The sequence below is a fragment of the Musa acuminata genome, chromosome BXJ1-6, assembly GCF_036884655.1.
Source record: "Musa acuminata AAA Group cultivar baxijiao chromosome BXJ1-6, Cavendish_Baxijiao_AAA, whole genome shotgun sequence".
Classification (NCBI taxonomy): domain Eukaryota; kingdom Viridiplantae; phylum Streptophyta; class Magnoliopsida; order Zingiberales; family Musaceae; genus Musa; species Musa acuminata.
The window spans coordinates 32,628,394-32,700,482 of record NC_088332.1 but is presented as its reverse complement, the minus strand read 5'-3'; the positions used below and the strand labels follow the sequence as shown (position 1 = coordinate 32,700,482).

The 72,089-nt window shown below is 36.1% G+C and overlaps 4 protein-coding genes, 1 long non-coding RNA gene and 2 pseudogenes across 5 annotated transcripts; 3 read left to right on the top strand and 4 right to left on the bottom strand.

Annotated features, from left to right (window-relative positions):
• The first annotated feature begins 15,706 nt into the window (after positions 1–15,706).
• LOC135676677 (probable protein arginine N-methyltransferase 1) lies at positions 15,707–21,459 on the top strand. Its single transcript, XM_065188122.1, has 9 exons — positions 15,707–16,012; positions 16,705–16,715; positions 17,607–17,762; positions 18,180–18,243; positions 18,319–18,461; positions 19,748–19,835; positions 20,029–20,144; positions 20,246–20,396; positions 21,070–21,459. Exons 1-9 carry the CDS (start codon positions 15,790–15,792, stop codon positions 21,273–21,275), a joined length of 1,158 nt encoding a protein of 385 aa, XP_065044194.1. The 5' UTR covers positions 15,707–15,789; the 3' UTR covers positions 21,276–21,459.
• Positions 21,460–22,107: 648 nt separating this feature from the next.
• On the bottom strand, positions 22,108–27,734 carry LOC135676676 (syntaxin-71-like). Its single transcript, XM_065188121.1, has 9 exons — positions 27,464–27,734; positions 27,258–27,383; positions 25,108–25,273; positions 23,465–23,550; positions 23,001–23,069; positions 22,882–22,926; positions 22,691–22,753; positions 22,500–22,576; positions 22,108–22,263 (listed from the first exon to the last, which is right to left on the bottom strand). The coding sequence occupies exons 1-9, from the start codon at positions 27,617–27,619 to the stop codon at positions 22,248–22,250; spliced, it is 804 nt and encodes a 267-aa protein (XP_065044193.1). The 5' UTR covers positions 27,620–27,734; the 3' UTR covers positions 22,108–22,247.
• A 12,414-nt stretch (positions 27,735–40,148) lies between these two features.
• On the top strand, positions 40,149–45,643 carry LOC103988802 (uncharacterized). Its single transcript, XR_671980.3, has 5 exons — positions 40,149–40,296; positions 40,572–40,653; positions 43,493–43,807; positions 43,887–44,048; positions 45,177–45,643. It is a non-coding gene; the product is annotated as an uncharacterized LOC103988802 (long non-coding RNA).
• On the bottom strand, positions 43,115–44,172 carry LOC103988801 (protein OXIDATIVE STRESS 3-like). The gene is made up of 2 exons (XM_009407438.3): positions 43,880–44,172; positions 43,115–43,782 (listed from the first exon to the last, which is right to left on the bottom strand). The coding sequence occupies exons 1-2, from the start codon at positions 44,089–44,091 to the stop codon at positions 43,464–43,466; spliced, it is 531 nt and encodes a 176-aa protein (XP_009405713.2). The 5' UTR covers positions 44,092–44,172; the 3' UTR covers positions 43,115–43,463.
• A 1,717-nt stretch (positions 45,644–47,360) lies between the features above and the next one.
• LOC135584987 (profilin-1-like) lies at positions 47,361–50,013 on the top strand. The gene is made up of 3 exons (XM_065190160.1): positions 47,361–47,550; positions 48,373–48,510; positions 49,621–50,013. The coding sequence occupies exons 1-3, from the start codon at positions 47,428–47,430 to the stop codon at positions 49,753–49,755; spliced, it is 396 nt and encodes a 131-aa protein (XP_065046232.1). The 5' UTR covers positions 47,361–47,427; the 3' UTR covers positions 49,756–50,013.
• A 3,150-nt stretch (positions 50,014–53,163) lies between these two features.
• LOC135677771 (elongation factor 2-like) lies at positions 53,164–54,682 on the bottom strand (annotated as a pseudogene).
• On the bottom strand, positions 54,551–55,243 carry LOC135677494 (elongation factor 2-like; annotated as a pseudogene).
• Between the last annotated feature and the right edge of the window lie 16,846 nt (positions 55,244–72,089).

Here is a 72,089-nt window from a genome sequence, read left to right as displayed (position 1 = left end):
CGAACTTAGAACATTTGAAGACCACTCGAGCATAAGATCAAGTGATGGTGAACATGAACTCCTCACTAATAAATTTAAAAAGTTCATGAAAAAAAATTAAAGAACAAAAAGAATGCAACTACTTACTTTGAACGCAAGAAGAAGAACACAAATTGGGATGAAGCGAGCTCCTCCGAAGACGAGGAGAAAATCAACAAAGGCGAGGTGGCAAACTATGCCTTAATAGTATTTGACGATGAGGTAATCAAAATACCTTTAATTTATTTCGAAATTACATGATATTTTTTCATGAGTTATTTTTAATTTAGTTTAGAATTAATTTTTTCTTAAAAATTGTATGTTTAAAAATAAAAATGTAAAAATTATGATCATGCTAGTAATTTTAAAAATGATAATGAAAATTACATGTTTTATGTTAATGGAATAAAATGTTAGATTTAAATCTAATGATGATCCTATGATTGTTTTTTTAAAAAGTAATAATATGTATCATGTTGATTTTCATTGTTATTTCTCAATTTTGATTAAATGAAATCATTTGAAGTAATGCATAATGTTGTAATAAAAATATTAAATGTTTTGATACCATGATTGATGACTTTATGCATGAGATTTTAAAGTTATACATGATGATTTTTGTGATTTATTGGTCTTGATGGTTTTTATGACGAAATTCATTTTTTGATCCTAAAAGTTGAAGCATGTTTTTATTTACAATAAAAAGATAAATGCATACTTGTATGAAACCAATAACTTAATGAAACATCTCTATCTTATTGATTTTTCGATAAAATATTAATGAATCCATGTATATTATGCTTTTGTGAATCTCTTGGACTATAAAAATGATTTGATGAATTTGAATGAGTTTTATCGAAATCATGATCTCTCATGAAATCTTTTATATGAATCAAGATTTTTCATGATCTCCTAAGAATTCTTTATGTTTTTTATTTAAGAGGAGATTTGTTAAAATAAATCACGGTTTCTCTTCATTTTTTGGAATTATAATTTTTATGATTCATATGAATTAAGAGATATTATACATGAATCAAGATTGTTTATGTGTTCTCTCATGACATCTCTTAAGGTTTATGACCTCAATTTTATTATGTAAAATTCTTTGAATTTATGAAGTATATCTCATCACCTTAGTTCTTTTTGATATTCTTCATGTGATGATATGAATGCATGAAACACTCATGATATTATTTTGATGCATGCAATGATGAAATATTCATGATAAAAAATTATTTTGATATTCACGACTTGATTTTTCATCTTTGTTATCTTACCTTTGTCATAATTTAAAAATTGATGTAAAGGGTCTTCCATTTTTTTGACAATGACAAAGGGGGAGCAAAACTTGCTAGAAAGCAAATTGCTAGCTTGCACAATTCGAAAAGAGGTAAACTTGCTAGCTTGCTAATCTCAAAAAGGAAGCAAGAAGTGTTATCTTGCAATTCTCAAGAGAAGCAATGTTTGCCGAGTTACACATTTCAAAAAGAGGCAAAATAGTCCTCACATCTCAAAGATGTAAAATTTTGCTAACTTTTTTATGTGTAAAATTTGATAGCTTGCATACTATAAATTTGCATACCAAAAGTGCTATCTTGCCTATCTCAAGATGCAAAACATGCTAACCTGCACTTTGCAATGGAAGCAAAATTGCTAGCTCAAATATTGCAAAGGAAGCAAAAAAATTGCTAGCTTGCAACTTGCATATTTCAAGAAGCAAGTGTTACTTTCTTGAACATCTCAAAACTGCTAGCTTACATGTTCTAAAATGTTGTAAAATTTACTAACTTGTATGTTGTAGAAATTGCTATCTTACTATCTTGCATATCTATAATGATAGCAAAATTGCATGATGGTAGGACTTGAAGATTAATTATGCAACGATTTGAAACTGTTATGTCAAACACGTAGAAAGTGAAACTTCTCCTTTTTGTTGATGACAAAGGGGGAGAAGTATGTTGATGTCATGCATGATTTGATCATGATATGTTGCTTGGATTTTTGAATCCAAGAGTTTCTATTAATACAACATATTGATAGGGGGAGTTTGTTTAAACTCCGGGAGTTAAGGTTAACTTCATCATCGATTGGTTGTCATCATAAACAAGGGAGAGATTGTTGAATCTTGTATTTTATTGATGAAATCAATTTATATGTGTTTATGTTTTAATCTATGTTTTGAGTGACGCGGGATGCTTCGATCAAGATGAGACAATTAAAGCAGAAAAAATCATGTTGGGCCGGAGGAACATGTCAGAAGATTGGACGTCAGGTTGGTGGATCGGTTAACGTATCGACAAAAGGCTTCGGGCCATGGATTCGATCATCGGGCCAAGAAGAGCGAATATTGCGCTAAGGATATCGGAGTTGCGGAGTCAACTGACCGATTGGGAAATAGGCCACAACAGAGGATGATGCGTCGAAGAATCAGACGAAGCGTCAAGGGACCAATGACATGCCGAACAACTTGATTAATGCTTAGTATTAATTGTCTAGATCTAAGTGTGTTTTTACATATGCAGGATTAACTAGATAGCAGGGCATGAAGCAAAATGAAGTCCTGGAGTCATGGACGTGACTTCGTTGAGAGTTCGAGAGTTCGTCGGAAGTCCGGGCGTTCATCGAAAGTTCTAGAGGAATCAGCCGAGAAGTCTCGAAGCTTGCCAGAGAAGCTCATCGGAACTCGCCAAGGAGACCGTCGTGAAGTCCAGGAGTTCACTGGAAGCTCACCGGAAGAATAGATATAGGGATTTGTTTTGCTTAGCAAATGTCTTAGGATTTTGTAGTCAGCACATAATTGGGCTTGGATTTAGGCCTGTTAGGATCGGAGCGGCACTAAGAGGGGGGGGTGAATTAGTACAGCGGATTAAAACTTCGGTTTTGGAAAAATCTTTCGTACGATAAAAAATCGAACTTGAAAAGCTTAATAACTTAGAAGCATATGGAAGCGTAGTGACTAAGTAAAGTAGTTTGCAGTATGTAAATGGTAAGAATAAAATGCAAACCAGAGAAGACGGTAGTTTATAGTGGTTCGGTCAATCGTGACCTACATCCACTCCTCTGATTCCTCTTCCGTCGAGGCCACCGGCATCCACTAATGATCTTCCTTTACTAGGCGAAGATCAACCTCCTTCTTACACTCCTCTTAAAACCTCTTACAAGTGGTTCACCCTTTTACAAATATTTCAATGAAAAGAAAGGAGGTGAACACTCAAGCTATTGAAAACAAGACTTTTCCTAAAGCTTTTCTCAACTTCTAGCTTCTAAAAAGGTTGTATCCTCTACTGAGAATTGAGGGGTATTTACAGGCCCTAAGAGGATTCAAATTTGGGCTCCAAAATTTGAATTCTCTTGGGTTTCCGAGGCTGGCGGTGCCACCGCCTGTCAATGGCGGTGCCACCGCCTATCAGTGTCTGACACTAACAGTGGACTGGCGGTGCCACCGCCTAGTCAAGCGGTGCCACCGCCCAGCTCTCGGGTGCTGGGCGGTGCCACCGTCCAGCTCTCGGGTGCTGGGCGGTGCCACCGTCCAGTCTAGGCGGTGCCACCGCCTAGGCCAATTCAGCTCACTGGTTAGGCTCCAAACTTGGCCCAAACCAGTCCGAACTCGGGCCCAATTGGCCCCTACTTGGGTTATAGGATTAACACCTAATCCTAACCCTAATTAACGTGCTAACTATGAATTTAAAGACATTTTCTAAGCTATTACAAAGTCCGTAAGTCAAGACTTCTTCCGGCGTGCTTCCAGCAAACTTCCGGTGGTCTTCCGATAAACTCTCGGAAACCATTCTGCGGACTCCCGGCAAGCTCCTAGACTTCACGATTTGATCTTGGCGAGTTCCGATGAGCTTCTTCGGCAAGCTCTGATCTTTCTCGGTGAGCTCCGCGAACTTCCAACGAACCTTCCGGCGAGCTTCCGAAAAACCCTTCGGCAAGCTCCCTACTCATTCTCGGCTAGTTCCGGTAGCATTCCCGATGAACCTTCGGACTTCCATCGAACTCTCGAACTTGCAACAAATCCTTTGCGCTTGAATCTGACACTTTGTTTCGCTTTATGTCTTCATCGTTATCGTAGTTAATCCTGCACAAATAAGCCAAAACTCTACTCCGATCTAGACAATTATTACAATGCGAATTGACATTCTGTTGCCCGGCACGTTATTGGTTAGCGCTTCGTCCGATTCTTCAGCGCATCGACCTCTCTTGTGGCTTGTTGCCCAATCGACGGTTGACCTCCGCAACCCCGATATCCTTGGCGCAATTCCGCTCTTAGCCCGATGCCTGACGTCCGAAGTCTTCTGCCATCCAATATCCTAACGTGATCTCCTCCGGCGCAACGTCAATTCCTCTTGCGTTAACTGTCTAATCCTGATCGAGTAGACCTGCATCACTCAAAATACAGTTTAAATTATAAACACATATTAAGTGGTTTCATCATCAAAATACGAGATTCAACAATCTCCCTCTTTTTGATGATGACAACCACTTGATGACAGAGTTAACCTTAACTCCCGGAGTTTAAACAAACTCCCCCTATCAATATGCCATATTGATAGAACCTTGAATTCAAACTGAATTCAAGTCATTGCAATATTCATCATGAATACTTGCAACACATCATCATGAACATATGCATAAAACTTATGCATCACATGTCATGTCATCAACATACTTCTCCCCCTTTGTCATCAACAAAAAGGAGAAGTACCACAATCAAGTGTTTGTTATATGGTTTCAACTCATTGCATGAAAAACATAATATTAAATTTTTATCATCATGCAATCTAGTAATTTTACAATATTTTAGAACTTACAAGCTAGCAATTTAGAGATGTTCAAGAAAGCAACTCTTGGTTTTTGAAGAATGCAAGTTTTATAAGCTAGCAATTTCAAATATATGCAAGTTGACATATTTGCTTTTCTTGAGATAAGCACGATAGCACATTTTTGCATTTTCTTGATGTTTCAAGCTAGCAATTCTCGGTGATGTTCAAGATAGCAATTTCTTCTCTTTTGAGAAGTGTAATTTTTGCTTTCTTCTTGAATTGTGCAAACTGGCTATCTCCCCCTTAGTCATTGTCAAAAAGAAGGGAAGACCCTTTTTAAGGAAGGGAAGACTCTTTATGTCAATTTCTAAATCATGACAAAGGTGAGTAATCATTCTTATTTAAAAATTTCATAATTGAGATAAACCTTGAATTCAAATTAAGGCAATATTAATCATGATTCACATGATATATAATACATCACATAAAAAGCATAAGTATTGCATGCATCATTTTAGCAACAAATCGTAGCATTTTAAATCATGATTTACATCATATGTAATACATCACATCATAATTAGAAGGTACAAGTATTGCATACATCATTGCAAATCATAAATGTTTCATATCATGATGGTATCAATTTGTCAAATTAAATCCTACCATGCATGGTCGAAACTTCTCCCCATTTGTATTTCATACATAATTTCACTTCATCACATTAGGAGTATCAAGAGGAATTAATTGGGTGATGAGATAAATATTTCACGAATACATGGAATTGTATAAAAAATCATATCATAAGTGTTTCATACATTCATATCATCACATGAAGGAATATAACCAAAAATTAATGATGAGATATTACTTCATATATACAATAAAATTCATATAGCATATCATGGTTTATTAGAATTAGTCTTCCTTTTGGTGAATAGCAAAAAGAATAGAACGAGAGCAAGATCTCAATTCATGCACATCAAATATTCAATCATCAAAATCATGATTCATCTAGAAAATTCTCCTCTTTAAATATTCAAAGAGAGAATCATGATGAACATTCTTGGTTTACATAAAGTTTCTAAACATAATTATCAAGATCATGAATACTAAAAGACTATGAAGCATTTCGACAAATCTCCTTTTAAATAGAAAACAATCTTGATTCATAAAGGATTTCATGTTATAAATTTCAAGAGATCAAGATCGTGATTTCGATAAAAATTTATTCAAATTTAAATCATCAAAATCATTATCAAAATCCAAGAGATTCACAAAGATGATACAAATAGATTCATCAAAATCAATAAGATTGAGCAAAATAATTTTCAAGAATGTTTTCCTCTTTTAGATTGTTTCAAAACATATGATTTTGTTTCATTTATGCCAAATAAAAACATGTATCATGTTTAAAACCGAAAGAGTTTTATTTCAACAAAGATCAATAAAGTACTTTCATTATGGTAAAAATCAATAATTCATAAATCGTAAGATTCATCATGCATAATTTCGAGATTTATTAAGCATGATCAATATGCATGACACTAAAACATGGTTTCAAACTGTTTAATATTTTTATTACACAATTTCATCATTATGCATCATTATATATAACTTTACAATGTCATGCATAAAGTCATCAATTCATAGTATTAAAATATTAATATTTTCATTACAACTTTATGCATCATTAAGTATACAATTGTCAAGCATGACACTTCATTATTTCATATAAGCATGTCTATTTTATTTATGTCAAATCAAAACATACATCATTTTTTTAAAGCCACTTTTATGTCAAATCAAAAAATACATCATTAAGCATGATCATTATGTATTACTTCAAATCAAACATAATGTTTATTTTCAAAATATTTATCATGATAGAGCATATAAGCCAAAGAAACTTTTAAACATAAAGCATATTCATCAATTATGGTTTCATTGAGTATAAAGTATTTTCAACCAAAATCATTAGTTATTTGTTGTAGTCATGCATTTTTCTTTTTAGGTGAATCTATCTTTTCATGCTTAGTTTGCATACAAAAGCCGTGCATCATTTTCTAAAGCAACTTTCATCATGGTATAAATCGATAATCCATAAATCATAAAAAATCATTATGGAAATCATCAATAAACTATAAATTTCCCAAAACTCATCATCATCATGCATAGCTTCAAAAAATAAATTTATTAGGCATGATATCATATTTCATAAGGCATTTTTTTTTATCAAAATCATTTTGTTTATCATAAACATATAATTTTCATGATTATTTTTAAAATTACTAGAACGATAAGCATGATTTCTAATTTTTTATTTTCATGTAATTAATCCTAAACTAAATTAAAAATAACTCATGAAAAGTATTATGTAATTTCAAAATAATTCGAGTTGAGTTACTTACCTTGTAGTCGAAGCTCGTCAAAGCCCAATTCGCCGTTTCACCTTTGGAAGTTTTTGATTCATCCTTGGTTGCCTTCCTCACCTTTGGCCTCTTCCTCCGTTCAAGTTCATTGCTTATTTTATATTTTTGTTTAATAAACTTATTAAGATTTAGTGTTCGAAGTTCAAGTTAATCATTGTCCTCATCACTTGAGTCATCGCTCAAGTGGTATTCATTTGTCCGGAGTTCCAAATCCTTCCTGTTCTTTGGAAGGTGATTCAAGTGTTCATTGTTCATCATGTGCATTGCGCACCATTTCATATGTCATCAATGTTCCGATAAGTTCTTCAAGTGGAAAAATATTTAAATCTTTTGTTTCTTATATTGCCGTTAATTTTGATTCCCAAGCTTTAGAAAGTGATCGTAAAACTTTACTAACAAGTTCAAAATTCGAGAAACATTTGCTAAGAGCTTGTAAACCATTGACGACATCCGTGAAACGGGTATACATGTCGCCTATAGTCTCGCTTGGTTGCATTTGAAAAAGCTCAAAATCATGTAATAAAATGTTAACTTTCGAGTCTTTGACTCTACTAGTTCCCTCGTGCGTGATTTCAAGTGTTCGCCAAATATCGAAAGCCGTTTCGCACGTTGAAATTCGATTGAACTCATTTTTGTCCAAAGCGCAAAATAAGACATTCATAGCCTTTGCATTTAAAGAAAAATACTTCTTCTCCAAATCCGACCATTCATTCATCGGTTTAGAGGGAAGTTGAAAACCATTTTCAACAATATTCCATAAATCTAAATTCATAGAAATCAAGAAAACTCTCATTCGAGTTTTCCAATAAGTGTAGTCCAATCCGTTAAACAACGGTGGACGAACAACTGATAAGCCCTCTTGAAAGCCATGAAGAGCCATTTCTCTCGGGTGTAAATCCGAAATGAGAAATACCGGGCTCTGATACCAATTGTTAGGATCGGAGCGGCACTAAGAGGGGGGCGTGAATTAGTGCAGCGGATTAAAACTTCGGTTTTGGAAAAATCTTTCGTACGATAAAAAATCGAACTTGAAAAGCTTAATAACTTAGAAGCGTATGGAAGCATAGTGACTAAGTAAAGTAGTTTGCAGTATGTAAATGGCAAGAATAAAATGTAAACCAGAGAAGACGGTAGTTTATAGTGGTTCGGTCAATCGTGACCTACATCCACTCCTTCGATTCCTCTTCCGTCGAGGCCACCGGCATCCACTAATGATCTTCCTTTACTAGGCGAAGATCAACCTCCTTCTTACACCCCTCTTACAACCTCTTACAAGTAGTTCACCCTTTTACAAAGATTTCAATGAAAAGAAATGAGGTGAACACTCAATCTATTGAAAACAAGACTTTTCCTAAAGCTTTTCTCAACTTCTAGCTTCTCAAAAGGTTGTATTCTCTGTTGAGAATTGAGGGGTATTTATAGGCCCCAAGAGGATTCAAATTTGGGCTCTAAAATTTGAATTCTCTTTGGTTTCCGAGGCTGGCGGTGCCACCGCCTGTTAGTGGCGGTGCCACCGCCTATCAGTGTCTGACACTGACAGTGGACTGGCGGTGCCACCGCCCAGTCAAGCGGTGCCACTACCCAGTCTAGGCGGTGCCACCGCCTAGGCCAATTCAGCTCACTGGTTGGGCTCCAAACTTGGCCCAAACCAGTCCAAACTCGGGCCCAATTGGCCCCTACTTGGGTTATAGGATTAACACATAATCCTAACCCTAATTAATATGCTAACTACGAATTTAAAGACATTTTCTAAGCTATTACAAAGTCCGTAAGTCAAGACTTCTTCCGGCGTGCTTCCGGCGAACTTCCGGTGGTCTTCCGATAAACTCTCGGAAACTATTCTGCGGACTCCCGGCAAGCTCCTAGACTTCACGATTTGATCTTGGCGAGTTCCGATGAGCTTCTTCGGCAAGCTCTGATCTTTCTCGATGAGCTTCGCGAACTTCCAACGAACCTTCCGGCGAGCTTCCGAAAAACCCTTCGGCAAGCTCCCTACTCATTCTTGGCTAGTTCCGGCAGCATTCCCGACGAACCTTCGGACTTCCGTCGAACTCTCGAACTCGCAACAAATCCTTTGCGCTTGACTCCGACACTTTGTTTCGCTTTATGTCTTCGTCGTTATCGTAGTTAATCCTGCACACAAAAATCTACTCTGATCTAAACAATTATTACAACGCGAATTGACATTCTGTTGCCCGACACGTTATTGGTTAGCACTTCGTCCGATTCTTCAGCGCATCGTCCTCTCTTGCGGCTTGTTGCCCAATCGACGGTTGACCTCCGCAACCCCGATATCCTTAGCGCAATTCCGCTCTTGGCCCGATGCTCGACGTCCGAAGTCTTCTGCCATCCAATATCCTAATGTGATCTCCTCTGGCGCAACGTCAATTCCTCCTGCGTTAACTGTCTAATCCTGATCGAGTAGACCTGCATCACTCAAAATGCAGTTTAAATTATAAACACATATCAAGTGGTTTCATCATCAAAATACGAGATTCAACAGGGCCAACCTAATTAGGGGCCAACTAGGCCCATGTAAGGACTATGTTGGGCCCAATAAGAGGCCCAAACAGTGCCTCAAGAAATCTCACCGTTGTGGCACAGTCTTCGAGACTGTGTCAGGCGATGGTACCGCCAGTCTGGGCGGTTGTACCACCCCTGGTAGGGTGCCAGGCGGTGGTACCACCTAGCACTGCCCCCAGGCGGTGGTACTACTAGACCTGGGTGGTGGTACCACCCAGGATAGTGTTAGTGTCGACTGACACTGGCCGATAGTACCGCCCGTGCCCGAGGAACTCGAGATAGGAAAGTTTTAGGCTTCAAGTTTAAATCAACTTGAAGCCTATAAATACCTCTCTCATCCATGGTTAAAGCACACAAGCACAGAGAGTTTAAAAGTAAAGAAACGCTGTATAAATCTTTTGCGAGAATCCTTCTCAAGTTCTAAGTGTTAGAATTTTGTAAGAGTGTGAGTGCTTGTAAGGGTTGTCTCCTAAACCCATAAAAAGGAGAAGAGGGGTATAAGAAGGAGTTCGATCTTCGCCTATCAAAGGAAGATTGTTAGTAGATGCCGGTGGCCTTGATGGAAGAGGAATCGACGGAGTGGATGTGGGTCATGATGACCGAACTACTATAAAATTGGTGTGCTCTCTGGTTTACATTTTATTCTTGCTATTTACCATACTGCAAACTGAATTCCTCCTTCACTATGTTTCCCTATGCTTTCAAAGTTAAGATCTTTACGAAATAGTTTTCAACGTAAACCAGTTTTATCGTAACGAAGTTTTTGAAGACGTGATTTTTACCACTGCACGAATTCACCACCCCCCCCCCCCTCTCTTAGTGCCGACTCTTGATCCTAACACCCAGTTCTTATTAAGAGAATGTAAAATTTTATTTACAAGTATAAAGTCTGAAAAACTTTTACCAAATACTTTTAAACCATTGATGACATTCGTAAAACGGGTGTACATATCTCTAATGGTTTCGCTTGGTTTCATATGAAAAAGTTCAAAATCATGCATCAAAAAGTTAATTTTTGAATTTTTAACTTTGCTAGTGCCTTCATGTGTGATTTCAGGAGTATGTCAAATGTCAAAAGTTGTTTTGCAAGTAGAAACCCGATTAAATTCGATTTTATCTAAAGCGCAAAATAGAGCATTCATAGCTCTAGCATTTAAAGAAAAAGTCCTCTTCTCCAAATCATTCTAATGGTTCATTAGAAGAGAAGACCTTCGAAAACCATTTTCCATAATACTCCATAAATTTAAATCCAAAGAAAGTAAGAAAACTCTCATTCGAGTTTTCCAATATGTATAGTCTGTCCCATTGAACAAGGGAGGACAAATGAAAGAGTGACCCTTTTAAAAGTCGAAAAGAGTCATTTCTCTTGGGTGTTAAACCAAATGAGAAATATGAGGCTCTGATACCAACTGTTAGGAAAAGAGTCGGCACTAAGAGGGGGGGGGGGGTTTGAATTAGTGCAGCGGTAAAAATTACGTCAGTTCAAAACTTCGTTGCGATTAAATCTGTTTCCGACGAAAAACCATTTCGTAAAGGTAATAACTTTAAAAGTGCACAGAAGAGCATAGTGGATGTAAAGCAAATAAAGTGGTTTGCAGTTAAAGTAAATTGCTCAAGAGAAGCGCAAATCAGATTTTTATAGTGGTTCGGTCGTCGTGACCTACATCCACTCCGCCGATTCCTCTTCCGTCGAGGCCACCGGCATCTATTATCGGTCTTCCTTCAATAGGTGAAGACCAACCACCTTTTACATCCCTCTTCTCTTTTTCACAGGTTTAGGAGACAACATTTTACAACCCTGTTTTACAAGGTATCCCTCTCACACCTCCCTTAGAACTCTCTCAAAGTTTTAGGATGAGAGAACTAAACTTTTTAAGGTTTACAACTTTAGAATCATATAGTTTTGCTCAATATTTCTTGCTTATCCATGCAGAAATAGCTAGAGTATTTATAGGCCCCAAATGGATTCAAATTTGAAGCCCAAAATTCAAACCCTCGAAATTTTAGGGTATGGGCGGTACCACCGCCTGTAGCCTGACACTGGGGGGTACCACCGCCCAGACTGGACTAGCGGTACCACTGCCCAAATAGTCTCAAAGTCTAAGTTTGGGTGGTACCATCGCCTGACACAATCTCAGAGATTGTGCCACGACGGTTTCACTTGTTTGGTCATTATTTGGCCCTTTCTAGTGGCCCAACACAGCCCAAACTTGGCCCAACTGTCCCCTAATTAGGTTGGCCCAATTATAATCCCTATTATATGCTAACTATGAATTTTAAGATATTTACTAAGCTAAATAAAGTTCGTAAGTCTAGGTTTCTTCCGGTGAGCTTCCGGCAATCTTTCGACGAACTTCCGACGATCTCTTGGCAATGTTCCAGTGAACTCCCGGTAAGCTCCTGGACTTCACGATGATCTTCTTGGTGAGTTCGATGAGCTTCTTTGGCAAGCTCCAGGAATCTTGATTAATTCCGATAGAACTTCCAACGAACGTTCGGACTTCCGACGAACTCTCGAACTCCCAACAAAATCGTATTCTTGACTTCGGGACTTCATTTTGCTTTATGCTTTGCTATCGTAGTTAATCCTGCACATGTAAAAACACACTTTGATCTAGAAAATTATTACTAAACATGAATCATGTTGTCTGGCATGTCATTGGTCCATCGATGCTTCGTCTGATTTTTTGACGCATCGTCCTCTCTTGCGACCTATTACCCAATCGGCCAATTGACCTCTGCAACTCTGATATCATTGGTGTAATTTTCGCTCTTCTTAGCCCGATGCCCAAATCCATGGCCCGAAGCTTTCTGTCGATACGTCATCCGATCCTTCGGCTAAACTTTCAATCTTTTGACATATTCCACCAGCCTAACATGATTCTTCATGCTTTAATTGTCTCATCCTGATCGAAGCATCGTACGTCACTCAAAACGTAGATCGATTCATAAACACTTATCAATTGGTTTCATCATCAAAATTCAAGATTCAACAGATGTGTCGGCATAAGGCTTCGAACCATAAATTCGGGCATTGGGCTAAGAAGATCGGACATTGCACCAAGGAGATTGGATGTTGTGAGAAGAAAATATGTTGATTGGGCAATCTGCTGAAGGAGAGGACGATGTGCCGAAGGGTCGTACGAAGCGTCGGATGAATCAATGACATGTCGGACAATATGTGGTTAATGTTTTATAATAATTTATTTAAATCGAGTTAGTTTAGGTCTAATTGAGTCGGTATTAGGGTGAAAATAATGCCAACTTAATTATGGGCCAATTGAGCCTGAATCAAGACTGAATTGGGCTTATTGTTTAGCCCATTCAGTGTCCTATAGCAAGGTCTAGTGGTGGTACCACCCAAACTAGGCGATGGTTCCGTATAGATACAGTTTTCAAGATTGTGTCAGGCGATGGTACTGTTAGACTAGGCGGTGGTACCGTCCAGTGTCAGTGTGTCAGGCGATGGTAATGCCAAACTGGGCGATAGTACCATCGAGTAGTAGACTAGCAGGCGATGGTATCGCCAATACCCCAAAAGTCCGAGGATTTGAATTTTGGCTCCAAGTTTTGAAGTCATTTAGGATTTATAAATACCTCACAAATTCTTGTTTTGAATACACACGAAAATAGAGCAAAAAATCTATGATCCGATGGTTGTAAACTTTTTAAGTATAGAGTCCCTCCTCAGCTTAGTGATAGTACTAAGAGAGGTGTGTGGGGAAACACTTGTAAAAGAGGGGTGTAAAGATTTTCTCCTGAACCTATAAAAAAGAGAAAGCGTGTAAGGATAGTTGATCTTCGCCCATTGAAAAGATGATCGGTAGTGGAAGTCAATGGTCTCAAGTGAAGAGGGATCAAAAGTGGACGTAGGTCACGATGACCAAACCACTATAAAACTCGTTTTGCATTTCTATTTTGCTTTGCATTGATTTTTTTTAATTATTTATTACATTTATTCTAAGTCAAGCACACCTTCAACATTTTCGACACGGATTTTCATGGAACGAAAGTTTTTGAATCGTTGAGGTTTTTATCGAAGCACTAATTCACCCTACCTCTTGCCCACTTAATCCTAATAATAACTTATGACAAAATAGTCTAATATGGAATACTCTATAATTAAGTGCATGTTTGTCATGATTTGATGTTAACCTCGCAACATTAGGATATTTTCACTCCATGGGCAATATTAGGCTTAATAAGCTAGAAAATAAAAAGTCATTTACATTTTTTTTCAATGCACAATATTGCTAAGAAATGCAACTTTCAATATATAAAGTCATAATTCCTAATTTTGAAATCATCTCTCCTTGGAAAAAAGAAAGAAGTCATTTTCTATAAAAAATCTTCTCTCTAATTCTTTTTTAAATTATTTTTGTTTTGTATTTTGTATACGATAATGCTGACTTCATACCCTAAAATTCATGTGATTAGACTACTTTATAAGTTATATTTTTTAATATATTTTTTTCCAATAATGTATATATCATCCAAATAAATAAATATATATATATATATATACATATATACATACATACATACACATATATATATATATATGTATATATGTATATATGTATATATATATGTATGTATGTATATATGTATATATATATGTATGTATGTATATATATATATATATGTATATATGTATATGTATATGTATATGTATATATATATATTTATATATATGTATATATATATATATATATATATATATAGGTGGGTAGGTAAAATAAAAAAAAATGCACATAGTATCATTCTAAATGAGGACAACAATCTTCACGAACCATTTATGACAGTATATCTTAAGTATTATTAATATGTATATATTATTTATTTGAATCCAAACTAACAGTTGATAGTAAGACTAGTATTAGTTAACTGAATTTTGTTTCTGAATGGATGATAGATAATTGGAGGAGTGTTATATGACATTAAAATTGATAATGGCAAATATGATATTTCATCACATTGAAAGTGAAACAGTTTTTAAGACAAACAGAAAGGAGATTTGGGCAACTCCCTTTTGCTATTTAACCCCAAGACGCTTACGATTGGCAACCATACTTTACTATTTGATAATCCACTTAACAATACTAAATTATATTTTTATTATCTAAAATCCCATCATATATATATATATATATATATATATATATATAATTATTATTACTCTAGCTGCACTCCATCATTCGATGTTGTTCAACGTCGATCATCATCGTTGCTTATTGAGCAAGAAGAATAAGACTAAACAATTAATATAAGATGGAGTAGGAGACGTAATGGCTCATCGTCCTCGAATGTTGGCCAACAATTTATAATATTGCCAAAGAAAAGATGATGACCCCTTTTTTCTTTTCAATTTATTAAAAAAATAAAAATATATTAATTTAAAAAAAAAAAACTTATAAGTAATCAAACAAGCTAAGGGTATGAACACACGTAAATATCCTCAAATTAATATTTAATTTTATACAATCACCCTTTTTTGTTTCTTTTTTATATTATTATTATTATTATTATTTTTAATCGTCAGAACTTTTTTTATTATCGGTATCATAAAATAATAAGTATTTTTTTTTATTTTCGGTATCATAAAATAATAATAAAATAATTAAATGATATAATGTGATCAAAGAATAAGAGGTGAAAAATAATTTTTTATATTTGTTAGATCGATTTAAAGTTTTTAGAGTTATACATTATACTCGGAAGATGATGATATTTCCAGTATTTTTGCAGCAGCGGAAGATAACGTTTTATAGGTGACTCTGCATCCATCTATTAGATGTCATGTTCCGGATGGGAAACACGGTTCTGGGTTATTCGGACATGATGAAGTCACTTTTGGCATCGTGGCATCTCATTATAGGTGGAAAATATTGTCTCCTGTTTTCGAAGAAGCTAATTAGGAAACCACCTCTGGTTCCCTGTTCCTATAAAGCCCTCTCGTTTCGCCCGTTGTGTCTCCAAAGTCCACAGGCCCAAAACCCTAACGCGCTCTTCCGTCTCCTGCTGCTGCGCCTCCTCTACTGCTCTCTTCTTCAATGGGACGGCGAAAGGGGGGGAACAAGGCGCTCGCTCCCTCCGGACAGAAGAGCACCCCGGACGCCGATGGGATGAACCTCGATGGGGGGAAAGGGCAGGAGGAGGCGCCGGAGGTCGTGGCCATCGAGGAGAAGGCCGAGAGCTCCAACCTCGAGGACTCGCCCTTAATTGGCAGCGACAAGACTAGCGCCGACTACTACTTCGATTCCTATTCCCACTTCGGTATCGCTCGTTCTCTTTCTCTGATCCACAAACCCTTTTCGGCCCACTTATTAGCTTCTTCGCCGAAGAGAAGAGTGAAACAAAAATATATTAATGGATTTGGTAGTGTAGTGGCAGTAAGTTGTTTGATTTCGTTTTTCGTATGACTTTTGCTTTCAAAATTTGATTTTTGCGCTTGTTGATGTTTTTAGCTTGTATGTACCGTAAATAATCTTCCTTTATTGTGTGTTGATGATCGTGGGTCCTTTTCGGGGTTTGTGAAGTAAAACCCTGTGAGATAGCGATCGTTTTTTGTCTCAAATTGTAGTAATGTGGTAAGGTGGTCAGTCGAGGGCAATGGAAAACATGATATGCTGATGTTCCTAACTTCACTGTCTTTTCTTAATATGCATGCTCTGTTGAAAGCAATATAAAACACTGAAACACTGATGTTTGTAACTTCATCTGCTGGTATAAGTCAGTTGATTTCATGTCTAAATTAAAGACTTCCTTTTTATTTTTTATTCTTTCGTCACTTTGAGGATTTGTCAAGTTTTTTGTTTTCCCTCTGTGGTGTTAGTGATTGAGGCTGCTAAAATTTGAGACTTGTGACTTTTTGCGTAATGTGACAAAGATTGTATTGGTTTAAATTTAGGCTCTAAATATGTTAATCATTGAGAAACTTATGTGTTTTTTTATCTTTCTCTATGCAGGTATCCATGAAGTAAGTTCTTTGTGCACTGATTCATGAGGCACTAGCGGTAACCATGGTAGATAAGTGATGATCATATGCATCTACTTTAATGAAATTCATGAAATTATTGCTGTTCAGAAGGTGTACTTATTTTAGTTTGAATTATTCAGTCAATGGTTTCCTTGTATATGAATCTAGTTGAGTCGCCTTTTCCTTCGTCTTTGTTTGCTTTTATTTTCATCGTCTTTTATTAATCACTGGAACATTCAACTAGGATTTTCTATTAGCTCAGCTATTATCTACATTTTTCTCTTTAGCTGTTCACTGCACAGTTTTCTGTCTAGAGACCATTGTTGTCTGACTTGGCTGCATTATGTAACTACCTGTGCTTAATATATTCTGATGGTTGTACTATCTTTTTCAGTTTTCTCTTAGTTTGTGTGTGGTTGTATGTGCTGGAATCTTATTCATTTTGTTGGAAGGATCATGTTGTGTAAGCTAGGTGTGGCCTACAATAGGTCTGGTGTGAGTTCATTTTGTTTATTATGTGCATGTGAGTTCTGTTGTTGCTTTTTCTGATCCTTTGAAGTCTTAGCATCAATTATGTACGGTAGTTGTATATGCAATATAAGAAGCTTGGGCGGAACCATATAAGCATACACTAAATTTGTTAAGATAATCATTGCTATTTGTTCAGATGATAGGGTTTAAGATATTTTTAGACATTTCCCTAGCTGGTTTGTAGGAACTACTTTGAATTGACTTCAGCATCGATGTGTGATTTATGATGTCACTAAACTTTGGTTTATCTTCCGTTAATGCCACTTATTTGTATCCTATTAGTGTCAGTGGATTTTGGAGTGGCTTCAAGTGTGAAATCTGTCTATGCAGTAATTTCCTTTCATTATATGTATCCTGCAGGAAATGTTGAAAGATGTTGTTAGGACGAAGACCTATCAAAATGTTATTTATCAGAATAGCTTTCTTTTCAAGAACAAGGTCGTCCTTGACGTGGGTGCAGGAACAGGAATTTTGTCTCTTTTTTGTGCAAAAGCAGGGGCAAAGCATGTATATGCTGTAAGTAATAATCTAAATGACCTTATTTTCTTTAAATCTTACTGGTTGGAAATTGCACTCCTGCAAGTTTATGAGATTGATGCCTTTCTGTGGTAAGTAGAATAGCCATAGAAATGGTTGGAAATTTATGACTTCTGACTCATTGAAAAATGCTTTTCTGACACATTAAATTCTTCAGCAACGTAGCTTAATACATATAGGAACCCTAATTGTAGTCTTTCTGTGAAACCTTAATCTCCTCCCTTTCTTACCACTTCTACAACTTTTCTTTTATTAGTAAGGTTAGGCAGTCTCTACCGACATATTTTATCAAGGTAGGATAGTATGCCTGGTTTGGTAAGATATGTGACTATCATTACTAGTTTTGTGCATTTTTTTTTCTGTGATTCAATTGGTGAAGTTAAATCTCCTTTGCAGGTGGAGTGCTCCCTTATGGCTGACATGGCAAAAGAAATTGTTCAGACAAATGGATATTCTAATGGTGATTATATCTTCTTTTATGTTGGATGATTCTGCTACTAACTTATATCTTATGTTTGTTCTATGTTCAATTCAGTGATAACAGTGCTAAAGGGGAAGGTAGAAGAGATTGAACTTCCAGTGGCCCATGTGGACGTGATAATCTCTGAGTGGATGGGTTATTTCCTACTTTTTGAGAACATGCTAAACACAGTTCTTTATGCACGTGATAAGTGGCTTGTAAGTGATTCTCTAATTATTTCTTTGTTTCATATATCTCGCTTGTATTCTCTTTCTATGCCATGTAAGTACCTATTGGTACTGTACATATCTTTGTGCTACATGGTTAGGTTTGCCATTATCTTCGTTTGTTGCGCTTGACCTACCATGGATTGAATATCAGTCAAAGGAACATCGGGATAACTTTTTTAGGGCTACAGTCTGAGAAAAGTCGAGGTCTAAGCTTGTCAAAAGCATAATCAGTGTCTAAATACAAGAAAACCTTGGTGATAGTATAATTTTTTTTTTTTAAGTGGCCAAGAGCAAGAAGAAATGACCCTGATCATGCAAGCAAAACATTGCCAATCATAAGTTCTGTCAATTTTAGGGCTACAATCTGAGAAAAGTTTAAGGTCTATGCATAATCAGTATCTAATCACAAGGAAACCTTGATGATAGTATAAAAAACTTTTCTTTTAAATGGTCAAGGACAAGAAGAAATGACCCTGACCATGCAAGCAAAACATTGCCAATCATAAGTTCCATTTTTCCATCAATTATATGAAACCTTATTAATTTTACTAAAAAAATGGCATATGAGAAGATCAATAGATTATTGGTTTGAGAAGCAGAAAGCGACATGCGCTGTTATCTTTTTTTGTTCTGTCTTCCACTTGCTGCAATTAAGTACAGGATATATAAGAACAATCTATGCACCTCATGAACTGTAAGAGCCAGTATCTACATTCTTTGGGATTCAGTGTTCCAACAAAAAGGAGTGTCACCCAAGTGCAACAACCAGATATGTTGTTGCTTGGAAAATTGACTATGGTGAATTGTTCAGAGACTTGCAATTACTAGGAGAATGCTTCACTTGTGTGAGAGAATAAGCTGCAACATGATTTAAATTAGTTGCAGGATTTGGTAGGTACTCATAGTCCACACTATCTGTTGCCATTATGCCAATCCCAATAGAATTTATGAGCCTGCAACTGAGAGGCAAATATTCTAGTCCTGAGGAAGTTTATATATAAATTGAGGTTCTATCTGGACGAATGGGCTTATATTAATAAGTCAAATTTGGTTGACTGCTATGTTGTTCTGTCATTTGTGATAAAATTTTTACATAATGATGATTAATATATTTGAGCTTTTCTGACATAATACATTTGTTGATATGTTCTTTTGTTTTGTTTGGTTACTTGGAGTCCTAAAAGGCAAAAATGTGATGGTTACTAGGTTGACTGAGACCCATCCAAGACGAGAGCAACAAAAATATGATTTTTTTTAAAAATTCTTTCTTGTAGAACAACAATGGGATCGTCTTACCAGACAAAGCTTCATTATATTTGACGGCGATTGAGGATGCTGAATACAAAGAAGATAAGATCGAATGTGAGCCTTTTTCCTTCTATGTTTTATTTGCAGTCAGCATCAGCCACTTAGTGTAAGATATTCTGTAGTTTCTAAGGAAAAGGCCAAGTGATCATTGCAGACGTGCTTCAAGATCTTATTTATAGCAAACTCTGTTTCGTTTTGTTCTCTATGCTGGTTACTGTTTCTTATGGAGTTGTTTTTCTTGTTTTAGTCTGGAACAATGTGTATGGTTTTGACATGAGCTGTATCAAGAAACAGGCTATGATTGAACCACTTGTTGATACAGTTGACCAGAATCAAATTGTTACCAATTGCCAGTTACTCAAGGTGATCTTTGTTATCATCTCTCTCTATCTCTGTGCATCATCTCTCCTCCGTTGATGTCTTTGATCATCAGTTGTCTGAACCATTTTTGCTGATTGTCTTAGACAATGGATATTTCTAAAATGGCACCGGGCGATGTCTCCTTCATGGCTCCTTTTAAACTAGTGGCAGAACGCAATGACTACATACATGCTCTTGTGGCTTACTTTGATGTTTCGTTCACCAAATGCCACAAGCTGATGGGCTTTTCTACTGGTTGGTTATCTTCTTTGTTGCATTCTATTTTTGAGACATACTAATTCAGCATTTACGTTCATGCTTGATAATTAATTTATTGGCTTATTGATGCTCGTATGAAAGTATGCCGTAAAAATGTAAGCAAGTTTACCTTGAGTTAGCTGCCGATCTTTAATTATATGATTCAGATTTCTGACCTCTATGTTCAAGTAGTCAATACTGTTCATAATGTGGGACATTTTACTTTAGTTAGTAATTTTCAAATGTGAATATTTTCTGAAACCGATAGTTAGGTATGGACTTCATTAGTCAGTAAATTTCTCCTGTTTGTGAAATTGGGTCTATGATAATACCCGTGACACTTGAAATGTCAGAAAGGATGGATTTGACTCGATGAGTTTGTAGCTAGCTAAGTTTGGATGTTGCAAGCATAGTAGGAGCACATTGAAGATCGTTGCAGTTGCAAGACACTGACCATCTAACATATAGGTGCTCTTTTTGTTCGTGACACCTTAGTGCGACATACACATTTAAGAAAAATAGTTCAGGTGTTAGATTCTGCTGCATCGCCTATTTTGTAAGGGGTGCGATGCTCTCATCCCTAACAAGATTGGAAACTGCATGGTTGTTAACGGTTACATTATTGATTCCATTAAATTTTGATTATGCACGGATGAAATGTTCTCTGCAGGCCCGAGATCGAAGGCCACCCACTGGAAACAAACTGTACTTTACCTTGAAGATGTGCTGACGATTTGTGAGGGAGAAGCAGTGGTCGGTAGCTTGACGGTGGAGCCCAATGAGAGGAATCCACGTGATGTGGACATAATGCTCAAGTACTCATTAAACGGACAGCACTGTCAAGTTTCTAGAACCCAACACTACAAAATGCGGTGACCATGATGCTTTTTTATCTTTTCTTCTTCTTCTTCTTCTTCTTTTTATGTTGGCAAAGGCAAAGAGGTAAGGAATGGTATGGTTGAGCTGCCATACTCACTCCCTCTGGGAGGGTTCTGAATGTGGCCTAGGAACAAAGGGGTGATGTGAAGTTTTGATATGCTAGTAACGACTATATGCTGAACTATTTTTAGTAATCTATATTGTTTGAGGGAATTAATCCGAAGTCCATTCTTGTTGGCTTGTTTAGTGGTAGCATAGTGATATTTTTCGCACGTTCAATTAAGTTATATTTATACGTTTTGTTCCACCGACAGGTTGTTCTTTAAATGAAACATGCATTCAGAAAAAAAGCTTCCGTTGTTTGTTCTTTAACGGTATTTATTCGGTCCCGTTGGTTGGTTTTTCTTTTGAAAATTATATCGTAAAAATGCCGGTTCATGTAAAACTAAACTGTAGGGATTCCATGATGCAACTTCTTTTCCTGTCTCGGTTTAGGATAAAAGGCTGACTCGAGTTGTGAAGGGATCATTTTTCATGTGTTGTTTGCGCATTGTTTACGAAAAATATTTACTTGTGGCCTTAATTGACTAGAATTTGGATATAAGCTCAGCGGATTGGTGGTGGGTGTTTCAGAACATAATATTGCTCCTTTTTGTCTTCATGGCTGTTGCTACCTTTACAACTTCATCTGCTCCTTCGTGCATTGATGCTTTCGATAGAGAACCATCCAAGGAAGGAGAGAGAGAGAGAGAGAGAGAGAAGCCATGAATCATGAGTCTCCTCCATAGTGTGCCAACAACAAACAAGAAGAGTCTGCTGAAAGCGAATATACAGTAAAAGTCGAGCAAAGTATAAATAGAATGAGGCAACAAACAGTAATGATACACACCCACACTAGCATTTGCTTTGTTCTCAAGAAAACACAAGCTGGACAACAAACAGGAGATACCCGTTTCCTTTACCACCGTCTCATTTCTTTAAAACACTGCATCAAGTGAAAGGCTATTAATATTTGAAGAGAGTTCCATAAAACTCTCTGCTTTGCACAAATGATTAATCTCAGGATTCGTGTAATTCGTTCCACTAAAGAATTATGCAATTCATATCGAAGGATGACATGAGATCAGAATTGAAAAAACAATTGGAGATAATGAAACTGAGTCTAATATCACGAATAAATTTCATTATGCGGTAATCTAAAGTCACAGCAGCGAAGCTTACTTGTACAGATAAGCTGCGATGCCAAGGATGATGCACAATAATATTATGTCAATGCAAAAATTGCGACTGGATCTTAGCTGAAAAAATATAACCAGGGAACTAATTAGAGATGAAATTGTAAGTTGCTGGGAAATACGTGTTGCTACAATATATCCAACATTATTGCCTTGAAGTGAAATTATTAAAGCTACCTGATTGACAGTATCCTTGAGTCTGACATTAGTATTTTTCAGGTCTGAGGTAGCCTTGTCGACCTGCACATTGTAATGATGCTTCACTATATATATATAAATATATATATATATATATATATTTATATATATAAACCCAAATTTTATCTCGCTTCTAAATAGACAAGTCTAGCGGAAGCAAAGTATTTGACCTTAGTGTCAATTTCATCCATAAGAGGAACTTGCCTGTCCAGTTCCTGTAAGATACAAGGAAATTAGAGTAGTTTTCATTTTCATAATGTAATTCCATAATGCAAAATAAACATCCTACTTCATTCATGTCATGGGCCATATTCTTTAGGGTATCCAGACCTTCAGATATTATATCTAAGCCTTGATCCTGCAAAATATTTCCTCGTTAGCAAAATCTTTCAAAAGCAATTACTGGCTGTGCAGAACAACCACTAAAGAACATATGGATTGGTCAGTTGAATGCAGATTATTTTGTTCCCATGACAAAATATACTAGATTATTTTGTTCCCATGACAACTTCCATCCCTGCAGACAATTTGGTCAGTTGAATGCAAAAAAGCAGAAATTTCAGGAAGATGTTCATAAAGAGTATTATTAATTAACCAATAGATGCCACAAATGGGCCATAAAAATATTACTGCTTATCATGGGAAAAACAAAAGTACCTGTTTGGGTTTACCGATGAACATCTAAAGACGACGGATATGATGTCTTGAATGTCATTGAAGTTCAGAAAGAAAAACACGGAAAAACAAAACTACCTGTTTCATTTTGCGCATCTCATACTCCTGCCTAAATTGGCTTGATTCTTCAGTATGCTGAAAGTACTCACTCTCGAATCTTCCATCTGCACAATCAAATTTATTCCAGGAAAAGATCAATCTTCCAAGAAAAATAAAATGAAAAACCTTAATACAGGAATAATATATGAAACATAAAAGAAGAGAAGAGATTAAGAAAAGCAGGTTTCACATATTGTGTGATGCATCAACTATACAGTAACAGTTTGATAATGTAACAGAACACTGGTGTAACAACAATACCCCAATACTGATAGAGCTTTTTATTCCTGTCGGTATATCAAAACAAATCATGCCATAATGAAAGCATAATTGGTCGGTTTTGTACCTTAGAAATTGCCATTTCCTTTGCATCTTTTTCTATTTCCCCCCTGTCTAGTTATTTACTCCAAGTTATGATGTCAAAATATCAAACTTACATAAATTCATTCATATCGATGAGTATACAACTAATATGCATGAATGAATATTCTGCACATGAATGTATAAGAGTACTTCTAGATCAATAGAGGGGATATATTTTAGAGACTCTAAGCTCTCCAAGGTGTCAAACTCTGAAGGGGTTAACATTGTCTGGTTAGATGTTCTATTGGATCATTCAAATTTATAAAACAGAAAATGTACGAGGCACTAACCAAACAAATTCAAGAACTCTATTTGTAGCATACGTTAACTACAAGCTTGATAGAATTACTAGAATGCAAATGCAGTTGAAGCAGATTTTCGAAGCAACTAACAACCTGTAGAGGAAGACCTATATGAGGTCCGAAAAAATAAAGAATGAGAAATTATCCGACATCAGAAAACATTAATGTCTTGTCAAGTATATTTCAAAGTTGTAAATAACAAATAATAATTATTACCAAAATACATGTCTTGTCAAGTACATTAATGTCCAAGTGTAAGTCACAATTAAATTCTAGATACTCATGTCTGAAGAACTGTCTAGTTCAAAGGCATGATTCCAGTAGTGCACATTCTCCCTTAATAGTTATTTTACTCTCCATCTTTCAACTCTGCTTGTATAATTTGCATCAGTCAATCCTGCTTGCATAAAAAATATCTGACATGTTTAAATTAGATGATTCACTCATTAATTGACAACCAAATGAAAATGAATGCAACACCATTGTTCTCCCTCTGATCCCTCAAATACGTAACATCCATTAATATAACAAAATAATTGCTAAAATTTTATATCACATCCATACACGATTGTCGCTGTTCCTTATTTAATTGTAATAATAGGAACACTATTTCGCCCATTTGCTAGAAATAGCAATATCAATCTACATCTAGCAACCTCGCCTTCCTCTATAGAGGAGATCCTAGACCATAGACCACTTGTCATGGCACCTCAGTACACTTTACTAAGAAAATTATATTGTACATAAACCACCACTTCAAAATCTATAATTATTGTATAGCCAGCCGTATGGAGAAAAATTCATTGATTGCACTACCATATGGTCTTTTGTCGAATTGGAATGTAACAGACATCCAATAAACTTGGTTTAACGGATTAAGAAAAATATCATTAACCGTATATCAAATTTCATAAACAATCAATAGAATGCACTCAACATCAATTAAAATTAGATAACCTGAAGTTGAATCAAATCTAATTTCCATGCGAGAAGCTGAAGCTTTCCAGCTTCCTATTTGTTTTGCTCCATTTGTACTGCCATCTGGAATCGACTGAATCCTGTCTGGCAATGCAAGTACCAAATCGTTTCTTGTAGCAAGTTCTTCCTTCGAGAGCCCTTTTACCTGTAATAGAACTCCATCAGAAGCACTAAATGCATCATCAAGATAGTGCACTTGCTTTAGCTGATCTTTCCATTCTACATGTTTCATGATGGTCCCATTATCAAGACAGATAACAAGAAGACATGACTATTAAGAACTTTTTAAAACAGTAACATCCATAATGAAGGTGCAATGCTGTTGGAACTTGAAAGTAGCTAACTACAGAAACAATCGATCCAACAACTAATATCAGCAATTAAAGTATATTATCAAGAAGAAAACAATTTACTATTAGTATACAACTTCAATGGCCATAAGAAATTACCACCTTGCAAGCACATGAACTTCTTACATGCAATGTAATAGCAGCAGATATATCCTCATGCATCTGATCCAACGGTATCATACAACTAAAAAAGTGTAGCTGATAGTTTTTAGTCAAACATTTGGTTAATCAACATTAGACTAAATCTAGTAGTTTTAAACTCATACAAAAAAAGGAAACAAAAAAAGAAAAGATCCAGCTAAAATATCACCAAAGAGAGTTAAATCCCTTGGACCTAAATAATTAAAGAATTTATAATACACAACCTGATTGAGAAATATTTTTCTGGAACCAAGATATCTCCACAACAGAAAAAAAAGTATCTCTTGTTCATTTGTCTAGTCAGAGAAAGAGTTAGAGAAGATCAGAAAGATAGCAAAGATTTTGGCCTTCCAAATTTGAAACAAAATATTGAAAATATTACGAGAAAGTCTTTAGGAATACAGGAGCACCAAAACATGCTGTTTTCAGATCTTCGCCACTGTACATTTTCAATTAATAGTCTAGGCAAGTACCTAAAACTCAAGGGAGCCAATGAAAATGTATTAAGAATAAAACTTGAAACATAATACATGACTAATAAGGTGTTTAAATCAAAGAAAACTTACAACAAGAGAGCCTTTAATGTAATTTTCAAACTTGGTACAAGAACCATTAATAATGAAAATTTCCTTTCATGATGGCATGAAACTAGAACACATGACTTTTATTTCTGAAGAATTTCTAGTAAAAGCTATAACCTATAACTTTATATAATATATATAATGCAATCAGCAGTGACCCTATACATTTTTTATGTTTCCAAGGAAAAAAGAAATAAAAATTTATTTAAAAATTTATAGCACTCATACTGTCATTGGTTGACTGCAAAGCTCTGACAAAGATCTAACTCAAACAGACAGGTTCCACAAGGACATTAATACTTGACATGCAAAAACAACTACTTTTTCTAACCATATTCGATCATCCAGTTCTTGAAAAGAATCCAGGGTTTTTCTCCTGCACCGACAAGACTTCACTCTGAGACCTTTGAGGTTGTCACACAAACACTTTTCTATCACTAGCCTCCAGTATCCATCCATCAACTAACCGAAAATCATCATAGTTTCCCTCATTCATGGTTGTCTTCTTTGGTCTTCCTCTAGCTTACATAGTATTTCTAAGTTGAATAATTGAATCGGCTTAATTCATTACCAATGCAATATCCTTCTATGGTTCCAACTTATCACAAGTTAGATTCTTGTGTATTCCAACATTCATAATACTTAACTATTCAAACTTCTCAATATTCTCATTCAGCTAAGATCTTTTTTATTCTGACTTTCTTATTATAATTTCCTAGCATTTTCAGACATATAGAAGGTATGGTATTATAAAAGGGTATTATAAAAGCCTTACAAAATTCTCTCTCCTTTATCCAAGTGAGAAAGACGATCACAACATACGTGCCAGACTAACCACTCCACTCTCAGTTAATTCTCTATGCTCTTATTTCAACTGCAGGATCCTTTCCCTACTTGATTTCCATTTTGAATAAGGGCCAAAAACAACCAAAATTTTTTGCTTAGATTTGAAATCGAATGCAAGACGTCACAAACTCAGAGCTGCAGAAATAAATTAAAAATGCAATAAAACATCAGAAAACATAAAAATGACAAAACGACATCGAAGGCATCGGACCTTCTTGAGGGCCAATCTCTGCAGCTTAGGGACCTCCTCCAACAACCGTGCCTTGGTGCGCCGGATCTCAGCATTCAAAGCCACCGTCGCTGCCCGGTTCTTCTCCTGAGACGCCATCTCCGCTTTCTACACCAGATCGCCAGATCGGATCAGCCAAACCGTCGAACCCCGACAGAAGGAAATCGAACAGAGTCAAGAAACGAGACCTGGAGGGCGGATTCGATGTCGGCCTCGACGGAGGCGTAGAGGCGGGCGAAGGCGTCATCGCCGGAGACGTTGTCGGCGTTAAGCTTGTCAACGTCGTACTTCTCGTACTTCTTGCAGATCGCGTCGACCCGAGTGAGGATGTCGATCACGCTCATCTTCGATTCTTCCTCCGCTTCCCCTGTCGATCGCCTCTCTCACGCAGATCTGCTTGATCTCAGCCCGGATCTGAAGCAATGGAGAAGGATTCAGAGAGAGAGAGAGAGAGAGAGAGAATAGGGTTAGTGAGGAAAGTAATTAGACACAGTATTTTTGTACTTATATCCCTATAAGATATGGAATTACTTATTAAATCCTGTATACTGGACAGAATTATTATTGATGGGTAAACTAGAAAGCAACTAGACACAGTATTTTTGTACTTATACCCCTACAAGATAAGGAATTTCTTATTAAATACTGTATAGTGAATTTAATGGGTAAGCAGAACTGAGATAACCTTTTCAATTACACCCTTAGAGAGTCTGTAATATCGGATTTAAGCCTGTCTGGAAGCACGAAAAGAACTCCAACAGGGGGAAGTAGTTTTGAAAACAACCTTTTTCACTTATACCCCTCAAAAGAATTTGGAATCTCTTATTTAACCCTGTAATAAGTAACCGGAAACTCTTATTTGGATGCCTCCCTACAAAAAAGAGAAGAAGTAACCTGAAACAATATCTTGCACGTATTTCCCTATTAATTTTCGAATCGCTCATTTATCGAGAGTTGTACATACATACATGTATTTATGTATATATATATATATATATTATAATTTATATTATATTATTTTATATAGAGTTCAATGATGATAAAAGATCTATGACTGATCAAAATAGTTGGCCATCATGATATGTTGTTATTGTTATGCATATTCCGCTATAGATAATGATTTTTTTTAGTTTTCTTCCTATTAAATTGGGATTAACATATATATATATATATATATAATAGAATAATAATAATAATAATAATAATAATAATAATTATTATTATTATTATTATTATTATTATGTGTACAGAGTGAGTGGCATGCAGGGAGTTGAGGTCGTCCTCCCCGCCAGCTTTACGAGGGCGAGGGAAGTCGCCTGCTCTTCTTCCCCTTGTGTTGACTGCATCACGAGGAAGAGGAAGAGAAGGGAGAGAGACGGGGGAGAGCTCCGTGGTGCGACAAGGCCAGGGTGAAACGAGACCCGTGGTCGCCCGAGGAAGACGCCGCCCCTCCGGACCTACATCGACAAGCTCATCACCGGCGGCAACTGGATCGCTTTGCCCCACAAAGCAGGTTCTCCTCCTACTCCTCTTCTCCTGCAACCTCATGGTTTGATGCCTTCTCCTGTTCAGAAGAAGAAGCAGGCAAACTCCATTCACTGTCCCTGACCCAGCACCGTCTTCTCGATGCCTCTTCAGGCCATCCATGGAGTGCCGCTCCCGACGACGACGAGCTAGCTGCGGATGAGTTGTGCCCCCGTCGGCAGCGTCGTCGTCAATCACTGTCAACATGAACAGCTTCATCGACTGGTCTACATGTGAGGTTGGATCCAACGACTCGTTCCTCGGTGGCTACAGATGCAAGCAGATCCCTGGGGGGAGATGACTACTGCTGCTGAGACCAGGAAGATTAGTCAACAAAACAGTGATAAAACTGACAAGAAGATTAAAAAAGTGTACTACTGAAACCTCACTGTAAATGATCATAGAACTTGACATCTGCATTCAAATCTATTCTGGCTGCAAATGCAATCTAGAAACACTGATGATCTGAAGAAATGTTTCATCTACCTAAGCAAACAAGCTTGCTAGTGCAGTCTTCACATCTCTATGAATTAATATTCCAGTCCGACTGCATGTGATAAGAACTCATGAACAGAGAAGAATAGTAACCTAGTGCAACTAGCTTCCAATGTAATTGGGAGACGGTTGTTACCAACTCAAAAAATCCAGCACTGCATCATCTGGCCTGTCAAAGATCGTAATAACATCTCATTAATAGGTCCACCAAACAACCAATGCAGCTAACCATAGACCATATATTATTGCTTTAATTAACAAAGTCATCATATGAAAGGTGGTGAGAGTAGTCTTAAATTATAACATACCAAGAAAACATAGAAATGGAACTTTGCATTTGTGTAATTCTGCTAGACTAACATTAAGTTGTTGTAGGATGGATCTATGAAAAAACATCATTAGTGAATCACTTACCATTTCAAATTATCATGTCAGTCATGCTTTTCGTTTTTCTACGACGATGAAATTAACTACACAAGGGGATAAGTTATGGATTAAATTGTCTACACAAGGCATTGAATATCAAGTGTAAATGAAAAGATAATCGTTCGAAATTATACTGTAGATCATTGCAAAATGTTCCTATAGGTAACTGAAATTTAAATTGTGAGAGCTACAATAAATGAAATTGTTCAAGTATTCAATCTAATGGACAGAATTCTTCTATTAGTAAGATCACAAACGAACCAAGATACTTTATTATGATTTTTTTGTAATTTTCTGGGAGAAAAAAAGTTGAGAGTAGTACTTCTATGATCTATCCATTGGTTAATTATCTAATTCTAAATCTTTACATGAATAAATACCTCCATTTTGTATGAGGCTCGGGATCCCTACTTAGATTATTTCCAAAAGAGTGCCCAAAAAATCAACGCATCTCAGCATTTGGATTAAAAAAAAAAGAACCATTAGGGGGGTTAAATAGCCTTGGCCTTTCCAAATGCTTACAGGAGAGTTAATACTTTGATTCTAAAACCAATGAATATTTTTATTATTTTCTCAAAAACAGAAAAACAAAAAAAACAAAAAAAAACACTTGATTTGGATTGCTTTGAGGTTGACAAAGGATTCATTTATTGCACCTTTTAACCTACGAGACATTTAAATGTGTTCAATGCATTTATAAATCCATTTAAAACATATAATATACTACAAAAAGATTACAGTAAACTCCAAAATTAAATATATTTCAATAGGTAAAAGACAATAAGATGATTATATAATATGTGTTTTATTTTAAAACCTTATATATATATATATATATATTTATATTTATATATAGACCATTTTCAAGAGATTTTCCAAATAATTTTAGTTTAAATTATATTTATTGTGAGGAAACCTATGATGGGACATTCATGAAAGCTATGTAAGAGTATTACTAAAGTGAACTAGAGAGAAATAAATCACTTTCTTTAATAAAAAAATATGTATATTTTATAAGATGAAAAATTAAGGTTTACGGTTTCGAATAAAATATATGTATATAGGTAGTATGTACCGGACCGACAACATATCGGTATATGGACTGTCCGCTACTAGGTAGAATACTTAACATTGTCCCGTATAGGACGATACATGACTATATCGCACGATAATGATCAAAATTTCGATCATTATTACTCGATAATAGTCAAAATCAACCATTACTAATCGGTAACAATGCTCTAACGGTCAATTCTCATGAGTTTTTAAACTTTTCTTCTCCCTTATTTCACTTCATTTCACTCTCATAACTCTTAAACTATCTCAAACTCCTATTTCTCACATTTACGCTCTTCTAAACTTTATAAAATAATGATTTATGAATTGAATCAAAGCTAATTTAGGAAGATTACGAGGAAGAACTTTCTAATCAAGAGGTTGTATTCTGTTTCTTTAATTGGAGAGTAAATTAAATATTTAATATTATGATTAGTATATTTAATATTGATTAATTCGATATTAGACATGTAATAGGTCAAATATTTATATTTCTTACATATTAAATATTGAAAGATATTTATGATTGTAAAATATGTTTAATTAGGTTTTATTAAAGTTATTGAATACTACGATTAGTTATTTTAATGATGATTTAATTAAAATTTGATCGATTTTATATCAATTCAATGTCTTCATATTTGACATGTTTATAGTTTTGAAAGAGAAGTAATTGATGCACAATTAACTATGTTAATAATATAATTAGTGTATGGTTTCATCGTAATTTAAACTATATAAGATCAAAATTACATATTTAATGTTTCTTTTATATGTTTCACATATTTATGATGGTAAAATAGGTTTAATTAAGTAAGTTTTATTAAAGTTATTTAATATTATAATTTGTTATTTTAATGATGATTTAATTAAAATTTGATTGATTTTAGGTCAATTTAATGTCTTTAATACTTATTAGGGTATTTGACATATTTATAATATTGAAAGAGAAGTAATTAGTGGATAATTAACTATATTAATAAGGTGATTAGTGTATCTAATGATGATTTTATCGATCCATATTGGATCAAAATTATGTATTTAATGCTTCTTTTATGTATTTCACATATTTATGATGGTAAAATAGGATTAGTTATGTTTTATTAAAATTATTTAATACTATAATTAGTTATTTTAATGATGATTTAATTAAAATTTGATCGATTTTAGGTTAATTCAATATCTTTAATACCTATTAAGATGTTTGACACATTTTTAGTGTTGAAAGAGAAGTAATTAGTGGATAATTAATCATGTTAATCATGTGATTAATGTATCTAATGATGAATTTATTATACTTTGAGAATCAAAATTATGTATTTAATGTTTCTTTTATATATTTAACATATTTATGATGATAAAATCAGATTAGTTATGTTTTAATAAAATTATTTAATGCAACGATTAGTGATTTTTGATCGATATTTAGTCAATTCAATATCTTTATACTTTATGCTTATTTGATTTAAATTTCGAATGATCATAACACGAAAGAAATAGTCACATGATGATGCATGGGTACATGCTTGAAAGATAAATGAGAACCATCATCATTGATAATATATTTATTATGACTACATTGATAATGGTTGAAGAATAACTTAGGTGAAGATGCATTTGGCTGGTGGATGATGTTATAATTTGATCATGCTAACTAAAGTGAATAATTTGATTATGCTTTCAATTCATTTATAAATCCATTTAAAATATATAATATAACATAAAAAGATTATAGTAGGTAAAAGACAATAAGAAGATTATATAATATGTTTTTATTTTAAAATCTTATACATATATATATATATATATATATTTATATATAGACCATTTTCAATAATTTTATAAATAATTTCAGTTTAAATTATATTTATTATGAGGAAACCAATGATGGGACATTCATGAAAGCTCTAAAAGAGTATTACTAAAGTGAACTAGGGAGAAATAAATCACTTCCTTTAATAAAAAAAATATATGTATATTTTATAAGATAAAAAAATCAAGGTTTACAATTTTGAATAAAATATAGTATACAGGTAGTCCGTACCAGACCGACAGCATATCGATACATGGATCGTTTGCTATAAAGCAAAACACTTAACATCACCCCGTATCGGACGATACAAGGTTGTATCGGCCGGTAATGATCAAAATTTCGATCATTACCACTTGGCATAGTTCGGCAACAATTAATTTTGATCGTTATTACTTGGTAATGGTCGAAATCAATCATTATTGATCAGTAACAATGCTCCAACGATCAATTCTCATAGGTTTTTAAACTCTTCTTCTCTATTTCACTTCACTTCACTCTTATAACTCTTAAACTATCTCAAACTCCTATTTCTCACATTTGCGCTCTTCTAAATTCTATAAAATAATAATTTATGAATTGAATCTATTGAATCTTATATTTTGATGATGAAATCAATTGATAGTATTTATCTGATTTACATTTTGAGTGACGCAGGAAGCTTCGATTAAGGAGATACAATTGAAGCAGGAAGAATCATGTTGGGCTGGAGTGGAACATGTTAGAAGATTAGACATCGAGCCGGAGGATCTGTCGGTGTGTCGGCAGAAGACTTTGGGTTGAGAATTTAGGCATCGGGCTAAGAAGAGCAGAAATTGTGCCAAGGAAATCGAAGTTGCGGAGGTTAACTAACCAATTGGGCAATAGGCCGCAAGAGAAGACGATGTGTCGAAAAATCGGATGAAGCATCGAACCAATGACATGGCCGGACAACATTTGATGAGCTTCGTAATAATTGTCTAGATCGGAGTAGGTTTTAGGTCTAATTGAGTTGGTATTGGAGTGAAACAATGCCAACTCAATTAAAGGCCAATTGGGCCTAAATTGGGAGTGATTTGGGCTTATTGGAAGGTCCATTCAATGACCTAAATGTTGGGCTAGGCGGTGGCATCGCCAGAATTGGTGGTAGAACCATCTATAAGTTGGAAAACTCGAAAAACTTGGTCTCTGAGGTTGTCAGGCGGTAGTACCACCAGATTGGGCAGTGGTATCACCTAGTGGTACCGACTAGTGTTAGGCTGCAGGTGGTGGTACCACCCATACCTTGAAATCTCGGAGATTTAAATTTTGGGCTCTAAATTTGAATCCATTTGGGGCCTATAAATATCCTACTCCTTCCTGTTTAGGATAACAAGAATTGGGTAGAAATGAGGAAAGAATCCTTGACAAAAAAAAGTTGAAAAAGCTTGAAAAGTGTTGAGTGTTCCCCTTGACCTCTTAAAGTTTAGAGTTCATTCTAAGAGAAGTGTGAAACTTGTAAAGGTTCTCTCATGAGCTTGTTAAAAAGAGAATAGAGTTGTAAAGAGGTGGTTAGTCTTTGTCTATTGAAGGAAGATCGATAGTGGATGCTAGTGGCCTCCACGGAGAAGGAATCAGGAGTGGATGTAGGTCATAACGATCGAACTATTATAAACTTAGTTTGTATTTACTTTGAGTAATTTATTTTTATAGCAAACTGCCTCTCCTCCTTACTGTGCTTTTACTATGCCTACGCTCTCATACACTTTCAATTTAAGCATCTTTATGAAATGAATTTTATAAACCGGTGATTTTATCCGCTGCACTAATTCAACCCCCCCCTCTCAGTGCCGACTCGTTCCTAACAGAATCAAAGTTAATTTGAGAAGATTAAGAGGAAGAACTTTCTAATCAAGAGGTATATATTCTCTTTCTTTAATTAGAAAGTAAATTAAATCTTTAATATTATGATTATTGTGTTTAATATTGATTAATTCAAAATTAGACACGTAATAGGTCAAATATTTATATTTCATGCATATTAAATATTGAAAGATATTTATATAATAAAATAAGTTTAATTAGGTTTTATTAAAGTTATTGAATGCTATGATTAGTTATTTTAATGATGATTTAATATCGATTTTATATCAAGTCAATGTCTTTAATACCTGGTGTTTGACAAAAGAGAGTAATTAATACGTAATTAACTATGTTAATAATATAATTAGTGTATGGTTTTATCATAATTTAAACTATATAAGATCAAAAATTACATATTTAACGCTTCTTTTATATGTTTCACATATTTATAATAATAAAATAAGTTTAATTAGATTTTATTAAAGTTATTTAATGTTATAATTAGTCTATTTAATAATAATTTAATTAAAATTTGATCGATTTTAGGTCAATTTAATGTCTTTAATACTTATTAGGGTATTTGACATGTTTATAGCATTGAAAGAGAAGTAATTAGTGGATAATTAACTATATTAATCAAGTAATTAGTATATCTAATGATGATTTTATCGTAATTTGACTTAGATCAAAATTATGTATTTAATACTTATTTTATGTATTTCGCATATTTATGATGGTAAAATAGGATTAGTTAGGTTTTATTAAAATTATTTAATATTATAATTAGTCATTTTAATGATGATTTAATTAAAATTTGATCGATTTTATATCTATTCAATGTCTTTAATACCTATTAAGGTGTTTGACACATGAAAGAGAAGTAATTAGTGGGTAATTAATCATGTTAATCATATGATTAGTGTATCTAATAATGATTTTATTATAATTTGAGAATCAAAATTATGTATTTAATGTTTCTTTTATATATTTAACATATTTATGATGATAAAATTGGATTAGTTATGTTTAATAAAATTATTTAATACAATGATTAGTAATTTTTTATCGAGATTTGATCAATTCAATATCTTTATATTTTATAGCTTATTTGATTTAAATTTCGTATGATCATGATATCAAAGGAATAGCCACATGATGATGCATAAGTTCTTAAGCTAGCAATATTTGAGATGTTTCAAGAAAGCAAAAATTAACTTCTCAAAAGTGAAGAAAAAATTTACGAACATCACCAAAAATTGCTAGCTTGTCTATCTTAAGAAGCAAAAGTGTAAAGTTGCAAAATTTACAATCTTATATATTTTTAAAATTAATGATGATTTGGTGATTAGGTATGTTGTAAAGTGATAAAAAAATTTGCTAGCTTGTATATTGTGAAATTTGCATATCTCAAAAATTAGCTAGATTCACTTCTCCTTTTTGTTGATAACAAAGGTGGAGAAGTTATACTGTTGATCATGCATGGAATGATGTATTAAAAATTTGATTATGCATGATTTTATGATGAAATATTGCTTGGATTTTTGAATCTAAGAGTTCTAACAATACGATATATTGATAGGGGGAGTTAGTTAACTCTATCATCAATTGGTTCTCATCATCAAAATTGGGGAGATTATTGAATCTCAGATTTTGATGATGAAACCAATTAATAATGCTTATGACTTGATTTGTGTTTTGAGTGATGTAGAAAGCTTTGATTCGGGAGAGACAATTAAAGCAGGAAGAATCATGTTGCGCTGGAGTGGAACATGTCAGAAGATTAGACGTCGAGTCGGAGGATCGGTCGACATATCAGTAAAAGGCTTTGGGCCATGAGTTCAAGCATCAGGCCAAGAAAAGCAGAAATTGCACCAATGATATTGGAGTTGTGGAGGTCAACTGACCGATTGGGCAATGGCCGTAAGAGAGGACGATATGCCTAAGATTTGGAAGAAGCATCGATAAACCAATGATATGCGCGACAATATTTGATTTGCTTTATAATAATTATCTAGATTAAAGTAGGCTTTAAGTGTGCAGGATTAACTACGATAGTGATTAAGGCATAAAGCAAAATGAAGTCCCGAAGTCAAGAATGAGATTTCGTTGGGAGTCCGAGAGTTCGTTGATAGTCCGGACATTCGTTGGAAGTTTTGTCGAAATTGACCGAGAAGTCCAAGAGCTTGCCAAAGAAGCTCGTCGGAACTCACCAAGAAGATCATCGTAAAGTCTAGGAGCTTGCCGGGAGTCCACTGGAACATTGTCGAGAGATCGTCGGAAGTTCGCCGGAAGATCGCCGGAAGAAACCTAGACTTACCGGACTTATTTAGCTTAGTGTATGCCTTAAAATTCGTAGTTAGCATTTAATTGGGTTGAAATTGGACCAACTCAATTAGGGGCCAATTGGGCCTAAATTTGAGTTGTGTTGGGCTAAGTGGAAGGCCCAAACAGTGACCCAACAGGTGGAATCATTGTGGTCGATCTCCGAGACTATGTTAGGCAGTGGTACCGCCTAGACTCAGTCTCCAAAATTGTCCAATGGGGGTACCGTTAGACTGGGCGGTGGTACCACCTAGTGTCGGTGCTGCAAGTGATGGTATTGCCCAGTACAGGCGGTGGTACCGCCCAGCATAAGCAATAGTACCGGTAGGACCCGGGAAACCCAAGATGAGATCTTTTTAGGCTTCAAGTTTGAATCCACTTGGGCTTATAAATACCCCTCTCATCCTTGGTTAACTTACACAAGAATTGAGAGTGAAAAAGAAAAAAAACGCTGTTGTAATCTTGTGTGAACTCCTCTCAAACTCTAAGTGTTAGAGAAGTTTAAGATAGGAGGTTGTGGGGGTTGTAAAGGTTCTCTCCTGAACCTGTCAAAAGGAGAATTGAGTTATAAGGGTAGTTGATCTTCACCCATTGAAGGAAGATCATTAATAGATGCCGATGGTCTCGATGAAAGAGGAATCAATGGAGTAGATGTAGGTCACGACGATCGAACCACCATGAACTAGTTTGCATTTCGTTTTAAGCAATTTACATTTACCGCAAATTACTTTATCTTCTTATTGCTTTTACGCTTTAAGTTAATATTTCTACAAAATGATTTTTTGTCGGAATCGGGTTTAATCGAAATGAAGATTTTCAAACCAGTAATTTTATCCGCTGCACTAATTCACCCCTCCTCTTTTAGTACCGACTCGTTCCTAACAACTATGTGAGGAGGAGAAGGGAAGAGGAGAATAGGAGGTAGCAACTGAGAAGCCCCAGCCTATAGGCCTTTAGTTCCCTCCTATTTATAGAGGCACACGGTTAACCCTAATTGATCATGCCCTATTAGGTATTGGATCTTCATCCAATTACCCAAACCTCTTAGATTAGTGGCTCTCTACCTAATAATATCTTATTAGCTCTTATTGGATCTCAACTATGAGATCCAATAATTGAGGGACTTATTGGATATCCAATAAGATAAGGGCTCCAACGAATATGAAATTTCATATCCGAATCTCTACTCGTCGCAACACCTACCGTATGTGTTTGACCCTCTAGGCCCAATATCGAGCTGGTCGTGAGTCATACCTGTTAGAACTCCTTCTAACTTAGTGAATTATTATCTCCATAATAATTCACTCGACTCATCGACTGCGGACGTACTAGGCCACTACGCCGTAGTCCCCAAACGATACAAGGGAATCTAATCCTTTGGACATATCTATTATCAGTTACTGTATACCTATAGTCCCTCATCCATCTAATATCCCAGAGACCATATAGCGGACATGGTGCTGTTAGGCCCATACAGTTTCTCCTCGAGTCTCGCTCTAATCAGATTCTCTTGGATAACTCTTTCTCTCTTAATCCGACCTTGGCCAAGGATTTGTTTGAGCAAGAATACACGAGATATTTCTCTCATGATACCAAGAATAGATGATTATCCATTGACACTCAATAGCTCTCGTAAGGCTGGCTACCACTCATAATAACCAGTTATACTAGATTTGAAACTTCTAAACCTGTAAGTTCAGTATCAAAAAGTAATGTACTCATATAGGACATCTTTGGTGCCTCAAGTCTAAGGACAAGATATACTACTAGGACTACGAAATCACTGTCTGATAATAATGCATCATCAACCATGTATGATTCCGTGAGCGGATCAATAATTGAACTCATTTTTCAATAAGCACCTGCACTGTATCTTTAGTATCCCCACATGAGCAGCTATAAGACTAGTTGCCTCTATCATATGAACGGGTATACAGCACACCAGTCTATCCGGTTATTTCAATGTCTCTTTTAAGTAACCTATGACCGAGATTATTTAGGGTCTATGTTTAAAGACGAATCAGTCTCATTATCATGATTGCATCACGATTCGATTCCCATTGCATAAATCCACGGACATCACAATATATATGCATATATGCAACAAATAATATAAAGTGATAAAAATATCAAAAAAAAAAAAAAAAAAAAACGTATCATGTCATACGTGTCATCACTCACGTGATTGGCTTGCATGACACCTATCACTAGCATATACAAGTAAAAAATTCTTCGCTGAAATTACACTAGGAAGCTAAACTTTTAATACATGGTTGATGCGCTGTCCACAATCCATTCAATTTGAATTGATTCATTAATAATTTAATTTTTTAAAAAATATAAATAATTTTGATTGAAAGTATTCTTTGATGGTTTAATTAGTTAGTTTGGATTCAATTGAATTGATTTTAATTTAAAAAATATTAGTCTATGTCCTTTGTCGATTCAAATCGATCAATCAAACCAATCCAAAGATAATAAAAAACCTCATGATTTAAATTGATAATCAATTTAGACCTAGAAATAATTTTAATATTATAATTTCATAAATAATATGGTCTCAATTTCACAAATCTCGTTATGTCTATCAAATTAACTATGATTCTGATTCAACTCAATCGAATCAAATTGATTTATTTTTAAATTATTTAAAATTATAGACTAATTAATTAAATTAAATTAATTGATTTTGAATCCATTTAGTAAGATATGGCCAAATTGATTTTGATTTAGACCTATCTTATCTTAATCAAACTAAATCATAAATCAATTCAATTCAATTAGATCTTTAACGGTTCGGTTTGAACCCATTTGAATTGAGTAATTTAGAAACTAGAAACTAGTTTTATGAGAAAATATTTTCTTATTTTTTTTAGCAAACATATTTTTCGTACTTAAAAATGATTGATTAACCAAATAAATAATACATAAGCAAAAGATGTGGCAAACATCAAGTTTTTTGTTTTCTGCTAATGAGAAAAAAAAGCTGAAACAATTTAAATTAGGCTTTACTTACTAAAACAGAATATTTTTCTTTATCAAATAATCATTAGAATTTGGCATGCGGGTGGCAATGAAATGGGACCCCAAAACGAACGAAAGCCCACCAAAGCTTATCGGGTTTCCATGCCCACGACTAGTTCGAATCCGACATAGACAGAGCTCACACAGGGATCCGAATCCAACTCCGTGTTTCCGATCCGATTGGCATGATCCGACCCCTGAGAAAAGCTATTTCAGGGTCGGCGACACCTCTCCGAGCTGATGAGTATAGGTATTGGGTCTCCTTTGGGTCCATGAGACGACGCATCACCGCGGAAGTTTCCTGGGTGAATCAACCCTCCGACATCAAAACAAAGAGACCCGCTCCGTGATCGATAACCGTCTGATCTTTGATGAGGAAGACATCACTTAAACAAAGCGGCACCGTCTTCCGCAACGACTCATCCCCTCTCTCTCTCTCTCTCTCTCTCTCTCTCGCTTCTATATGCCACCGTCTACTGCCAGGTTTTGATTTGGCTCCTGCAATCGCCCTTCATCTCGTTCCTCTTACTCGCTCCTACGACGGTAAGAACGATGAACGATTCTCTTTGCTCTGTAACTGTGAAACCCTAGACTTCGTTCTTTTTTATCTACAAAAGTTTTGATTGTCTTCGCGCAGAAGTTCTTTCTTTTCCTTCTGATGCTAATATTTGATTGTCTATGAACTTTTTATAATGATTCACCCACTTGATTTTACTGGATCCGCTAAACAGAATTAAATTATCTTATACCCATTAGAAATCTTATTCAAGTGTCTATGAAGTTTTTATGATGATCCATCCACCTACTTGATTTTACAGGTTCTGTTAATGGAAACACCAACCAACGGGATTCATATGGAGAAAGCTTAGTGGGTGACCAACATCAGATCCTCACGGTCAGGTTGAGGTTTTCTTTTTTCTGTTAAAATGTTATTATTCAATTATAAAATATTGTTATTTTCTTCACCAGCATCATACCCTGAATTGAATTTACAGAAAGTGCTAAGAGCAAATGAATGTGGTTTTAGTCGGCAAGCATTATTGGTATTCTTTTCAACATCTCGCATTGGTAATGCAGGAAAAGATTGATATTTTTGCCTGTCAACCTGCTTTTCCTGCTTCATCTTCTTCAATTATAGACCTTCTCTTGGTACCAAACACAGGCTTACCATCCAAAGTTAAGTCTTTGGCACCTTTGCTTCTCATGCTGAAGCAGAAGTCACATACGCTTCAGAGAATTCTACAAACACAAGCTCCAAAAACCTCAATGAGGACTTCACCTTTGGGGCCTTCACTTCTCAGACTGAACCAATAAGTACGGAACTTTCACAGAATTCCACAAACATCAGCTGAACAACCTAGATGACTACTCTTCTTGTGCTGAGGATAGAATCCTAGAATCTGAACTAGTCTTCTCATCAAGCATTCATGTGCAATTCATTGACAATTGCCAACATTGGTCAGACATTATCTGATAAAAAAAACCAACTACAAATGCTAGCTTAAATACGCCTTCTTGTGGTTGAAGCATCGAGTAAGAAGCTCTATGGCCTAAGCTTTGTTATTTTTCGAATATGATGTGAGATATGTCGATGATGTTCGAATCAGCTCGATTTGGTTCGGGTTTGCTTCTGCAAGAAATCTGCGGGCGGAAAACTTTCACGATTTCAAAAGTCTACGTTTCGATTAGAATCGATTTCGACGAAAATCGTTTCGTAAGGAGTTTAACTTGAAAGCGTATGTGAGTGTAGAGAAGGCAGTAAGAAGGTAATGTAGCTTGCAGTAATGAAACTTGCACAAATTGAAAAGCAAACCAGAATTTATAGTGGTTCGGTCTTTGTGACATACATCCACTTTCGGATTCCTCCTCCGTCGAGGTCACCAGCGTCCACTAAAGGCATTCCTTCAATAGGCGAAGACCAACCATCTCTTACTGCGCTTTCTCCTTTTCACAGGTTTAGGAGAGAACCCTTACAAGTCTCACACCTCTCTTGAATGATCTCAAAACTTAGAAAGGGAGGAGGAGAACTCTAGCACTTGTTTACAACACTTTTACACCCCAACAACTCATGATTATCTCAATGCTTTTGTGACCTTTTATGAAGAAAATGGTGGGATTTTTATAGGCCCCAATGGCTTCAAAAATGGAGCCAAAAAGTGTCTAATCCCGGATTTTCGGGGTCCTGACGGTACCACCGTCATTATTGGGCGGTACCAACGCCTGACACCTGACACTGGGCGGTACTATCGCTCAGTCTGGGCGGCACCACCGCCTGACAGAGCTCGGAGACCGAGCTCTAGCGGTACCACCACCTAGACCACCTGGGGTGCTGCTTTCCAGGTGGTGCCATCACCGACCAAGAATTCAGCATCTTGGTTGGGCCTTGACTCCGGCCTAAACCAGCCCAACTCGAGCCCAGTTGGCCCTTAACAGAGTTGATGGGATTACCTCCCAAATCAACTCTAATTATCGTTCTAACTACGATTAAGGCAAGCATGGTCCGGTACGTTGATTCTTCATTCGGTGATCTTCCGGCGAACTCTCGACCAACTCTCGGTTAGTCTTCCGGCGTGCTTCTGGCGATCTCCCGACGAGCTTTTGGCATGCTTCCGGTGATCTCCTGATGAACTCTCGGCGAGCTCCCGGTATATCGTTCGAGTCGTCGACTCCGGCCCATCATCTGCTTTATACCTTACTGCTATCGTAGTTGATCCTGCATACTTATCTCAACACATGGATTAAATCAAATAATTTACTAATTGATTTCATCATCAAAATCCAAGATTCAACAAAACCGATATTTAAAACCTTTATAGCATCAAACAATTTTTTTATTAGAACATGGTATTATGGTAGAATTCTATATTCTAACTCTTGCCATATTTAGAAGTTCATATTCTCAGCATCCAAAATGGGAAGCAATTGATTGGTGGGAATGGAACTGAGTTGAGGCAAATTAATTATTTATTTGGAATGGTTTACTTGTGTAAAATGCAGTGCACAATTAGGTTAACATCTGGGCTAAATGCATGAAGTCCCATCATGAACAAGTCAATTTTCCTTTCATGATGGTCGTGTTGGTTGCTGAAAGTTCAATGATGAGCCTGAAAGGGGCCTTCAATTTGAACATTAGCTCTTTACATAAGCATGTGAATCCAAAGTGGTATTTTTTGGAGAAGCAACATGCTTCTCCAAAAACAGAGGTGAGATTAACTTTCTCCAGACCATAAATTCTAATTATCAAAACAGAATTTTACCTCAAATACTCCTGCCCTGCATCTTTCTGATATCAAGAACCACAAGGGACATGGAAAACACGACACAAAAGTTGCTCTTTTCTGAAACATTACATGTGAAGGGATTTCAATGAGGACACGGATTTTTATAAACAGGAATTAGAGTTGGTTTACTGCCACAGAGAAGGCTACTGCTGCTGCTTTTGGACATATATCAAAGAACCACAACAAGCAACCCTGATAACCACGAGACATGGAAAACATAACACAAAATTGCTCTGAACTGAAACATTACATGGCAAGGGATTTTATGAGGACATGAATTTTTACGCACAGGAATTAGAGGTGGTTTGCTCCAAAAAAAAAAAAAGGCGACTACTGCTGTTTTTTTGTCATCAAAGTACAAGACGTAACCCTGATAACCACAAGAGACACGGAAAACAAAACACAAAAATTGCTCTAATCTGAAGGATTTTAATGTGGACATGGATTTTTATGTACAGGAATGCGAGGTGGTTTGCTGCTACAAAGAAGGCTACTGCTGCTGCTTTTGGACATCAAAGAAGCACAAGAAGTAACCCTGGGAACAACCTTCTTCGATATGGTTTTGCTGCAATGCCCAGGAGAATGAGCTGACTTATGGCTTGCATCCATTCCGCCAGCATAGCTCCTGCATGCCTTCATCTTCCTTCTGTAAGCAGTCTCTTTCTTGGGCAGATCTTCAATGCTGCTAACCACAGAGAGCGATGTATATGATTGTGACTTGCCTTGGTAGTACTTGGACAGCCCTCTCCTACATCACCCAAATCCAATTGCAAGTTAGTCTAATGTATCTATTTCCTACTTCCATTAAGAATTCATACATCTTTTCAGATCATTAACAGACTCACTTGATAGGTAGCTGCTCCATTAGTGAAGGCAACTCATACAGAGGTCTATCAGAATTCAGGTGGGGTGACAGCGACGAAGGATCTGGAGTTGAAGGCGTTTCATCTTCATCATCGGAGTTGCTGGAGAAGGGGTCAGAATCGAATAGCTCTTCGTCGTCTTCGTCACGACGTAAGTAAACTCCATGACACCTTTGCTTGAGACCTTCAACCATGTCCACTCTTGCAGAGGGAAACGTTAGAGATGGTTTGAGGGAGGTGATGCAGTGGATGCTTTCTTTCTACCTGATCTCTTTTAACCCCTTAGAGATGGTATGCCACGATATATAGCTCATAGATCTGATCCCACCAGGGAACATTTCTATGTGCTTGTGGTTATTTTAATGGTGACCACTGTAGCTTATTAGTATAAAATATGTGGATGGAATTTAAATCAATGGCTCATCAGCGTTATCAATTTCCATACCTAGGAAAGCCAGACCTATCATGTGACTTCCGGACCTCATGTGGTGGTGGTGCTCCTTTTGACATGGTCTCTCCTTGTCTCGAGCATTCCACGTTATCTTATTAATACTTGGGTGGCAATGGATAAGTTCCTATGAGTAGGATTCATCCATATCCTTTCATGCCTATCTCTTTTCTCTTTTCGGTCTCATTCTGCCTTTGACCACCACTTCACACTGTGTAGGGACAGACAAGTTTAGTGGGCATGTCTCCTTGTAATGGGTATGAGCCATCTGTCTAAAATGGCTTTTATTCTGCTGACATCTTCTGTTCTTAGACTGGTGGGATTAGGGTGGGTCAGCTGGGAGATTACTTTTGTCCCACAAAGATAGCAGTGTAAGCTGTGGAAGACAAATTCCCTTGTCTCCTTGAGCTTTCTAGTCACCAAAAGTAGGGCAGGGCAGCCTCAACCTTTTTCTTTTCTTCCTCCCGGCTAGGTTTAGTCTGGCTATCAACAAGATTTATCAAACTGTGGAATTAAGCCTAAAAAATGTTTTTCCTTCCCTGATTCTTGTTTATTACATGAACTATTTTTAATTTTATAAATCCGATAAAAAGAAAAAGTATGTACTAATGTCAAACTTACTTTTAACCTCTCTCTAATAACATCTAATATGATTAACATGAACTAAACACAAGTGTCGAAATTCATGATCTGTTTTAATGTTGTCTTAAATATTTGTCTTAAATATTTGTCTTAAAAACTAAACTATTAGGAAAGGACCAATATATGCTTTACACATGTCACATTTCTTTCAAATTCATCAATTCTTACTTCTCACCGCCATCTATCCAGGTCTCAAGCATCTGTCAGGGTTACCCACCCAATCATAACTTGGTATCCACTGTGGATGGATGCTCAGGATTGCATGGAGGAGGTCCCAAGCAGGCGAGGGGGAGCCCCAGCGGGATCTCCTAGTTGAAAACCATGGCACAAGGCATGGGTCGTGGGAGTTGATCCCTTTGGTGCGGAATAAATGGCTAAATGCTGTGTACATATAATATATTATATATGTGGATTCCATCCTTAGCCTACAAGGATGAAGGCATAGATGATGGATGCCAAGGATTGGGCCGCCCCGATCCATGTCCCTCTTGTCTCTAATTTGTGATCAGACTCCAATACTATAATAGCAGTCAATACAATCTGATGTTGAACCATGTTTGGTCGGCATTGGGCATTAACTAGTAACGATAGCAATAGCTGGTCCTGTTGTACCTAAACTAGTTAAATGTTTTATATGATTTATCCTTGAGCGGCCACCTTTTAGTGCATTTATTCACATGAATTCCCACATTAATGATGTCTCTATTACCTCATGTTCAATCCTTTTTTTTTTTGTATCTCTTTCTTTCTCCTTAGAGGAAGAAAATAATATTTGATTAAATCTAGTACAAGCAGTCACAATTGGATGCAGAAAACATACAATTTCAAGGTGTTAGACTTACTTAAGTCCTGAGTTCGAATTTTATCTTCTATCACTTAATAATAATAATAATAATAATTTATTTTTTTCTATTGAGTGTAACATATTATATTTATTTAAAATCCAAGGTTTGAATTTCATCTAATAAATTTTTTATTAATGATAGAATATATATATATATATATATATATATATATATATATATATATATATATATATTGTGGTTTTGATAAAACATTCGAATTTTCATCTTCATTATTTATTTAATTTTTAAAAAAAATCTTAATTTTATAGTTTGTAGAAAAAAAAAGAAAAATTGCATCAATGTTTACTCTCCATAATGCATGACTTATTATTATTATATAGAAGTCAAAGACGTGAAGTCTTGCAAACTTTGTGCTTCATCTGACGAAGGCAAGGCAGGAAAAATGGCTCATCTACTGGTGCCTCTGACTGAGCCTAATCTTGTCGTAAGCATGATTTGACCTTACCAGGTCACAACTGCAAGACTTGACCAGTTTGGATGATCTCGTTCCGACCCAACCTAATTGATCAGACACCCCGAGATGGCCTGCTGGCGGGTCAACCCTTCTCCATCCATAACAAAGTAATTCGAGATAAATGATAAATGAGAGGTATCAATTAGTTTAGTTAATAAAAATTTTAATATTTCTTTATTATAAATTTATGAATTTAAATCTCAACTTCATCACTTACCTTTATATATAAAAAAAACTCAAGACAAATATATCAAACACACACAAGTGAAGATTAATTATATATATATATATATATATATATATATATATATATAATTTTATCAAATTAAAATATATGAAATTAAAAAAAAAATCTTAATTTTTTTTTAAAAAAATTGTTAGATAATATTTTCTTTTTAATTTTACATCTGTCCCTTTTTTTAGCTAAACTAAAAAAAAAATGTAATTATAACTCGGTAAAGAAAGATAGAATTAGAAGATCATAGAAATTACGTCACCATTTGCGATCTTAAATTTCAACCAAGAACGAGAGGTCGGCACCCACACGAGGTGCGACGGTTGCTTGCAATTCGAAGCCGAAAGAGTTTATCGCGTCACTAGACGTGCGTTCTCCGCCGTCGATCTTGTGGGCCCTGAACGCTCGATACCCGATCAGGACCGTTAAAGGACACGCGTATTCAATTAGGTAATTCGGGCTAAATCCGTGGGCAAAAAAAGTGCGCCTGTGGAGGAAGAAATTGACCCAAGGCATCCCTCCCTTCTCCACCGTCTATCTCGTGGGTCCCAAGCGTCGGACATCCGATCACGACCGTCAGACTCGCCCTTTCGACGTTCGTCGGGTCCTGTTCGGTAATTAAACATAAATCTTGGGGGCGAAAAATTACGCCCCGAGGAGGAAGAGATCGCGGCAATCGCGAAAGCCGAACATGAAGGAAGGGCACGTCTTCAATCGGGTTGAATGGGCGGTGGAGCGAGCACTTGAGATCCGTTCTTCCCTCGCCCTCCCACCCCGCACTAAATTTAAAGCGCGGGCGAGCCCACGAATGAGCGCAAGCCAAAGAATAAGACGAAGGAGAAAAAGAAAGAGAGAGAGAGAGAGAGAACGAGAGCGAGAGACGCGATGTCGTGGCAAACATACGTCGATGACCACCTGATGTGCGAGATCGAGGGCCGCCACCTCACCGCCTCGGCGATCGTCGGCCAGGACGGCAGCGTCTGGGCGCAGAGCGCGTCCTTTCCCCAGGTTTATCTCGATCCCGATCAAGCCATTTCATGAAGCATTGATCTGATCTTGTTGGGTGTTTGAGTCATCTGCTATAATATGATGTCTCGGCTTGCTATGTTGTTGACGAGTGATTCAAGTTCTGAAGATGGGATGTGGATAAGTATGGTTTTATGACTTGATCTAATCAGATGTGATACTATGAATCTCCAAGAAATTTACTTGCATGAAATAGCGCAGCATGCCGACTTGTTGGAAAGAGTAAATCTTGTTAATATACAATATTATCTATGTTGGCAATGCTGAAAGATCGATGTTTGGTCACATTTGTTAATTCTAAATGTTGAAATTAAGGAGGATAGTAGTAATTGGTACGATCTTGAATGACAATTTTTCTTTTCCAGGAATTTCTTTCATAATTTTGAAAATCTGATTTTGTGCATTTGGTCTTCTTCTTTCAATCAGTTCTGCCCACCATGCCAGAGTTAGAATCTAGATTCATGTTTATGCTCACAACCCCAGTTATTGGATCTTCTATTATCAGTATGCCAGCATTAGAATCCAATGGTTACCGATTTTGTAAAATATTTGTTGCTTATTCGTAGAATTATGGAAGTTCATCAGATCCATGCTTATTAACATGTGGTAAAATATTTCTAATATTTTATCCATGATTCCTGATTGATTTCATCTGGTGATCCAACCAAAGCAGGCGACTAATAAGTCCACGGACAAGATTTGTCTGCTAACATAATGCCATATGAATGCTTGAATTGCTCTCCTTTGCACGTTGTTATTCTTCCATTCTATAAAGTGATGCTTCTATTTACTGCCGTCGGTCAGTTTAAGCCTGAGGAGATCACCAATATCATAAATGATTTCAATGAACCTGGAACACTTGCCCCCATTGGCTTATTTCTTGGATCGACAAAGTACATGGTCATTCAAGGAGAGCCTGGAGCTGTCATCCGTGGAAAGAAGGTGATCATGCTATTTCTGAATATTTTTGATATCTTGTAGCTCATGCTGCAAACTTTCCTAGCTTCCTTTAGGATTTAGGATGATGATAATCTCTACAAATTTATCATATGTGTTGGATTGTTTGCTTGTAGTGGATTCGAATATTCTCGGTGGCCTCGTAGTTGCACATAAGATATTTAAATACGAAGTATTGCAATTTTTCTTCATGTTGACAGGCTTGAATTAATTAAATTCATCTGCATTATCGTTTGTGCATGAGGAGGCTATTAGAATTTGGTTAATGTGAGACATATGACAAGAGATGAATTTTCTTTATTATGATAATTGGTGGTAATAGCATCCTATGATGACCGAGTTTATGTTTTATTTGCACTTTTTTTCATGAGATGCCTTCTTTGACGGATCAATTCCATGTTGTTTAGTGTTGAGAATTCGGTTTTTGTCACATCTTGAGTTTGTTCCAACGGCATAAACTTGTAATATCTAGAAAATTTACTTTGATGTCTACTCTTGATCTCAGCACTATATATTGAGTTGAGCTGAAATCATTGGCTTGACATTTTGGTCCTTTTACTTTCTTGTCTTTACCCTTATGCTACTGCTTTCCACTAGCCATATATCCTGCGGCTGCCACTTCCATCAATGTTCACTGTTACTGATGATACTTCAGGAGTTCACAGTTTAGGGATGGAGAATTTGTTTCATTTCTTATAAATCCTGTACTCTGAATCTTACGGTTAAAAAGTTTGTCGTATGTATATATCCATGGTAGCTAGTTCTTCCATGACATAACTTTTGGAGGTGTGGAAGTGCCTCGTCGAATGATTATTATCAAAATGTAGTTTCTGTGAGGTGAGAAAATTTTCATGACTACGTTTAATAGAATTCATCTTCTATTTCCTTGGACTGCTTTACTTTGGTAAACTGAAAAGAGTGCAAAGCTTGCTATGGTGGAATTTCCATTGTCATACTTATATATCATAGCACAAACATAGGCCTGCCCGATAGTTTTCCCTGTGCTACAACACTTGTTATCTTAAGAAGCCTTCAGATCAGAGTTACATTGAGGTATTAACTTGTAAAGCAATTAATTTTCTTTTCCGGCGGCAGGGATCTGGAGGCATCACTGTGAAGAAGACAAACCAAGCATTGATTTTTGGCATCTACGACGAGCCAATGACTCCAGGACAGTGCAACATGGTCGTGGAGAGGTTGGGTGATTACCTCATTGATCAGGGCCTGTAGTTCATCGATTACCACATGCAGCTCATTTCCCCCCCTACAAATGGAAACGTAAAACTTCTCTACTAAACGGTTTTGGAAAATGACCATAGGGTAATAATCTGGTGAAGGAGCAGGAATATCGAGTCCATCTGAAGTTGTTGATTTTTGATCCCCCTTCCTTTTCTTGATCAAATGCCAGTCGATGACTTGAATTATTGAATGTATGCTCTTCTTGGTTTCTTATATCTTATCAATAATCCATTTCCTTGATTACACACACATGGTTTGGAAAGTATTGTTATGTGAGACTATGCCTGTTGATGATGAACTTGGTATTGCAACATCGGAGTGGTAGTGCCCTGATGCAATTACTATTTATTGCTTGCTGCTTGTGATTTGTTGAGTAAAGCCTAGCAACCAAAGTAAGGCTCTATCTATTGTTTTTGCATCATGATTGAACTGTAAAGTTCCTTTCAGCCCATACTAGTGTGTAAGCCACAGCAGCGATTAGACTCGTGCTATATGTTGTTTGCAATGTCCCAGAACTCATCAAAGCTCAGTTTCAAGGTCGGGTAGGCTGGGAAGAAGACACTGTGCGATTTCCCACAGGAAGGTGAAAGCTCAGAGGTATATGGGTTTCTGCTTTTCTCACAAAACGGTACATGTATATAAAGAAAGATACAGAGAATGTGTCCGCTACCGACTGCAGCTTCCCTGCACTGATCTGCTGGTCCAACTTGAAGATCGCAAATGAGTTTTGGCTGCACCAGGTGAGTGCAGATGGGCAGTGAATTATAGCCTGGTTCATGAGTCTGCATGGTCTCTCTCTCTCTCTCTCTCTCTCTCTCTCTCTCTCTCTCTCTCTGGGCTCCATCATCGTCTTCTTCCTGCTTCATGAGTCTGCATGGTCGCTGTCACCTGTGAAAAGAGCAAGTAGTGGGTGTTGTTCGGTAACTCTGTGGGCATTGCAGTTGCGGTCTTTGCCTCGTTATAGCTGCAGTGTGATGCGGTCCGGCAGAGACTCGTGGTGCCCGGTTTGCCTACCCCGTCGTCTCCTCTTGAGCTAGCCTTTCCTGTCCCCTCCTCGCACAAGATTACGCGGAGAGTGAGACGTGGTTGCACCATGTCGTATCCCCCCAGCAAGGATGACACCCATCCTGCAGAGAAATGTTAAGATGAGATTAATTGTGAACATATTTCAGAAGATGATGTAAGCAGCAGCATTTCTGATGTTGTTGGTTGCCAAAAGGCATGTTAATTTTGATGCTGAAACAGCAAATGCATGTTATTTTCTACACTTTAAAGGCACACAAGTCATGCTCAAAAACCACAAATTATGCACACAATATAAATGAAAGAGGCTATTATAAGATGAACATATCTCGAGAACATCATCATACCCGAGAGCATCTGTAGACACGGCTTCAGGTATTCATTCCCGTTTCATGAGGTTGAAGCGGACTCTCATGGTCTTGGATTCCAGTTCCAACTCCTCCCGGTAATGTCAAAAGGCTTATAGCATTTGTAGACAGGACAAGTGCATATTTGTACTGCTGAGAGGGAAGAAATCAAGGGAGAGAGACTATATATATATATATATATATATATATATATATATATATATATATATATAGAAGTAATAAATGATAAGTATAAGTTTTAAAATTTAAATATTATATGTAAGATAAAATTACTAATGGACTTATACATGTATACATAAAATGAGAAACATTACATTATTTATTAATCAAAGCCTAACTTGTGAATCATATTCTGAATGTCTCAAGCCCCAAATAAAGTAAGCCAATGATACCTATCACGTCAGCATTATATCCTAATAGATCGATCATTTGAATCATTATATCCTAATGCATCAATTGTTTGAATCATTATATCATAATGGAGTGATTTTCGGAATCAAGTTAGAATATATTTCTTATGGTGAATTTATATCACTTAGAGCTACATTAAAAGATCATGTTTGCCTCTATAACTTTGAAAATTTTCTATTACAACCGTAGCCTTAGTCGTGCCTCCACCCATGTTTAGCTCGTCGGTCCTTGCCCTCCTATTGGCCCTCATCGTGGTTGATCACAATACTTGTATTGAAATATAGGGTCCTAGGGGAGGAGAGGGGGTGGTCGGGGTTTCCAGCCTATATGTGAAAGTGTATATGACTAAAAGAGGAGAGGGGGTAGTCGGTAGGGATATTTTACATTTTAAAACATCGGTGATGCGGGCAAGAGAGGAGGCGAGTGACATTGTTAAGTGAGAAGGGGGGGCGGGGCGTGGGGATATTACTTGCCAACATGTGCGCGGAGGCATAGATAACCAAGGGAGGGGAGGGGGGCAATCAATGTTACCTACTAGTCAAGACATGGATGGGTAGGAGACTAGTGGATGGGAGAACGAGGCCTAACGAGTGGGATTACTAAGTACAGGGTGGAAGCGCGACGAAGGATGATGACCGAAAGGGGCAAAATAATTATTTTTGAAAAAAAGATGCTTTTTCGATGCTATGCAAGAAAAACCAAAAGTTAGAGTTTTTTTATTTTTTAAAAAACCATATATAAATAAGACTAACAGTATAAAGAGAGACATTTGTAGGTATGATGTAGATTCTAATCACTCGATTATATACTTTATATTTATATAAGAAAATTGATTGAGTATCGAATGGATCTGGTTCGGTACATGCTCCCGACACATGGTTTGAAGGAAACATCGACTTTTAGTCATGAGTTAGGTTTTCAAGTCAAGGAGCCCAGAAAACACTGTTTGATGCACCTAACTTTGGTCTCCTCCTCACTTAGAAAGTTTCAAGTCAAAAGTTTAAACAAGCCAAGCTAGGTTAGCAACCTCAATTCAAAAAAAAAAGAGAAAAAAAGAGGGCTTGATTAACTCAACATGGATAAAAAATTTGATGTATGAGTTGACCCATGCCTCTGTTACGAGACAAATTACTCAATAAGTTGGAAAGATGGATTGTTTAGTGAAGTTGTAGATAGCCAAGTCGAAAGGGTTTCAAGAAAAGATTCGACCTATATAAAGACTCAAAGAAGCGCTTTACAAAAACGTCGATCAAGAGTATGGGAAGGGTCTATTCCAAGGCGATGAATAACTCACCAAAATGGCGGCCCACCCAGGACTTGTCGCCAGGTAGTGATGACGGACATGTTATATTCTATGTTCCCTGAATGTAAGATTGCCTATGTAGCACATTGCATCCATAATCTTAGGCTAACACAAGGATTGGAGTGTGAAGAACAAAAAGAAGGTTTTTACATCAGCCTGACTCAAAAAGACCAGTGCAACAAAGGAAATCTACGATGTTGCAGCCCATCTACAAGCAGGCAGGCTATTACCATTTCTCCATCATTTGTTCATTCATCAAGATTTCCATCTAAAAGCATTCGCTCAGCATCTCAGTTGGACTAGTTTCAATTGATGTATCTACCAACCAGTTCAAAGAAAATCTAATAACATGCCTAAAGCATCAACCTAAAACACAATTTAGATAATACAATCTTGCGGATGTCGCTCACCAGCTGCCCCGCCTGTGAGCCGGGCTCCAGTGGGTCGGAAGACATCATGTCCCAGTGGTCAAACACACAACGGGGGAATGCCTGGCCCGATGTGGCTGCTCGCAAAGTAGTCGAGAATCCAAAAGACTCGATGACCGGTAGGTAAGCCTTGATGTTGCAGAGTGGAGTGCCTGGCCTGTGAAAGCTCTTCAAAGACGTGACCTCGCTTCTGGTTAAGAACACCGTAAATACCTCCAAGGGCTTGCTCGGGAGCCTGGATTTCCACCAGGTACACCGGCTCCAAAAGCCTTGGTTTGGCTGTCAACTGGGCCGCATAGATGACACTTCTCGCAGTCTGGAAGATGACCTGCCCACCACCACCTCTATGGATAGCATCAGCGTGCAGAACAACATCACATACCTCGAAACACATCCCACGCATGTTTTCCTCCGCCACTGCTCCTTCCTTCGATGCCCACTGGAAACCAGCAACAACAGAGTCCTTGATTTCATTAAGGTACTGAACTCCCTTACACATATCGACAACAACCATGTTAGGACCTGTGGTCTCAGGACCAAAGCACCAAATCTTCTTCGCGAGATCCTTATCCCAACCAAACTCCTCTGACAGGATCTTAGAACGTGCTTTTGGATCATCTCTTGGACCGATACGCCCTTCATCAATTGCCTCAGCGAGTCCCTCCTCCATGGGCCGTGCCTCCATGTAAAGACGGTTGTGCTTGTTCGGTGACTTTGCTGCTCATCACCGTCCGACATGATTTCTCAAGCACAGTTTCTCGGAAGGACACAACAACTGGGTCAGACACCACAATTTCTGCCCCTCCCATAAAATCCTCTTGCAAATCTTTCAAGCATATCTCAAGGTGAAGCTCCCCAGCTCCAGCAACGATGTGCTTGCTCACCGGACTCCTCTATCGTACACACCACCATGGGATCAGATTTGGCAAGGCGTTTTAACCCTTCCACAAGTTTGGGAAGGTCCGATGCAACTTTGCATCGAACAGCAACACGTACAACAGGGGAGACACAGAATTTCATGGCCCTAATGGGATGCGCATCAACTTCCTTCTCATTTGTCAGGGTGGCATTCTTCTTGGTAATAAATTGATCTAAGCCAACCATCGCCACTGTATTTCCACATGGCACATCCTCCACAGACTCCTGTTTTTTACCCATCCAGATGACAGTTCTTCGGACACTCTTCACATACCAAGTCTTCCTTCCGACCTGGTACATACATAGTAAGTACTATGGCCCCATGATACGAACCTTCATGCCAGTGGGGCGACCTTGCCAGAGAACACTCTGCCAAATGCAAAGAACCTGCCCTCCTTATCCGAAGCAGGAATCATCTTAGACACTTGTAGCATAAGAGGGCCCTCCGGATCACAATTTCCGATAGCATTGGCATATATAATATCAAGAGGACCCTCATACAGGGTTCTCTGGATATATACTTGTACATCACCAAGAAGAGTATCTTCGTAGGTAGCCATAATAACATTAGCCTTCTCAATAACACGTTGGAAGGTCTGATAGGCTTCCTCCCCTTCAACCTGAAGCTCCAAAAAGCACCTATCCATCTAGTCAATACAGGTCTAATTCTTTCTCCCAGAGCTTGTCTAACAACAGTTTCGGTCTGGACACAAACGCCCTCGACACAGTCTACGACGACTAACGCACCATCAGTAATTCGGAGAAGAGAAGTCAAACATGCCCAGGGCGAATCAACGAGGTTAATGAGATATTCATTTCCACTTCTCTCACCCTTGTAATTTTTCGGGGACTCCTCAGTCATCTCATAGAAAAGAGAGATCCCAGTAGATTTGATTGTCATACCACGTTCAGCCTCATCCTGGCGGGTAATCAGTCATCCTGACACCCCCAGCAATTTCTTGTGCAATGATTCCAGCAGCAGCAACCAGACAATCAGTGAGAGTAGACTACTTACCTGCAAATACCATGAACATACGTCGATGTTCAGAGACAACATAAATTTGTATTAAGCTACTTCATATATGGAATCCCAAAATCACATCATTCTATAGCTTATATGGTTATTCAAAATCGATACAAGTTTATGCTAAAATATAACAACTCAAACAGTTAAGATGTTAAAATACTTCAATAAATGTAAAATACCAACACTAGGAGGCACAAAGGTGAACCATAAACAATAACAAATAAGATGGCAAAAAAATCAATTAAAAGATCAATCTCAACAAATCTTCATTACATATTCATCTGCCAACCCAGCGGCAAAGATGCTGGCAAATGCAGTCTGCAACTTTTTTTGGGCACAAAAACCATGCAGATGGTTATAGGTTTCCAAATTTATCATAACAATTTAAACTATGCAAACGATTCAAAATTTCTTACCATGATCCACTTGTGCAATGAAAGACATGTCTCATGTCCATGATTACCACGGAGCTCTTCTGCCGTGAACTTCACCATTTTGACTACTTTGAGATATCAAACAATCCTCAAATGACGAACCCCACCAATGAGTTCAATCAAGTTGACTTTCATGCATAATGGGTTACTTTAAGTCGTCCAATGCTACTTATCTCCAACCTGCTAGATATATTAGCCATGCTTAGAAAAACAAAAGAAAACCAAAAATTAAAGATCCAAAGTACATCAACATCAAGCAGGCAACAAGACATTCATATAGATCTAGGATAAAATCCATAAATATTAACGGTAAGGTAATCAGTTTCAAATAATACCATTCGTATCGGACGGTACGTATCAGTCCGTCAACTGATCGATACACGAATCATCTTTTATAAAAATATTTTATATATAAAAAATTATATATATATCAAACGATATATAATTCAATATATTATATCATATCGACAAATATCGAAATATTAGTACAATACGATGTTTCAAATCTTACATGTAGAAAAGTCACATAAGACACACAAAAATAACAAAATCACACATTCTAGGAAAAAAAAAACAATTTAACATCCACTCTGATAATCTAGTCGGCGCCGAACTGATACGACAGTAACTCACCTAGCAACATCAATGTTTCTCGCTAATGATGCAAATTTTCATCATTAATCCAAGCCTAGATGCCAGCAAAGTATTGTTCACTCTGAGCTAAGGCCAGCACAGTTTTAGGCCTAGGGTGAACCCTGAAAAGGTGCCTCAAGGAGAGGAGCTCAGTACGAGACTTAAAGACCATGGCTCTCCAAGTCCTAGCCAATCTAAGACTAATATAGCATCATCATGAATCCCAGTTGGAGGTCCATAGGTCTCTCCCAAACTATTGCATAGGCCACCACTGACGAAGCATATCATCCTCGTCCACTCGGACACAGGGTTCCACAAGCTATCATCTGCTCTGGCCTAAACCCTGCAAAAACTTGAATTCAGGGGCGAGGAAATCATGGTGTACGGTTGCTCTTTGGCAAGCTACGTGGCTAGGGTTCAAGTCACCAAAACAACTTATTTGCTTGTTGGAGTAACACCACAATGAACCGCCCAAACCTCATCCTTTTTTTATATTTGAATTAATTATAAGATAAAACCTCAAAGTGTCATCAGGCTAATAATGACATTAATTATTATCAACATCCTAGATCTCATGACCTAGCCCAATAATGACATCAGTTATTATCTTCAAAACCTGGCAGTCTCCAGCCATTTAGCATCATAGGCATAAATCAGAACAACACAAACGTCTTAGCAAGCCCAAGTTGTCCAGTTTTAGCCGTTCGAAAAGAACAAAAGCCAAGCAACATACTACAGAACTCCGAACAAATGATCAGGTTTGATGAATACAGAAAAAAAGAGGTAAAAAATAAGCTAAAACACACTACTGAATGCAAACATGAAATACATATATTAACAGCTTCTAGAATGGTCAAGCTGGTGCTGTTTCAACACATTTTCTCCGTCAACAGTAAATAATGGTCATAATCGTGATGTTCACGAAACATTGACACCATGCATCTTAAACACTGGTTAATGCAATCAAGTTGTTCAATATATATTAAAAATAATGTGATAAATAAACTGGACTAGTTGCCTCAGTTTATTTTTCTCAATAATTATTTAAGTAATAAAAATGAAAAATCACTAACTCGCTTCCAAAGTTCCTTTTAGCACGTTGGCTTCCCATCTAATCAACAAATCGCCATAACAGATGAAAATATATTTTGACATATAGCCAACCAACTAAATACTGGGCAAGCAGAGTAATCTAGAAAAGAAAAGACATACAATGAAAAAACTCGGAGTATAATAAAAGATAAGAGTATAAGTTTCTTAAAATAATAAACAAAATTTATCATATCTTAATAAATCTTTTCATTCTATCTATTCATTTAAATCTAAATTTTTATTTTTTATTTTATCTAATCCTAGCTATTTGAATTAATCTTAACACACCTCCTAAATTCAAATAGTTGTAACTTGAAGTTGTCTTCCGAATAAAATTTTTCTTTCACCAAAGCTTTTGTAAAGGTATTGGCAAACTGATCTTGGATGCTGCATCTATCATTTTTGCATCTTTAATCTTTTTTAAAATATTCAGTAATTACTCATTTTCACTTTTCTCGAAAGACTCATCAGAACCATTGTTAGCTTTAGATACTTAAGACTTCTTAGCTTGTTGTCCTTTGAATGTTCATCATCAGAACTTTCTTCAGAGTTGTCATACCTCATCTTCATCATTGCTAGTGCTCTCCTTTTTAATAGTTTTTTAACAGGTTTATTAACAATAGATGGAACATAATCCGAAACTTTTTGCTTCTTGAATTATAGCTCTTCATCACTCTCATTAGAATTTTCTTCAACTTTAGTCTTATTCTAAGACATCTTCTTATCAATTTAAATTTTATACGATTCGACATATGAGATAGTTTGTATGTATCAATAAAAATTCAAATGATCGTAGCTTTTATGTCATAATATCGATTCATCAATAGCATGTAAGGAGAAATCTAAAAATAATAAGGGAAGCACTTTGTTTTTTGTCATCCTCACAGTTGCTATCAATTTTCTAATTTTCTTATCATAAATCAAGCATTTTTTACATAAAAAATAGCATAATATCTTTTTCTCATCAATTATCCTATACTAATGATATTTTATTTTAAACTAGGAATAAACAATACATCATCAATAAATTTTTTACTAGATTTGGTGTTCATAGCAATTATTCATTTTCGTTTCACTTGAACCTTATTACTATTTCCCATATATACTATAGGTCTGATTTAATCATCAAGCCTTTGGAATAAACCTTTGTCTATTGTTATGTGATTACTGCATCGATTATTCAAAAATCAAATAGATTTAGAATATTCTTTTTCAGATGTTATAAAGAAAATATTTTCTTCATCCCTTTTTCCATCTATATTTTTTCATGATAATTTATTTAATTTTTATTCCAATAGTCTTTTTCAAGATGATCATATTTTTTTTCAATAAGAGCAGAAAGGAACATTTGGATTGTTATTTTTGTACCAATAATTCTTTTCAATATGTCCAATTTTTTTACAAATAAAACATCGATGAGTTTCTTTGTTACCTTCATTCGAGTTTTTCTGACCCTCATTTGATTAATCATAACCATTGTTATTTTGATCGCTCCCTTGAGATTTGGTTTTTAAATATTTCTTTTGGTCCTTATTCTAATCTATTTTGAGCATGTTCAAGTTTCATATGAATATCTATTTACTTTTTGTTCGTTAACTAAAAGGGAGCCCATTCATTCATCAATAATGTCATAATGATCGTAGCTTTTATATCATAATATTGATTCATCAGTAGCATGTAAGGAGAAATCTAAAAATAATAAGGGAAGCACTTTGTTTTTTTGTCATCCTCACAGTTGCTATCAATTTTCTAATTTTCTTATCATAAATCAAGCATTTTTTACATGAAAAATAGCATAATATCTTTTTCTCATCAATTATCCTATACTAATGATATTTTATTTTAAACTAGGAATAAACAATACATCATCAATAAATTTTTTACTAGATTTGGTGTTCATAGCAATTGTTCATTTTCGTTTCACTTGAACCTTATTACTATTTCCCATATATACTATAGGTCTGATTTAATCATCAAGCTTTTGGAATAAACCTTTGTCTATTGTTATGTGATTACTATATCGATTGTTCAAAAATCAAATAGATTTAGAATATTCGTTTTTAGATGTTATAAAGAAAATATTTTCTTCATCCCTTTTTCCATCTATATTTTTTCATGATAATTTATTTAATTTTTATTCCAATAGTCTTTTTCAAGATGACCATATTTTTTTTTCAATAAGAGCAGAAAGGAACATTTGGATTGTTATTTTTGTACCAATAATTCTTTTCAATATGTCCAATTTTTTTACAAATAAAACATCGATGAGTTTCTTTGTTACCTTCATTCGAGTTTCTCTGACCCTCATTTGATTAATCATAACCATTGTTATTTTGATCGCTCCCTTGAGATTTGGTTTTTAAATATTTCTTTTGGTCCTTATTCTAATCTATTTTGAGCATGTTCTGAAGTTTCATATGAATATCTATTTACTTTTTGTTCGTTAACTAAAAGGGAGCCCATTCATTCATCAATAATGTCATAATGATCGTAGCTTTTATATCATAATATTGATTCATCAGTAGCATGTAAGGAGAAATCTAAAAATAATAAGGGAAGCACTTTGTTTTTTGTCATCCTCACAGTTGCTATCAATTTTCTAATTTTCTTATCATAAATCAAGCATTTTTTACATAAAAAATAACATAATATCTTTTTCTCATCAATTATACTATACTAATGATATTTTATTTTAAACTAGGAATAAACAATACATCATCAATAAATTTTTTACTTGACTTGGTGTTCATACCAATTGTTCATTTTCATTTCACTTGAACCTTATTGCTATTTCCTATATATACTATAGATCTAACTTAATCATCAAGCCTTTGGAATAAACCTGTCTATTATCATATGATTGCTGCATCGATTGTTCAAAAATCAAACAGATTTAGAATATTCTTTATCAGATGTTATAAAGAAAATATTTATTTCATTCATTTTTCCATCATTATTTTTCTCATGATAATTTATTTGATTTTTATTGCAATAGTCTTTTTCAAGATGACCATATTTTTTTCAATAAAAGCAAAGAGGAACATTTGGATTGTTATTTTTGTACCAATAATTCTTTTCAATATATCCAATTTTTTTACAAATAAAACATTGATGAGTTTCTTTGTTACCTTCGTTCGAGTTTCTCTGACCCTTATTTGATTAATCATAACCATTGTTATTTTGATATCTCCTTGAGATTTGGTTTTTAAATATTTCTTTTGGTCCTTATTCTAATCTATTTTGAGCATGTTCTGAAGTTTCATATGAATATCTATTTACTTTTTGTTCGTTAACTAAAAGGGAGCCCATTCATTCATTAATAATGTCATAATGATCGTAGCTTTTATGTCATAATGACGATTCATCAGTAGCATGTAAGGAGAAATCTAAAAATAATAAGGGAAACACTTTGTTTTTTTGTCATCCTCACAGGTGCTATTAATTTTCTAATTTTCTTATAATAAATTAAGTATTTTTTATCATAAAAGATAGCATAATATTTTTTCTCATCAATTATCCTAGACTAATAATATTTTATTTTAAACTAGGAATAAATAACACATCATCGATAAATTTTTTACAAGATATGGTGTTCATAGCAATTGCTCATTTTCTTTTCACTTGAACCTTATTGCTATTTCCCATATGCACGATAGATCTGACTGAATCATCAAGCCTTTGGAATAAACCTTTGTCTATTGTCATATGATTACTACATCTATTGTCCAAAACCAAATAGATCTAGAATATTCTTTATCAGATGTTATAAAAAAAATATTTTCTTCATCCCTTTTTCCATCATTATTTTTCTCACGATAATTTATTTGATTTTTATTCCAATAGTCTTTTTCAAGATGACTAAATTTTTTTCAATAAGAGCAGAAAGGAACATTTGAATTGTTATTTTTGTACCAATAATTCTTTTCAATATGTCTAATTTTTTTACAAATAAAACTTCGATGAGTTTATTTGTTACCTTCATTTGAGTTTCTCTAACCCTCATTTGATTAATCATAACCATTGTTATTTTGATCTCTCCCTTCAGATTTGGTCTCTAAATATTTCTTTTGGTTCTTATTCTGATATATTTTCGAGCATGTTCTGAAGTTTCATATGAATATCTATTTACTTTTTGTTTGTTAACTAAAAGGGAGCTGATAGGACCCTAATAGGGTTAGGTCCTACTCAACCAAAAAGCAACTAATATAACCCTATGAGATTGTAATAAACCCCACCTAGCCACCTCTATCCTATAAAGAAGAGTGGCTAGGGTTTATATTTGGGCATTTGGGCTTCCTAGCTGCCACCCCCTTTTACTGGGTTGGTTGGTTAAGGTTAAGGGCAAAAGGGGTAACTCACTTAGGAAGTAGCTCCTAGGGCTAGGGTTTGGAGCCCTATATAAGCATGTAGCTTCCATCTCTTTGGGAATAAGATCTATCTACAATTGCAGCCATTTGACTAAATTCTAGGAGGGTGAAACTCCTATAGCGTTCCAAGGAGTGATCTCCCTCAAAGATCAATTTACATAGAATTCCTCTGGGGTTCTATCATGAGCACATTAATTCATCAATAAATAATGTACTTATATCTTTCGCTTCTTTTATAGCTGTTGAAATAATATTAAAATTTAGAGATAAACTCCATAAAACTTTTTCTACTACAGTTTGATCTTTTAAATTTTCACCATAAGATCTTATTTGGTTCATAATAGAAGATATTTTTGATAAGAAATAAGTGATAGATTCAGAATCTTTCATCATAAGGTTTTGAATTTATGTCAAAAAATTTGAAGTTTTAAAAATTTACCTTGTGCCTCCAAACATGCTTTTGCTTTTGTTGATATTGATGCCATCATGACTTGGGAAAATAGATGCTCATCTATTGCTTGTTGTAGCACGTAGAGGGCTTTTGTATCTTTCTGTATATTCTTATTCATATGAGTTTTTTGATTTTTAGTAATATTAGGATCCTATAGGTCATACTCTAAAAAATTATTCTCTATCAAATTTTGTAATCCTTGTGAAATAAACAGAGTTTTCATCTTAACAATCTAAAATTGATAATTTTCACCCTTGAAGATAGGAAGAAATTGATTATAAATACCTACTCCAATGCTTACCATCTTCTTATTTTTTTTCTAGTTTTTCTAGCTTTCCATTCTTTTTTAATCGATGAACTCCCGAGATTGATCCAAGAGAATAGTAGAGTAAACTAGGAATACTTTTAATCTATAGTGCTTTGGATTAATCTAAGAATACCTATTTATGTTGACTAAAAGATAGAGTACAAATTTTTTAAAATAATAAAAAAATCTATCATATCCCAAAAAATCTTTTCATCCTAATCTATTCATTTACATCTAAATTTTTATCTTTTATTTTATCTAATCCTAGCCATTTGAATTAATCTTAACATATTTGTCTTTGAGTTGATATCCGCAATGAGTTTGCAATCCAATTCACCATGTATACATTATATTATCAAAATTAGATCGAAATAGATGATCAAATTAAAAAAATTGAGCACTAGACCAAAAATGTTTAACCCTAATTTAATGATAGTAGACCCGTTGAACCTTGTAAATTAGCATAATTTATCCAAAAAATCTAATAATAGGGTTTTACTATATGGTGTCTGTTAGGATTGAGTTGGTACTAAGAGGGGGGTGAATTAATATAGAGGAAAAATTACGTCGGTTTGAAAATCTTTGTACGATAATAATATGATTTCGACGAAAGCTGTTTTGTAAAGATATTAACTTGAAAGCATATGAGAGCATAGTGAAAGTAATAAAAAGGTAAAATAGTTCACAGTAAAGGTAAATTGCTTAAAACTAAATACAAACTAATTTATAGTGGTTCGGTCGTCGTGACCTACATCCACTCCACCGATTTCTCTTCCGTCAAGGCCACCAACATCCACTAATAATCTTCTTTCAATGGGTAAAGATCAACTACCCTTTTACACCCCTCTTCTCCTTTTCACAGATTTAGGAGACAACCTTTTACAAGCACTCACTCCTTCCTAAACCGAATTCTAAACTTAGAACTAGAGGAGGGGATCTCTTAAGTAATTGCTATAGTGTTTTCTCACTTTTAAACTCTTTGTGCTTGTGTAAGTTTACCAGGGATAAGAGGGGTATTTATGGGCTTTAAGTGGATTTAAACTTGGAGCCTAAAAGTATCTTATCCTGGGTTTCCTAGGTCCTAGCGGTATCGTATTTCAGTTTGCGCTTATATTCTGATTTCCATCATAACTGCAAACTGCCTTCATAGATTTACTTTAACGTCATCTCGCTTGATCTTAAGTTAAAATAATCTTAGAATCGGCTTTCTTTCCGAAATCACTTTTAACGAACGAACGTAGTTTTTATCGTAGAAGGTTTTCCGGTGCACTAATTCACCCCCCCCCTCGTAGTGCTCTTGATCCTAACAAACTTGTGGTGAATAATTGGAGTTCTGATTGTATAATTTATTTAGCTTGTGGATTTATAAATGTTGTTCATGTTTGTCAAGTTTGGCTTAGGTTGACATAAATGTGAATCATCGAGTGATGTGATATATGATTATAAAATACACAGGTTTCATAGATGTGAATTTGATAGAATGTTTTTCAGTGTCATCAAATGTTAGTTTGGATCCTAGATTGGTTTGCGATGAAAATTTTAATATCATGGATATTTGAGGGGCGTGACAGAGGTGGTATCAGAGCACCTCTGATACCAATGACATGTGCCTATAAGAAAGTAATAGGCCGACGAACACTGAAGAATCGAACGAGGTGGACCTGTGATAGAGAAGGGAAAGGAGAAGAAACAAGGGAAGAAGAGAGGAAGAGGAGATGGGGAGGCAATTGCGGCAGTGGCAGCTGCAGTTGGAAGAGAAAGAGAGGAAACAGAGCAGGGAAAGAAGAAGAGGCTGCGGTTGTAGTGGCTGTGGCCATGGCTGCGACTGCAACTACGGCAGTTGCAGTTGGAAAAGAAAAGAAAGGAAAAGGGGAAAAAGGGGCTACGGACGGGATTGCGGCCGTAGTGGCCGCGATTGCATATGTAGCAGTTATGTCTGCGAAAGAAGGGGAGGAAGAAGGCAGTGCGGTGGAAGGGGCAGCGACTATGGCAGCGACAGCGGCGGTGGTTGTGGCAGCTGCGTTTGGGAAAGAAAAAGAAGGAATGAGAGTAAGAGAGAGCAGGTGACTGTGCCTCGATATTCGACACGTGGTGTAGTTGCGAAGAAAGAAAGAAAACGAGTGCACAAAACGAAACAGGGAGGGGACGGAGGAAAAGTAGAAAAAGGATTCGAGCATACACCTTCTTCAAATCTTTGGACCAAAACCTTCAAAAGGCAAGTTTTCCGATCGTTTCTCCTATAATTATGCAATTGATTCGATCTTTTCTCCTGCAAGTGTTATCTTTTCTATTGCAAGTGTTCTGATCCTTTCTATGGCAAGCTTTCTAATCTTTTCTCTTGCAAGTGTTTCGATCCTTCCTATTGCAAGCTTTCAATTCTTTCCTATTGCAAGTGTCCTGATCTTTCCTTACTGTAATTTTATCTCTACTTTTGCTTTGAATATAAGGAACTTTGAATTGTTCTAGCCTTGCATTTGATATATCTCCTATTTAGACGTAACGATTCGAATCTGTATAACTTCTGAGATTCTGACCTTTCTACCTTTTTATGGTTATAAGTTCATGTATTAATCTCTAATTTAGACAAAACTTATTTGATCAGAATATAGACTCATAAACCTTTCTTTTGATAGCTTATTTTAGGAATTCAGAGTAAGTTTGCCTGCCTAGTTTTCTGTTGAAACTGACCCTGTGAATTCTGTAAAATTGAGATTTGTTCTTTGATCTTGGGTTACTAAATCTATGGTAACTCCTTGTTGGAAACCTTGATTCGTACGAAATTTATTTCATCAGAAACTAGATTGAAATATCTTTCCAATGATATATTTTTTAAGTAAAATTGGAGCACGATTGATAGTTTGATTCATTTGTTCAATGCGTCTCATGTATTCTGCCACAAATCGAGCTTTGTCGATTTCTCATATTCTGGTTTCATTCCTTTGAAAATTGATATCCTTTAGCTTTCTTATTCAATTGAGCTTTATATTACTACTTTGAATTCTTGTATGCTCTTGTCCTACATGTATTTGGATACCTAAATCTGTTATGTAAACTTCATGTTTGTATCGTAATGTTTCATAAAGGCATATGTAAATTTCGTTGTTCCGCATGTGCTTCCGATATGTCCCAATTTATTGTTCACAATACCCTTTTGTACTATAGTGTCTGTGGGATTATTTGGACCTTTGCCAGAAATGGTAAAGGGTATGTGCTTAGAGCCCGCGATGAAACAAGTTTCATATGAATTGAATTGTCCAACAGAGAGAGTTATAAATAATTTGGTAAACAAGGGTCGCAGAATAAAATCTCTGTTTGGCAGAATTCATAAGGTCAGATTCAACAGATAACTAGGTAGGTGTTTGGACTCCAAATCTTTCAATCCATATATCAAAAGAAAGATCTGCGAGTCTAGTTTCCAAGGAAATCAGTTTTGAACAAATCGGAGTTTCTAACAAAGACTTATAGGTAGCTCGGTATCAAAAGGTCAGAATATCAGAAGTTACACATATTCGAATCGTTACGTTTAAACAGGAGATATATTAAATGCAAGGCTAGAACAATTCAAAGTTTCTCATATTCAAAGCAAATGTAGAGATAAAATTACAGTAAGGAAAGATCAGGACACTTGCAATAGAAAAGATTAGAAAGCTTACAATAGGAAGGATTCGAAACACTTGCAAAAAGGAAATGTAATAGGAAAGATAAGAACACTTGCACGAGGAAGATCATAATACTTGCAATAAGAAAAATTAGAACAATTATAGGAGAAACGATCGGGAAACTTGCCTTTTGAAGGTTTTGATCCAAAGATTCGAAGAAGGTGTACGCTCGAATCCTTTTTCTACTTTTCCTCCATCCCCTCCCTGTTTCGTTTTGTGCACTCGTTTTCTTTCTTTCTTCGCAACTGCACCACGTGTCGAACATCGAGGCACAGTCACCTGCTCTCTCTTACTCTCATTCCTTCTTTTTCTTTCCCAAATGCAGCTGCCACAGCCACCACCGCTGCTGCTGCCACAGTCGCTTCAGAAACTATATCAATCTTGTTTCATCAGAAACTAGATTGAAACACTGAAGAAGAAGAGGAGAAGAAGAAGAGAAGGGAAAGGAGGAACTGCGGCTGCGGCGGTGGCAGCTGCAGTTGGAAGAGAAGGAGAGGAAGAGAATGTGAGGAAGAAGAGAAGAAGAAGAAAGGAAGGAGAAGGAAGAGGAGAAGGGAAAGAAGCAGCTGCGGCTGCGGCAGCTGTAGCTGTGGCAGGGAAAGAGGAAGAGGAAGGAAGAAGGGAAGGAGAGGAAGAAGAGAAGGGGAAGAAGGGGCTGCGGCTGCGTTGATGGCAGCTGCAGTTGGAAGAGAAGAAGGAGAGGAAGATGAGCAGGGGAGGAAGAAGAGGCTGCGGCCGTGGCTGAGGCTGTGACTGTAGCAGTGCAGTTGGGAAAGAAGAGAAGGAAAGGAAGAAGAAGAGAAAGGAAAAGGGAAGAAGAGAGGAAGAGGAGAAGGGGAGGCAGCTGCGGCAGTGGCAGCTGCAGCTGGAAGAGAAGGAGAGGAAACAAAGCAGGGGAGGAAGAAGAGGCTACGAGTGTGGTGGCTGCGGTCGTGGCTGCGACGTTGGCTGCGGTAGCTGTGGCAACGGTGTTGGCGGCTGCGTCTGCGGCAACTGTGTTTGGGAAAGATTTTTAATATTATGGATTGTTATATAACAAATGATCATTGTTTACATATTAGATCAGCCCATCTTTTATTTTGAGAGTTTTGGACATGATTTATCTCCTTGCCTAATGTATCCCAGGATGACTTGCTTGGATTACCTCCAAACGTGACTTTGCTTTTGATTTGGTCCTTGTGACAATCCCAAAATCTAAGTCTCTCTACATAATGACATCATTTGAGTAAGTGAAATTAGAAAAACAACTATAAGGACTATTAAATAAGGATTTTATTTGGCTTAATATTTCATCATGGGGTGCTCCGGTGTTAGTTAAAAAGATGGATGGAACTAATGAATAGGGCATTTCAACCGCTCTTGGATGACTGTGTAATTATATTCATTGATGACATATTGGTGTATTCAAGGAGTAATCAGGAGCATGAGGAACACTTGAGAAATGTATTGTCCATACTAAGAGAAAAGAAGTTGTATGCAAAGTTCAGCAAATGTGAATTTTGGTTGAATGAAGTTGCTTTCTTAGGCCATGTGATTTCAGGTAAGGGTATATCTGTTGATCCAAAGAAAGTGGAAGCTGTAGTTGAATGGGATGTACCAACAAATATAACAGAAGTTAGAAGCTTCTTGGGCATGGCAGGTTATTACAGGAGATTTGTGGAGGCATTTTCTCGAATCGCTCAACCTCTCACCAACCTCACTAAAAAGAATGTGAAATTTGTATGGGGTGATGATTGTGAGCAAAGTTTTCAAGAGTTAAAAAGAAGATTAACTAGTGCCCCTATTCTCACTATTCCAAGTGGTAGTGAGGGATTTGTAGTTTATACTGATACTTCAAGAAAGGGCCTTGGATGTGTTTTGATGCAGGAAGGGAGAGTAATTGCTTATGCTTCTAGGCAACTTAAAGGTTATGAATTGAATTATCCAACTCATGATTTGGAATTGGCAGCAATTATTTTAGCTCTAAAGATTTGGAGACATTATTTGTATGGTCGACAGTTTGAAATCTTTACTGATCACAAGAGTTTAAAATATATTTTCACTCAGAAAGAGTTAAACGTGAGGCATCGAAGATGGATAGAACTTTTGAAGGATTATGATTGTGTCATCCGTTATCACCCGCGCAAAGCCAATGTTTAGCTGATGCACTTAGTAGGAAATCTATAAGTTTTATGGCTAGTCTGGTCGTGAAGCAATGGAAGTTATTAGAAGAAAATTTTGATTTGAAAGCTTTGAGGAAAAAGCAAGACTCGACGATATTGATGGCCTCCATTCAAGTGCAATCTGATCTTATTCAACAAATTAAGGAAGGGCAATTACGAGATCCACATTTAATCTACTTGAGGAATAAAGTAGAAAAGGAATTGAAGCCACAATTTCAAGTTTCAAAGGATGGCCTATTGAGATTTGGGGAGAGAGTATGTGTACCCAATGAACCAGATATCAAGAATCAAATCCTAAAGGAAAGTCATACTTCAAAGTACACCATACATCCTGGGAGCACTAAGATGTATAGAGATCTTCAAAGTCATTATTGGTGGGAAGGCATGAAGAAGGAAATTGCAATGTATGTTTCAAAATGTTTGACTTGTCAGCAAATCAAAGTAGAACACCAAAGACCTGGAGGGTTGTTGCAACCTTTAGATATTTCTGAATGGAAATTGGAATGTATTACTATGGATTTTGTTTCAGGACTACCCAGAACCTCTAGAAAGCATGATGCTATTTGGGTTATCATCGATAGGTTAACAAAATCTGCACATTTCCTACCGATTAATATGACTTATTCGCTTGATAGACTTGCAGATTTATATGTCAATGAAATAGTAAGACTTCATGGTATTCCAAAGGAGATTATCTCTGATAGAGACTCCAGATTTCTCTCTAGATTATGGAGAAGATTACAGGAATCTATGGGCACTAAAGTCAAGTTTAGTACTGCATATCATCCTCAGACTGATGGTCAGTCAGAAAGAAAAATTCAAACACTTGAGGATTTGCTTAGAAACTATGTTATGGATTGGAAAGGTGAATAAGATAAAGATATTTCACTTATTGAGTTTACTTATAATAATAGTTATCATTCAAGTATTCATATGGCTCCTTATGAAGCTTTATATGGGCGAAAGTGCATAACACCTATATGTTGGGAGGAAGTTGGTGACAAAAAGTTGTTAGCACCGAACAAAGTACAAGAAACTATCGAGAAAATTCAAGTTATAAGGAAAAGGTTAAAAACTACTCAGAGTCGTCAAAAGAGTTATGCTGACAATAAAAGACGAGATATTGAGTTTGAAATCGGAGATTTTGTATTCTTAAAGGTCTCCCTTTCCAAAGGCATTATAAGGTTTGGGAAGAAAGGAAAGTTAAGCCTAAGATTTATTGGACCTTTTGAGGTTCTTGAGAGGGTTGGTTCTATCGTTTACAGGATTGCCTTGCCACCAGCATTGTGCTATATCCATGATATATTTCATGTTTCAATGATTAGGAAATATATACCTGATCCTTCTCATATCATTGAGTATGAGCAGATGGAGATCGATAAAGATTTATCTTATATGGAAGAGCCCACTCAAATTGTTGATAAGAAGGAAAAGATCCTAAGGAATCGAGTCATCACTCTGGTGCAAGTAATTTGGAGACATCATTCTAGAGAGGAAACAACCTGGGAGCTAGAGGAGGAAATGAAAAAGGTCTATCCCAATCTTTTCATCGATAGAGGTATGATAAATTTAGAGGACTAAAATTTTCTTTTAAGGGGGGGAGAGTGTAACATCCCTCATTTCTGAATTTTCGTATAAGTATCTAGTTGTAATGTAAGTATCTATTTTAAATTTAATAAAAGAGCCAAAGTATGAATCTGAGAACTTATTCATAAGATTTGGAGGATTTGTTCAAAAAAAAAAAAGAAAATCTGAGGACCTATATGTAAACCCTGAGGACCTAATCATAAATATAATAATACAAGGACTAAACTGCAAAATATACAAAATTACAAATCCCACCGTTTAAGCCTCTCTGCCTTCGTTCTGAAGGAACCAGAGAAGGCAGCTATGTGGATGAACAGAGAAAGAAAGAAAGAAGAAGAGGAAGAAAAAAGGGAGAAGAAGAAGAAGAAAAAAATTTAGGGCTTTAAGGTTTCTTGCTCAAATTTTCTCATTTAGGGTCATAATTCTCAAAGGCAAGTGTTCTAACCCTATCCTACAGAAGTATTAATCTATGTTCCTATATTGATTCTGAAAGATTTATGCTTAGAACCTGATATTTCTCTCTTTGGACATAAAACCAAGGATCTAAAATTTTTTCGGTAAACTGACCCCTATACACTGTTTCAGCTATAATTTTTAGCATCAAATGTGGATTCAGGCAGGACCTAGCTCGTTTGAAATTAGACTCTTATATATTTCTTTTGACACTGATTTTGTAGATTTTGGACACCGAATACTTACCCAAACGTCTGTTTCAAATGAGCCTATAGATGCTGCAGAACAGAGATCAAAATTTCTGACGTTTCGATACTAAAATACCTATAAGTCCCTGTTGGAAATTCTGATTTGTGCCAAACTGACTTCGTTCGAAACTAAACTTATAGACCTTTCTTTTGACATATATATTGAAAAATTTGGAATTCAAATGCCTATCCTATTATCTGTTGAATCCGACCCTATGAATTCTGTAAAACAATGATTTTGTTTTTGACCTTGTGTTACCAAATCAAAGGTAACTCCTTGTTGGAAATCATGATTCATACGAAACTTGTTTCAATAGAAAATAGATTGATATATCTTTCGACAATAACCTTCTTGAGGGTATTGGAGCATAATTGACAATCTGAAGTATTTATCCAATGAGCCTCTCGAATTATGTCAACAATCGAGCTTTGATCGATTTCGTATCTTCTGTTTTCGTTCGTTTGGAAATAGATTTTGTTCAGTTCCCTTCACTCAATTGTGGCTTATATTAATGTTTGAATTCTAGTTTGCTCTTGTCTATAAATTATTACCATTCCTGAACATATTGTGTAACGTTTATGCTATATCACATTGACTTATATAGGCACATGTATAACCCATTGTTCCGCATTTGCTTTCGATGTGTGCCTATTCTAGTTTCATTCCTTTGGATATCGAATTCATCTAACCTTCTTATTTGAATTGAGTTGTATGTGATTGCTTGGATTCCATGTGTGCCATTGCTTTCAATTCCTTTCAAATTTGAATATAATTGTGAAAGATTATTGCTTACTTCGTATTGACTCGTAAAGGCACATGTACGTTTTGTTATTCCGCGTGTGCTTCCGATATGTGCTATTCATTGTTCATACTATCCTTTTGTACTCTAGTGTTTGTGGGATATTGTGAACCTTCGCCAGAAATGGTGAAGGGAGTTATGCATAGAGCCTGAGATGCTCTGCCGGCCTCTATGACTTCACTCAAACATGGGTGGATGGAGCTCCCAGACGTGGGAGACCTCCCAGACGTGGGAGACTTGGTGGGAAGGCATGAAGAAGGAGACTTGGTGCTCTGATATCACCTCTATCATGCCCCTCAAAATATCGATAATATTACAAATTTTTTCAACACAAATCCATCCAGGATCCAATCACACATTTGAGGTCACTAAGAAAACATTCAGATCAAAATTTCACCTCTATAATCTACAAATTTATAAACCCTGTGCAGTTCATAAACATACAACATATCATTCGATGATTCATAAAATCTGAATCCAACTCACCAAAATAATAACCACAACATAAATTCACAAGTATGGGAGTCTATACAGTCACAAAACCAACGTTTACCATAAGTTCATATCATTACACGAATTAAACGTAACATTCCAGAATCCTAAACATGAGAGGTCCTTTAAACTTATACAAAATCCACAAGTTTAGATTCTTCG

Excerpts from the sequence above, each read along its gene's own strand:
- LOC103988801 (XM_009407438.3), bottom strand. The coding sequence starts at position 44,091 with ATGGTTGAAGGTCTCAAGCAAAGGTGTCATGGAGTTTACTTACGTCGT. Across the intron at positions 43,783-43,879 it reads ATGGAGCAGCTACCTATCAA|GAGAGGGCTGTCCAAGTACT; the intron begins GTGAGTCTGTTA and ends TGGGTGATGTAG.
- LOC135584987 (XM_065190160.1), top strand. The coding sequence starts at position 47,428 with ATGTCGTGGCAAACATACGTCGATGACCACCTGATGTGCGAGATCGAG. Across the intron at positions 47,551-48,372 it reads AGAGCGCGTCCTTTCCCCAG|TTTAAGCCTGAGGAGATCAC; the intron begins GTTTATCTCGAT and ends GCCGTCGGTCAG. Across the intron at positions 48,511-49,620 it reads CTGTCATCCGTGGAAAGAAG|GGATCTGGAGGCATCACTGT; the intron begins GTGATCATGCTA and ends TTCCGGCGGCAG.
- LOC135676677 (XM_065188122.1), top strand. The coding sequence starts at position 15,790 with ATGGGACGGCGAAAGGGGGGGAACAAGGCGCTCGCTCCCTCCGGACAG. Across the intron at positions 20,145-20,245 it reads CCAATTGCCAGTTACTCAAG|ACAATGGATATTTCTAAAAT; the intron begins GTGATCTTTGTT and ends TGATTGTCTTAG. Across the intron at positions 20,397-21,069 it reads GCTGATGGGCTTTTCTACTG|GCCCGAGATCGAAGGCCACC; the intron begins GTTGGTTATCTT and ends TGTTCTCTGCAG.
- LOC135676676 (XM_065188121.1), bottom strand. The coding sequence starts at position 27,619 with ATGAGCGTGATCGACATCCTCACTCGGGTCGACGCGATCTGCAAGAAG. Across the intron at positions 27,384-27,463 it reads ACATCGAATCCGCCCTCCAG|AAAGCGGAGATGGCGTCTCA; the intron begins GTCTCGTTTCTT and ends GATCTGGTGTAG. Across the intron at positions 23,551-25,107 it reads TAGATTTGATTCAACTTCAG|ATGGAAGATTCGAGAGTGAG; the intron begins GTTATCTAATTT and ends TTGATTGTGCAG.